This window comes from Quercus lobata, chromosome 1 (assembly GCF_001633185.2).
Source record: "Quercus lobata isolate SW786 chromosome 1, ValleyOak3.0 Primary Assembly, whole genome shotgun sequence".
Taxonomy (NCBI): domain Eukaryota; kingdom Viridiplantae; phylum Streptophyta; class Magnoliopsida; order Fagales; family Fagaceae; genus Quercus; species Quercus lobata.
In genome coordinates this window covers 40523228-40595316 of record NC_044904.1, presented here as the reverse complement: position 1 = coordinate 40595316, position 72089 = coordinate 40523228, and the positions used below count along the sequence as shown (strand labels likewise).

General features: G+C 34.6%; 3 protein-coding genes across 3 annotated transcripts; 1 reads left to right on the top strand and 2 right to left on the bottom strand.

Annotated features, from left to right (window-relative positions):
• Positions 1–25259: 25259 nt before the first annotated feature.
• Positions 25260–26346, bottom strand: LOC115955070 (zinc finger protein GIS3). Its single transcript, XM_031073149.1, has one exon. It carries the CDS (start codon positions 26188–26190, stop codon positions 25453–25455), a length of 738 nt encoding a protein of 245 aa, XP_030929009.1. The 5' UTR covers positions 26191–26346; the 3' UTR covers positions 25260–25452.
• A 10643-nt stretch (positions 26347–36989) lies between these two features.
• Positions 36990–44426, bottom strand: LOC115990289 (chaperone protein dnaJ 15). Its single transcript, XM_031114138.1, has 12 exons — positions 44318–44426; positions 43832–44040; positions 42777–42900; positions 41156–41238; positions 40968–41079; positions 40790–40894; positions 40593–40646; positions 38647–38736; positions 38412–38520; positions 38161–38309; positions 38019–38072; positions 36990–37527 (listed from the first exon to the last, which is right to left on the bottom strand). Exons 2-12 carry the CDS (start codon positions 43960–43962, stop codon positions 37291–37293), a joined length of 1248 nt encoding a protein of 415 aa, XP_030969998.1. The 5' UTR covers positions 43963–44040; positions 44318–44426; the 3' UTR covers positions 36990–37290.
• Positions 44427–55858: 11432 nt separating this feature from the next.
• LOC115953886 lies at positions 55859–56491 on the top strand. The gene has a single exon (XM_031071711.1). The coding sequence runs from the start codon at positions 55859–55861 to the stop codon at positions 56489–56491; it is 633 nt and encodes a 210-aa protein (XP_030927571.1).
• The last annotated feature ends 15598 nt before the right edge of the window (positions 56492–72089 follow it).

Sequence of the window (72089 nt, the reverse complement as noted above, 5' to 3'; positions counted from 1 at the left end):
GATCTTCTAAACTAGTTAAAAGTTGTACAATTTGCTACGGGAAGATTTAAATGAATCTGCATGTTTAGTGGTATACATTAACCATCTATTTTTTAAAACTTTTTATAAAAAAATGAAAAAAATTTTCATAAAAAGTTTCTTAAAATGACTTACTAGCATATACCCTTAAGGCATACATTAGGAAAATCCTAAAATAAAAGAGAGATAGTAGTTGCAAGAAATAAAACTAAAAAATAATAGTACTTTTGTATTTAAGTGGTTATCCACTTTTCTTTCTTATTGCTGAATGTACAATGAGTAGTTTTTCTTGTGACGGTTTTATCTCTTTCTTTACAACAATGCTCTTATTTATAGCCTTTTGAATGCGGTTGATTTTAACATATTTACTAAATCAAATGGGACATCATTGGATCACTTTGGTGGCACTAAGAGCTGTAGTTTTACTGCCAAAATTTACACAATGCAAAGCTTTGGCAAGTGTTCATAGCAAAGTCCAGCTAGCACATACAGTAAAATCTAGCTATCAATTATCTATATTTCCAACTCTTATTTAATAGATATATAATTTTGTTTTGATAATTAATTATTTTTTTCAATAAAAATACATAAAAATAGTTATACAATTTATCGCGTAATAGATTGAAAGAACTCTACAGTGGATGCAAGACTTTAGACTTGGGAATTCTAGAATTTGTATACAAGATGAGATTATTTTTTTGGTCATATCAGAGGATTTGGTTTTAAAGAGGCTGGGACGAATAATTAATATTAATAGAACCAGGATTTCGAGCCCATTTTGTCTAAACAGTCCAAATAGGATATGGATCAGTGAAGGAGCAGGATCGGAGTTGGATTGTGGTATAATCGGTAGGATTGCATTGATACTGCCATCCAGTCCTTTGTGTGTGAGTGCGTGTGTGGTTTTTTATTATTATTTGAAAATAAATAAAAGGGTTTTGGCCGCTCATTAAAGCATTCACATCTAGAAATTTAAAAATATGGACTTTGCATCACTAAAAAACTACCTTATTTATTTTATATAACCATTTTTATAATATATCATACATCTCATTTTTTATTTTTTATTTCTTTATATCAAAATAATACTATTGTACAAACACACTAGCAACAAAAGGGAACAAAAAACAAAATTTTGTAGCCAAACTCAAGCAAGAGAGTGTCAGACATTAGAGGAGAGAGAATAAAACGGGAATAAAAGAAGTAATTTTTTTTTGCAATATGCATTACTAGATGTGGGTATTATTTAGTAGTGTTATCTATTTTGCATCTGTTGGGGATATGTCTTATTGGATGCAAAATGTCTAAGCATTTCTTTAACAAAAAAAAAAAAAAAAAAACTCAAGATCATATAACTTTGGACAAATTTTGACTTCAAACTTTGTTGAAATTTAAGGATACAACAACTCTCACTAAAAAAATTAATATGGATGCATATTTTGAAAATCCATCTGTTAAATTGCATGTTCTTTATATTTTAATATACATATCAAATTTCGTGTCAATCAAATGTTATTTACTATTTAATTCATAAATTTATTTTTTATGCATATTTTTAAACTTCAAAAATTTGAAATTTAATCATTTGATTAATAATTTATGTTAGGACATATGTGTTTCACTTGTTAAGAACATATGTCATGATTTTATGTAATTGGCTTATCTTTTGACAAAACACACTTTACTTGTATTTGGGTAGATTTAGGATGTTTTAAATACTTCAAGAAACCTTGTTTCAAGATCAAGTATTGAAGCTTACAAGTCTGTTCAAGAAAACAAGTTCAGAGTGCAAAATCATTAAAACTCGACAGCTGCATCTATCGAGCTTAAGGAAGCTGTTCTTCATTCGGTGTGCTCGACAGCTACTCGACAGCTGCTATTTGTCGAGGTTTAAGATTTTCAGAATTCCAATCTGATTTTCTTGGGATCCGTGAATATGTCTTTGGGCCTTCTTTTCTCCTAAACCTAGACATATAAAAGGATCGGTTTAAGGGTCGTCAAAGTGTTCACAAGTTGCACAAGCTTTGAGCAAATTCTGTTCAAGAAAATTGTGACTGAAGACGAAATTCTTACCCTAGTTCATCTCTTTCTCTAGAAGAAGTTGTTGTGTATGTGTACCGTAGGGTTTTGTGACCAAGCATCTTCTTGATCTTCATTGTGTGGATGAACTGAAGAACTTTGCAACCAACAACCTTTTTAGTTGGTGATTGAACTCGCGTACCAGGATCTACGTAATTGGTTAGTCACGTACTAGGAGTCGTGCATCTGAAAGGGGAACTATCACTACAGAACAAGTCCAATTGGGTATTGGGGTAAGGATTCAACTGTAGGTTAGTAAGGTACTGGGATTCCTTTACTTGTAACCGCTTGTTGTGATAATAGTGGAGTTTCGGGAGTGATGACCTGAAAATCACCCGATGGGGTTTTTGTCGTTAGGTTTTCCCCATTTGTAAACAAATCACCGTATTATTTATTTTCCGCTGCATTATTAGTTTATTAGTGATTTATTTGTGCTACCACGCGTTTGCATGTTAAATTGATTAATTAATAACTTGGCTAATTAATTAATTAATTTCTATCACAATGGGTCATTCAGTTTGTGGCCTATCAAGTGGTATCAGAGCAGGCACACTCTGATTAGGTTTTAATCTTTGCTGTGTTGATCCATTGACTCCTGTTTGTCATGGATAGAGGATAGTCATTAATTATACCTCCTTTATTTAATGGCACTAACTATGCATACTGGAAAGTACGCATGAGAGCTTTCTTACAATCTTTAGATGAGAAAGTGTGGCAAGCTGTAGAGATAAGCTGGACTAAGCCTACAGAAGCGCCAGCCGACTGGGATGATGCCAAGATTAAGGCGGCAAACTTCAACAGCAGAGCTTTGAATGCATTATTCAGTGCTGTCACCAATGAGAATTTCAAGAAGATATCCTCCACTGAAACTGCCAAGAAGGCTTGGACCATTCTCCAGACAACCTATCAGGGTACGAAGGCTGTCAAGGACTCAAAGCTTCAGAGGCTTACTACAATCTTTGAAGAGATAAAGATGGAGGAGGATGAGTCTTTTGATGAGTTCTATGCCAAACTAAAGGACATAGTGAACTCAGCCTTCAATCTTGGGGAAACCATTCCTGAACCCAAGATTGTGAGGAAAGTGCTTAGATCTCTGCCCGAGAGATTTCATGCCAAGATTACGGCAATAGAGGAATTAAAGGATATTGACAAGATTCCTTTGACTAAGCTGATTGGAAACTTGCAGACCTATGAGCTGGGGTTGACAAGAATAAGCAAGTCGGGTAAAAGCAAAAGTATGGCACTGAAGGCCAAGAGCAGTGAAACAGATGAATCTTCTGATGATGAAGATTCCAAGATGAAGTCCTACATCACTAGGTAGTTCAAGAAGTTTATGAAGAACGCCAATGGAAAAGGTTTCGACAAGGACCGTAGGCAATCCAGTTCTTCTCAGTTTAAAGGCCAAGACAAAGGGAAAAATGATGCTAAGGAAGGTGGTCAGTACACTGTTCCCTTAGGACCTAAGTGCTTTGGGTGTCAAGGTTTCGGTCACATGAAGCATGAGTGTCCTACATACCTCAAGAGCATTGGGAAGAGCAAGGCACTTGTTGTTACCTTGAGCGACACGGAGCCTGAGGATGATTCCGACAATGAGGATGACGGAATCTTAAATGCCTTCACAGCCACAATCAATCCTACTGATGGGATTGTTGAAGATGTGGTTGAAGAAGAGGAACTGGTAGAATCTAAGTTTGAGAAGATGGATGATCAAGATGACATCCATACAGCCTATGAGAAGTTGTATAAGCTTTCTGAGAAGCATGAGAAATTATATAGGCTAACCACCAAGAAGCTCAGTGATGTGGAACTTGACCATGAGGAGCTTTCCACAAAATTTGATGAGGCTAATCAGACTATTGGAGCACTGAGATTCGAAAACAATTTCTTGGCTGAAAAGACCAAGAAGCTTGAAGCGGAACTATTTCAAGTCAGAGCTCAATTGGAGAGGACTTCAAGCGCAAAGCTGGATGAGATACTAAGCATTTAGAAATCTACTTCAGATCGAACAGGCTTAGGGTATGATCTTTCTTCCTCTAATATTGCTTCTTCCAGTACTACTGTTTTTGTTCCTCCTACTAATAATGTTAAAACTAAGAACAATGAGATTAAAACTGAATTAGCTAGCGAGAACTTAGACAAGGGTAAATCTATCTTAGGAGCCCCCCCTAAACTTGAGAAGAAAGATGTTAAAAACCCTAAGGCTAAGAAGGCTAACTCTCAAAAGCCTAAACAAAAGAAGCAGCATCTCTGTCATCATTGTGGAGCTGCCGGTCATACTCGACCAAATTGCTACAAGTGGCTTGCCACTCAACAGAGCAACGGCATGATAGCATCTAAGAACCAGAACCAGCTTCAATCCTCTCTCGCTCCTCTTGGTGATCTTCTCAAAGCCCTCATATTCCTTTCGAACTTGAACGGTTTTAATTCTTCCTCTTCACCGCCTGTTCAGGGTTTGCTAGACGGAAAGGTTCTTCCAAGGTGCGGAAGGAAAAGGGCTCCAAGTGATTCTGTCACTTTTCTCTCTCTCTTCTTGTTTTTATGTGTGCATTACTTATGTGTTTTGCTTTCATGTTTTGAGTCAGTCTAGTTTTTATGCTTTGTTTGTTTAACATGTTTTTGTTTGGTTATTTTTCATTTTTTTTCTTTGTTTTGTTTTTCTTTATATAAAAAAAAATTAAAAAAAATAAAAAAATTGAAAAATCAGAAAAATACAAAAACAGTGTGTGTTTTGTTTACTTTGGTACTTGTGTACCTTGGATGGCCATTGAAACAAAGTTTTCTAAATTTTGTATCATTTGTAACTTAGATAAGCATCTCTATGCACAACTAAGCAAGTGAGCTTTGTGGCTCGTGTTTGTGATGAGTAAGATTAAGTAGTCTCTTATACTTAACACTCATATCACTCTTTTTGACGGGAAGGACTAAAAAATCCTGAGAGAAAGGCATAAATAACCATCTCACCACTGTTGCTCGTCAATCATAATAAAACACCTTTATGTTTCGACATAGTAAAAGTGCAGTGTCAATGACATCTGTGTGCTTAGGCATAGCAAAATTTGAATGTCAAATATCATTGGGTAATTCTTTTCTCTCTCTAATAAGCCCATGCTTGATATGTTTAAAAGAAAAATATGCAAAGAAAAATCCAAAGCAAAAAGATCAAAAATGCTTTAAAAATGATTGCAAGCGTGTATTCTAGGAAATATGGGAGTTATAGGATGTACCTCAAAGGTGATAGTCCCCATCAAGCAGTTATGATTGTGTGTGAGTTAAAGTAATTTTCTCATATCTCAAATCGTCATAACATGCATACACTTATGCAATCTTGCGATATTTTTCACACACAACACGCAATATTCTTTGCTATTCTTAATACATATGCAGGTACAATGTGATTTGGCCATCACGAGGTTTTACATATATTAATGTATGCTCACTAAACTGTCTAGACTTGTTTTTGAAATATAAAATTGGTTAGACTTGTTTAGTGTGTGTACGTGTGTTTTTGGAGATCCATGTGCTTAAATTTTCATTTGAGAGATGATTTTGAGAGCTTAATATGTTGATTGGATCGTTGGTTGAGTTGCATGTTGGATTGCATTCATGATTGTGTTTTTCACATCTCGAAAAACTGTTTTTAAAAGCTGGCTCGACACCTCCTCGATACCTCCTCAATAGTTGGCTATCTGTCGAGCTTCCTTAAGCTTTCTCTTATTGCAATCTCGCTTGCACCTCGATACCTGGTGGATCTATCAAGATTGGGTCTGTATGCTCGATAACTTTTCGATATCTGGTGGATCGATTGAGCTTCTGTTCTAAAATCTGGTGTGTTGATCCTCGATACCTCCTTGACACCTCAACTGTCGACGAGTATTTCCTCGACACCTCCTCTACAAATCTCTCGATACCTGTCGATACCTACATCTATTGAGATTTACTGGCTTTCCTATATAAAGCCCCTGCGCGATCCGGATCTCATTTCCATTGATCTCTCTCTCAATACTTCTATGTTTCTCTCCCAAAAACACTCCAATCTCACTCCTATCTTGGTTCCTAAGGATTTTCCAAGGTTTTTCAAGTTTTTCTTCACTTGGTAAGCTTCTAATCCTTTCTCATTCATGCATTTCATGTTTTGAAACCTAGGATTTGGGGTTTTTGGAAATTTTTGGGGTTTTTCAAAATTGATGAGATTTCATTAAAATTTTGGGTTGGGTTTTCACTTAAATGTGTTTAAAACCTTATACATTGCATCACATTAGCATTATAATGGTATTACCATGCATTTAGATGTGTGCTATATGTTTGTGTGCTGATAGGTTTGGATTAGGCTGAGCCCATGATGCAATTTCCTTTGCATGTCACATGTTCATGCATTTCCCATACATACGTACTTCTTTTCAATATATTTGATATATTTGAAAATGTTTGGGACTTTTCTGATTGTCTTTCTTTCTCTCCCTCTCTGTTGTTTACGTTAGTCATGTCTATGGCACCTAAACGTAAATCCACTCCAGCCCGGAATCCTCTTCGTTCCGGTGCTTCTTCTTCGTCTGATCCTACCCTATCTCATATCCGGTTCCATGATGATGATACCTTTAAGGCTTTTTCAGAGAACTTTTCTAGACGAGGCATTCATTCGGAACGCCAAGTCATCTTGACAGATTTTGCCGATACCGACCTTCCTTCTATCATTCACAGTAGGGGATGGGAGTCACTGTGTGACGTCCTGGTCACCTATCCTCTCATGCTTATCTAGGAGTTCTACTCCAACATACACAGGATTGATCGGTCAGTACCTCTTTTCTTCACTCGCGTTCGGGGTACGCACATTCCTGTCACACTGCAGTTGGTTGCGAATGTGCTTCGGGTCCCTAGGATAGAGTTTCCTGACTATCCTGGTTGTGAGCATCTAAGGACTGTGTCCAGGGATGAGCTCATGTCTGCTTTCTGTGAGCGCCCTACTACTTGGGGTGAGCGTCTTTTTACACCATGTTGACTTTTTGCTAAAGGTCCTAGATTCATGAACATGGTGATGACCTTTGTTTTGCATCCCCTCTCTCACTATAACTCCATCACAGAGCCTCGTGCTTGGTTTTTGTTGTCTCTTCTTGAGTATCTTACCATAGACTTCCCTTTTCATTTCATTCTGTCTATTATAGATGTTCATCTAGATTCGACGACCCGAGATAAGCTCATCTTTCCTTCCGCTGTCACGAGGATTCTACGCCATTTTTTTGTTTCTTTTCCCTCTTCCAACCACTTTACCGTCATATGTGCCATAGATTACGCTACCGTTAAACGTAGTGAGGCCCAGCTTCGGTCGCGGCAGTCGGATACAGCAGCTCCTTCCTCCTGTTCCGCTCCATCCCGTTTGGCTCCATCCACATCGGCTCCTTCTTCTTCGGGCGATGTGTCTCTAGAAGATATCATGGCGCAGCTGCAACGTATGGATGCTCGCCTCGATACACTCTCTACGGAGTTGTTTCAAGTGAACGTTCGTGTCAGTCGTATTGCATGATGACAGGCGTCTATGGGTGGCTTTGCTCCTGAGGCTACTCCTTCACCACCTTCTCTCGTGGCTTCTGCTTCTGAGGATGATGATGATGGTGATGCTAGCTCTGCCGATGAGATGTCTACTTGACACTCTTACCCTTTGTCATTCGTGACAAAAAGGGAAAGTAGTTTTGGTATGAGAGTAGTCCATCTTAGAGGGAGAGTTAGTATAAAACCATTTTGTTAGGGGGAGTGTTGATACATTTTTTAGGGATGTAGTGAGGATAGTATGTATCTTTTCTTTTCTTTCTTTTCAGGTACATTACTCTTGTACATGAGGTCTTGTGACCATTTCTAGATATACATTGTACTTATCTTTTTATTTATATTGATGTATGTTTTCTTTCACCTACCACTTCATGTTTTGTTTCTTTTCTCTCTTTATACACATGTTTCTTATACTTGTATGTAATCTATTATTTCTATTTCACACAACGATGCCTTGATGAGTTTTGTTTAAAGTGTTTCAGAAATACAGGTTGTCAAAGTCTACTTGCCATAAATTCTCTTCTTGCAAAGTTTTTTAAGAGTTTGTGTTATGATAGATTTTATTGTATTCAACAAGTGAATATAAGTTGAGTGATTTATGACTTCTCTCATATGTTCATTTGTTTGTTGTGGTTTTGTCACGGATTGCCAAAGGGGGAGATTGTTAGAACATATGCGTTTCACTTGTTAAGAACACATGTCATGATTTTATGTAATTGGCTTATCCTTTGACAAAACGCACTTTACTTGTATTTAGGTAAATTTAGGATGTTTTAAATTCTTCAAGAAACCTTGTTTCAAGATCAAGTATTGAAGCTTTCAAGTCTGTTCAAGAAAACAAGTTCAGAGTGCAAAATCATTAAAGCTCGACAGTTACATCTATCGAGCTTAAGGAAGCTATTCTTCATTCGGTGTGCTCGACACCTACTCGACACCTGCTATCTGTCGAGGTTTAAGATTTTCAAAATTCCAATCTGATTTTCTTGGGATCCGTGAATCTGTCTTTGGGCCTTCTTTTCTCCTAAACCTAAACATATAAAAGAATCAGTTTAAGGGCCGTCAAAGTGTTCACAAGTTGCACAAGTTTTGAGCAAATTTTGTTCAAGCAAATTGTGACCGGAGACGAAGTTCTTGCCCTAGTTCATCTCTTTCTCTTGAAGAAGTTGCTGTGTATGTGCACCGTAGGGTTTTGTGACCAAGCATCTTCTTGATCTTCATCGTGTGGATGAACTGAAGAATTTTGCAACCAACAACCTTCTTAGTTGGTGATTGAAGTCACGTACTGGGATCCGCGCAATTGGTTAGTCACGTACTAGGAGTCGTGCATCTGAAAGAGGAACTGTCACTACAGAACAAGTCCAATTGGGTATTGGGGTAAGGGTTTAACTGTAGGTTGGTAAGGTACTGGGATTCCTTTACTTGTAACCACTTGTTGTGATAATAGTAGAGTTTCGGGAGTGGTGACCTGAAAATCACCAAATAGGGTTTTTGCCGTTAGGTTTTCCCCATTCGTAAACAAATCACTGTGTTATTTATTTTCCGCTACATTATTAGTTTATTGGTGATTTGTTTGTGCTACCACGCATTTGCATGTTAAATTGATTAATTAATAACTTGGCTAATTAATTAATTAATTTCTATCACAAGGGGTCATTCAGTTTGTGGCCTATCAATATACCTATTGATCTTTAATCTTCTGGAAATTTTTCAAGCATAAATAATATAAGAAGAAAATATAATCCAATGGTGGATTTGTCAAAATTCATATCTAATAAATTTGAATGGTGGATTTGTAGCTTTAGTTTACAACCAAGTTTGTAAACAAAAGATCTCACTTCATTCTTCTAATTTGAATTACAGTCTTTCTTTTACTTCTCCAATATAATTCCTATAGCTTTAGTCAATTTATACTTTTAACTATAATTTTCTTCTTTTTCTTACATAAATTTATTTTTATTTCTTTCCATATAGCGATTTTTTATGATGAGTATTGTCAAAACTCTTTTAATTAAGAGTTTTTTTTTGGGGGGGGGGGGGGGGGAATAATTCAATGTTTATAGTTAAAATGCATGTAGAATATTAGCATATTTGCATGTGGGTCTATGAGTTTTTTTCTTTATTGTAAAGGGTTTTTAAGTTATTTTATTTATGGTGACAATACAAAAATTTATAATTTAACATTATATTTTGGCTTCATAATTAAAGAAAATTTTTTTGTTCTAACTAGTTCAATTGGTAAAATCTCTTACAGTTGAATAAAATATTTAAGGTTCAATCCCCATCTACACTAAAAATCAATTAGTGTTTTGATCTTACGATAAATATCAATCATTAAAAGCGGACATAGGTTGAAAAAGATGCCATAAGTTAAGAATAAAAAATTGACCTCATTTAGACTAATTAATAGATAAGTGATCATTGTAAATTTCTTTAAAAACATTCTCCTCTCTCCCCGTGTGTGTGTGTGTTACAAATACTTAGGGCTCGTTTGGTAACGTTCTAGTAACGTTATTTGTATTTTTTGGAAATACGTGTGGATAAAAAAACTATGTAGAAATACATGTAATATTATTTAAAAACTGAAAACTGTTACTTAAAGTGTCATACCAAACAGCCCCTTAGTATTCTCAAAAGGAAAAAAAAAAAAAAAAAAAAAAAAAAAGGGTTAATCTTATATTAAAAAATGAGTGTTAGCTAAAGAGGTTTAAAGTCTGTGATGTATATCCAAGAGTTAGACCCTTTTAAATATACACCACTGTAAGATTCTTTAAAAACCTTCTATTCTCTCCCCATGTGTATGTGTTACAAATAGTTAGTATTCTAAAATATATATATATATATATATATATATCTAAGAGATCACAGATTGGATTACATCACTATTTTTCATTGGTTTTTTTTTTATTTTCTTATGAATTTTAGTCTAACTTTTCTTATATTTGTTTTCAAACATGATGGATGAATTTAATCTAAACAATCATAGCTATTAATTAATTTATTATGGTGTCACAATGTAAAATTTAAAAACATTTTCCTTTGTTTATGTATTGGCAATTTGGTACTTTGACTCCTAATTAATGAAGGGTGGTTGCAGTGGGCCCAATAACTGAGAAGATAGAATGGACTGGACTGCAGGCCAGAAACAAAAAAATTTATGGTACCACATTGGACAAATCACTGACATGTTACTTGAGTTCGAGGGCCACAAATTCTGTTTATTGTTGTAACGTTTTTGTTGCTTGGGTTGAATGGAATGGAATAGTCCTTTGTTACTTGTTAGTTTTTCCTTAATTTTACCATCCAAGCTTAAGCATTATTGTGCCTTTTGAACAGAGTTGTGTATGAAAGGCAGCATTAGGCAAATGTGAACATATATATTCCTTTTTTGCTTTTACTTTTACATGTTAAAAGCTTACTTGGATTTCTCAGCAAAAAAAAAAAAAAAAGCTTACTTGAATTCCAAATTATTCACATGAATTCCAATCCATGAAGCAGTACTATATATGTTCCTAAATATCCTTGATGAAGGTACACTGAGCAATCAATCCCCGGAGATAAATGCAACTCATGAAGAAACACTCCGGAATTTTGCTTTGGAGGTACATGGTACACCCTCTCATGTCAATGAAAATTATAGTTGCAGGGTATGGGATTGTCATCTAAAAAGTATTTTAGTATAGACCACGCAAAGTACTCAGGAGTCATCACTATCAAAATTCAAAAACATTGTCTTGCTTTGGCTCCTTTGTTAAAGTTGTCTAGTCTATGAACTATGGATAAGCGCATACAGGCCCACAAGCCACAGGGGTAGTAACGATTACTTCATATATAGCTAGGAGCAAGCGTGGAGGTTGTCCCCATCAAAGGGGTTTCATCATTTTTAATTTTTACATTTTTTTTCATTTCATGCACTGCCTATGACTTAGGTGATGGAACATGACAGAATAAAGTTTTTCACTTGGTACTTTGGTACAATGTTGGTGGTTGTGTGTCTGTTATTTCTGGACTTTCGCATCTAGCTCAACTATTACACATGTAGAGCTGATTTAAGAGGACAATTCGGGTCCCATACATGGTCTCTCTTTTAGTTTTGGTTAAGCCAAATTGTAATACAGATGAACCTAGAGGGTAATTGTGTTATCTTTATAGTATTAATATTGATTTTCTTTTACCTGGGAAAAAAAACACGAAGCTTGGAACCAGTTAGGCTTAAAAAAAGATAATGATCAATTGTCAAATCTTGAGACACAAGGTAATGATGAATCATTGAATTATGCTACCAAAAAAGATTTTTCTTTTTTTTTTCCTTGATTTCGAGAATGACAATTAATTGTCCACTAATAAGAGTTGCCCAAACCAAACAAACTTAGGGGGAACTCAACTTTTAAATTCAGGGCGTTCCTAGTCAAACAAAGCCAAAGCTTGACAACCAATCTCAGTTCGACTCATATGCAATATCCCTAAGCTTTGATAAAGAAATTGTAAGCATTTTAGTTGACAAGGTACGCTTAATTGACTTTCCTTAAGATGACATTTGGTATCTCCTGGATTAACTTTTACTCAATCTAGTCAAAATCAAAAAATTATGATACGTCTAAGATGGAATTAGTAGTTCCTTTGGGAAAAAAAAACACTAAAACACAAAAACACAAAATCAAAAGTAACAGCTAGCTAGCTATGACATGCATACTTTAATATATATATGCGTAAAAGTTGCATAATCAAGTATTGAAATAAAACACTTTTATGGTGAATGTAAGTTATGATTGCTTTGATCTTACGGGGTTGTGAGTGTGACCATGGAAAGTGAGGGACTTGGTCCTTAAGTTGGGTCCCAAGTTTTTCCCCTCGAAGTGCTGAGGACTCACTTTGAAAGATTCAATGTCAGTACTATAGCCAAGTCTAATGGCTTTAACTTTAAGTCATGAACATTTGTCATCTTTTTAATTTTATTTTTTGGACTTTTGAGGTTTTGTTGTCGAGGAAAAGGTTGCTAGACCACGAGTGAGTTTCCCGTGTCCGTTACACTCAGTTTTTGTGATTTCTTATTATTCCTTTACCTTTTGGCTTCACTTTTCGTGCATGTGACAGGAAGATTCATCCGTTTAGAACTTCCTTTAAAAAAATAAAAAATAAAAAAGAAGCTGAATATATTTCAACCTTTTTCTAGGAGGAAGGAGCTAATTTAGTAGCAATATATCTAGAGTTTTGTAATTTATGTTGTGTGATTTACGAAATTAGGTACAAACCTCTCCTCCTGCATATAATTACCTTCCAATTAGAAGGATGACGCATATATTTACTTGGAGTCTGATTAATGTATACTCTTAAGGCATATATTAATCATCTATTTTTGGAAACATTTTATAGAAAATTGAAAAACTATCAAAAAACCATTGCATACCCTTGGTGCAATAATCGCTCCACAAATATAAGTACTTGTGGGATGTGGAGGGACAAGAGCCAAGATTCAAGTCTCCAAGAGGGCGCTTCACACACATATACATTTATATTAGATTAGAGTAGAATTTTTATCTTATATCAAAAAAATTAGTCACCTTTTCATTTTTTGATAAAAAAATTTTCTAAAATTGTTTACTAATATATGCCCTAAGGGCATATGTTAATAAAACCCATTTACTTAGGGCATATGTTAGTAAAACTCATTTACTTATATGAGATGTCTTCTTGTTTGCTTGAGGTCCTTTTTGAGAAACCTATATGTAGATACTAATAAATTCTACTAGGACCTTGTATTGGAACATACTTAAGAGTGGTATGTATTTGTATTATACTATCATGACTCATAAGTAGGATGGAACTAATTCTATTGGTATTTTGAAACTTTTTGATATACATTATTTGAAAATTTTCTTATAATAAATAAAGTTTTCACTTATAAAAAATTGTAAATGACTTATTTGTTATAAGTGTTTCGTATGACGTTTTAGTTGTTGGCTTATTTGAAACCCACAAATATGAGATTGAGATTTTAGGATTTGGAGGATTTTTTTTTTTTTTTCTTGTGTTTTTTCCATCAACAAGATCACTTTACAATTGAGCATTATTATTAATTAATTAATTAATTATATATATATATATATATATCTTTCTTTTTTTTGGAGGGGGTATATATATTTATCTTGATGATATAATCAATAATTCAATTCATTTTTCAATTAGACCTTACTCTATAGCCTCTTTAGTGGTTATTATTCCCTTGGTAGCTCAACATACTCTTTACCTCTTATGCGTTCATAGAACAAGATTTTAAATTCTTAATTACAATAATTTTTTTAATGATATAATTATTACAAGTGGGAGCACAAGACTTTAAATTCTCTATTACAATAAATTTTTTTTTATATATAGTTCAATTATTACAAGTGAAGAACGGGGGATTTGAACCCCAACTCTGTTTATAATTGAGTCAAGCCAATGCCACTAAGTTACATGGCTCTTGGCCTTATTTACAAAAAGGAAATCATAACCCTAATGAACATATAGTGGAGTTGCTCATTCTTAATTAGTTTGAAACTACATCTTTGAGAGAAATGTGAATCTTTTTAGAATTGATAATATTTGTTGGTTAGTAAGCAAGTTTTATTTGTAAGAATTCGGAAAATCATGAAAAACTAGTATTGAACATGGAATTTCATCATTCTGGGCATAGTATAGGTTGATATTTGGACTTTAAAAATAATAAATTGTGATATTTTTTGAATTGTGTCAATGGCTAGTAAGGATTAGAAAATCAATAGTCTACCATTTTTTTTTTATATAGTGGTTATATTTACTTTTCCAATTTCTATTGCAACTAGGGAATGAGCATTTTTTTTCAATCATGAATATATAATGAGAACTAGATTTCACAACAAAATGAAAGAGGTTATTCTAATAGAGTAACAAGATTTAAAAGAATATCAACTTATCATAAATGATTCAATTAAATATACTAAAAAATGGTTATTTGTGTCTTTTACTTTGTTCATATTTTGCTAATATTGGAATAAATATTAGTTTAATTTTTCATATATTAAATTCAGTTATAAATTTTAGTAGTTTTTTTTTTTTTTTTTTTTTTTTTGAAAAAAAAATTGGTTCATGTTTTGGCTCTTCTAATGCAAATTCTTGGTCCTGTCCCTACTCAAAAGGGCAACTTCTTGATATTGTTTAGTGCATATCCTTCTGTCTTCTATTGATTATGTCGGACTTGCCATCGCAGATAATACTTTAAAAACGATAAGTTTGTGGTTTAAGAATGTGATTTTCAATTCATTGCTTTACAAACTTAATTATTCATTCCCGTACATTGGTGACAAGATTTGAGAGACAAGCCACCACAAAGTGCTCACTTCATGAAATGAATCCTGTAGTTCCTGATTGATCAATTCCAATCTGTAAGTGCTACCAAGTACCAATGTGCTATATATGCCTATATTAGTGCCAAAGCAAGGACTCTATCAAAATCCCTTGTAGGGACCATAGGAAATATTGTCTGTCCTCTTCTTTGTAAAGTTGTAAAAAAGCTATTGTTATTGAGTCCTATAGCCCACAAAGATCAGTACTGCATATATGAGATTGAGATTGAGATTGAGATTGAGATTGAGATTGAGATTGAGAGGATACAAAAGCAAAACAGCCATGCTCTTCTTTGTGAGTACTTTCCGACTCTATAAAAAGGCATTTTGGGATATATGAATTGAGGAACTTCACGTCCTTTGTTGTGTTGATGTCAAGGTAAATTGATCAAGCTCTTAAAAAAGACGAGTGAAAGAGCCTAACCCTAAGATGTGATACTAAAAATGCTTTCACTTTTTGGTACTCGATCGTAGCTCTTTTATTCCTCCTATGTTGTTGTTTGTACGTTCCACCTAGCGAAGAATATATATGCAAAATTGTATGGCACGTCACAGCAGTAGGAAAAGCTCTTTGTTGTGAGTGACACGACACACTGCAATCCCGAGTGTACTTGCCATTCCCTTTCCTTTGGTAGGATTTCATTTCAATATATTTAGCTATCTTTTGGCCTAGGACTCTATAACGATACCGTTCTCAAGGCCAAGCATATTTGAATTGATGCCAAATGACATTGCTCACCATGTAAGAACAATATATCAAATCATACAAAAATTTTCTCTACTTTTTTTCCAGATCCAGTTGTTGATATAATTATTTTAATAAAAGTAATTTTAGTGATTGATTTTGTAAAAATAAGGTTGTTCTAATCACAATTTATCATCTTTAACCTTTTATATAAAATAAAGCATAACCTTTGTGAAAATTAGGTTTCTATCTATTAATGACTTGATTATTAATTAAGAAGAGCTATAATTATTAGTTAAGAAGAGCTAGATTACATATTTATGTAAAAGATTATTCACATTCTAGGTTATGACAAACTAATAAAAGTAATTAGATAATTACCTATGTTTGAAGGCATTTAGTACCAACAACTTTGTAATTCAACTGATACTTTTTAATTTTTTCAAGGAAAATATTTAATGTCTATAGCTTCTTGGTGACTCTACCGTTTGATCTTTGAAAAAACATAAGTGAGTGCTTATCTTTATGTAGATAGTGACTGACAGTACTCCATTTCTTTTTACTAAATTCTGGCTATTGCCATCTAGGGTTTTACCACTTTAATCACTTCATATGAAACATAATCACATGATAACAGTAGCACATAGCAACCAAAAAAAAAGGGGGGTTAGGCAAGAACACTGTAATTTGCACTTACGAGAAAACATAGCAGCAAGGAAGATAATTATTATGTAGTCCAATAGAGTGAGCGTGGATAATTAAGCATCATATAATGTCTTAGCTTGGAAAAGAATTCAGACATCGCTAGCATTATTTTTGGGGTGAACCACTTGAATCTGTTTAATCCTAAATCCCTAATACTACACACGAAAATGGTACTCTCCACACGTGTGTTTATAATTGCAAGTTCCAACTATTTCCTACCTATAATTGATCATAACCTTTTACATGGAACATCGATATTTAATGTGTTCAGATGCTAAAATTACCAGCAATTTTATAATATAAAAAAATAAATAAATAAACAAAACAAAAGACTTATAAACTGATGAGATAATAAATGTATATACTTGATATCACATTTAAAAAAAAAAAAAAAAAAAAAAAAAAAACGTACCTAGTATACAATTCTTCTACTTTTGTGAGGCATATATAGTAACACTTGTTGATCCTAACATCACTCTAAGGTTTCCCAAAAAAAATCATCATCACTCCAAGAGTAATACATAATTACATAGTACACATGACATGATAATAGGTCAGTGCAAAGGCCACGAACTTTTAAAATGGGTAAACCACTTGAATATCTATACTTAAGTACATATCCCAATATATAGTCACAGATGATACTTGATCTCTGGTTTCACTAAATTCCAATAGCATCTGTTCAAAGAGAGTATCCATAACACTCAAAATTTTTGTTTGTAGTTTGTACTAATTGAGAAATTATAAGGTCGTGGTCCACTAAAGGACTGTATAATTTCTCATACTAATTAATACATGAAATGTATTTCTTTAATTATTATATATGGCAAAAAACTGATGAGATAATAAATGTATTTCTCATGAGATCGTTAACTTTTCAGTAAGCCACTTGCATCTATTTTAAATTCCAATACCAGTAACAATACACTATGGTTTTATTAAATTCCAAATATTCCATTATTATTATTATTATTATTATTATGTATAAACAGTATCAGCATTGATTAACAATTAGACTGTCTTCTACCAAAAAAAAAAACAATTAGACTGCCTTAATTAAATCTCCTACCAGTCAAACTCTGGAGTTGAGGAAGGGAAAATAAAAAAGAAAATGTTACAATATAAGGTCGCTAGCTTCCAGTTGTAACATCACCCACCTTTTTCATTGCAAGTCGTAGCACATAATTTGGGCAAAAGCCTAGCTACGCAATTAAAGATGAGACTCAATTGGTTGTGTTATGCTTCGAAGTAATTTTTTAACAGCAAATCCGATTGCATATCTTTTAGTAAGGCCAACCTTTAACCAATCAGAGGGGTATTTATATATATTATAACAAAATCAGAGATTAAAGAAAAATTAAAAAGAGAAACTAACTGCCTCAATGAGAACAACATTCCATATATATATGGTCCCGATCGACCACTAAGGGGCAATTGATTAAGTTGTTCAATCATGTTTGAACACGCGAACTACTTAACTATATATATATATATATATATATATATATATGACCAAAATTTCATTGGGTCATGGTGACTAAGGAATGAAAGGATGGTTCAACCCTGAGCACTTTGCTTTTAATTACTTTATGCAATTTTATTACATATATATATATATATATATATTTAAGCTTCTTTTAGAGGATGATTTCCACTAGAGACCGAGTTTAAGATAGAGATTTGATTGGTTTTTGGAAGTGGATGTCCATATCAATTAATTGAATTCATGGGTCCAACTCACAGCTAATAATATTATATTTTAAGGAAAAAAAAAAAAGTTGTGGGAATCAGTTTTGATTTTCTCAGTTCCTCTTTACCAACCGCCGAGAGTTATACTTTTCTTTATGTACTCTTATTCTCATATGTCAAAAAGGCCCCAAAAGAAAGAAGAAAAAACAAACATATTCAAGTGCACAAGTTTTCAAATATATGATTATGCTCGCACACCCTACTTTAATGCTCTAGATCTCTCCTTCAATTAATGAAACACCAGTCACCAAACTCAAAATTTTAAAAATGCATTTATCATTGTTTAAAAAGGAAAACCAAATGCATCTATCAGTTTAAAAATCTTGTGCATATATATTGGATTAGTTTATCGGATTTTAAAAATAAACTGTTGTACTTAAAAACAGCAAAAAAAAAAAAAAAAAAATTAAGTTAGTATATAAAATTAATTAATTAATTAAATAAGCTGAAAATATAAGTGTAACATACAAACCATAGGTCGAATCCTAATCCTCTAGGCCTCATTAGCTAGCCAAAACCATTTACATATATATATATATATATATACATATAGAAAAATTAATTTAGGTTAGACCAATGATATTAGCAGGCCATGTGGCCAATGAAACAGCCAAAGCTCCCTTTTATGATTTCATGATAAAATAAGTTGGTGCTTAAAGCACCGACTTTATGCAGTATTAGCATTTTAGCACTTCTAAACTCATCACTTTGCACCGAAAGAAGGAACCCATTTTTTTTTAATTTTGACCATTTTGATAAGTTTAATTATATAAATATAAATATGGGTGGGAATAATTCTAGAATAATGCAATTTGGTGCTGGCTTGGCATGCATTATATATAAATATATATTTATATTGTTTTCATGGCTACACGTAAGCTTTGTTTAACCCACAAGAATGAGTTTAGTTGCTGATTTGTAAGAAGCACGTTTGTAAGATTAATTGTTCTCCCCATTATATCCCCCAACAAAATCTCTCAAAATCATTCGTGTTTGGACAGCAACCAACTCTTTTTTTAAACATTAACATTAGCCCTCTTAATTATAGGAGACAATGAAAGCTTCTTCTTTTTTCTTTTTCTTTTTTTTTTCTTTTTTTTTTTTATTTATGTTTGACTTAACACTACACTTATGTCACCTCATCCAATCAAATTACAGAGTTTAAACTGTTGGGCAAGACTGGTCTGCATGTGATTGGCCCCACATTCCCATCACCTCCAACTCCAACTCCAACTCCAACTCCAACTCCAAACACCAAGTCAATACATTATATGTTAATGTTTGGGTGAAAAGAAGGCACCAACAAACTATCAAGAGGGGTAGTTGGAGTTATTGAGGACTAGAAACCTTGCAATGATGTCTCACCTTCCTAGAATGGAAAAGTAAATATAAAATAATAATAAAATCTTTTTCTTGCATCTAGAATTATTTTATATACTTTTTTTTCTCTCTCTCTCTTTTCTCCTTTCTTTTATAATTAATTTCTCTTCTAAAAATCAAGGTAAATATCATTTGAATTTTACTTTCTTTTTGTCACCAAGTAAAACATTTAAAGAGACTTATACCAAAAGATAAAAATCATTGCAATCCTTACTAATTAAATGCTTAACTATTCATGTCATTTTTTGAAAGAAAAGGAAGAAAAAACTAATTAGCAAGTTGAAGAAGCCAAACCAAAGGACTAGCTACCACATTGTCAATGCATTATTAACCTAAGTAATTTTTTTTGTCTATCATCTTGGATTCGTACCTCATTCTCATGTCCAAGTCTTTACCCTATACTTATTACATTTGTTTATAGTCTATAGTGATCATTGAGATTGAATAACGAATGCACTCAAATCTCTTTTGAAAGTAATCGTTTACAAAGTCTTGATAAAAGGAATAAGTGATAGTAATTAAATAAAATGCTAAATATTTTACACTTTAGCATATTTAAAAAAAAAAAAAAAATCTACAAACTGTTAATGCTTGATGAACATAATATTTTATATATATATATATATAATTTTTTTTAATTTTAAAATCAACACAATAATGTTTAATATTTTTGTAGTAAAATTTGTAATATCACTAACATTTAACATTTTTTTTAACAAATTTTTTCAATGGAGAAGAGGAAAATATTGAAGGAAATATATGGTGCATAATTAAGTTAAACTATAAAATTGTGATTTTTCAATTCTATTTTATATGACCTTTCAAAGACTAACATATTAGACCCACAATTAGTTGAAGACTTTAGAGTTTGAACATGGAGGAGCCTAAAAACTTAAAAATAACCATGAGGGTTAGCCATAGAAATTAGTCAAAGTAGAAAGATATTTTGGAAATTTTGGACGGAAATGAATGTTTTATTGCGATGTTATACTCTTTGGATTCCAATTTGGTTTCAGATGGGTGATTGAGACAACGGGAAAATCACAAAAATAGAATAAATCTACCTCAAAAAAAATTTAAGAAATCCTAAATTGTATTATCGCAAAAATAGGATTTTTTTTTTCTTTTTTTTAGGTTTATGTTAAGCACAAAATTAAGTTAAAAATAGGAAAATGGAAAATATATATATATATATATTTATATCTATGCACACTAAAAAAAAAATCTTAAAACTAACGAGACATTGATCTAACTTTTAATCCAAAAATTATACCAAAAAAGGAAATTATCATAAATATTAAATTCAAATCAATAAAGTAGTGTAGATCCTAGAAGTATGGCCTTTAATTTTTTTTTTTTATCCCTACATTGATTCTTTTCATGTCGTCAAATTTCGTTCTTTTTTTTCTTTTTTCTTTTTTTTTTTTTTATCACTGACTTCGAGGATTTTGGAAGTCAGTCTATCACTTATTGTCATTTACTCTTCAGCTTTCTTTCGTGGTTTACTAGCTAATGTCTTTTTAGTTTTTACCTTCTAAACTTCTTGGGTTTGTGACTTAAGATTCCTCTCAATTGATAGAAAGTTTGGACTGTCTGTTGTTTTACTTTTACATCAGTTACGAAAAGTGACTCCCAAACCAGAATTACTCCTACCCAATACCCCCAGATTTCATGCCTTAAGCAAGGTTATTAAATTTGATTCATCAATATTTATTTTATTGCAGAAAGTGTTCGGATCGATTTTTGCAGTTTCGTCTAGCTAACTTCACATCAAATCTTTTTTTTTTTTTTTAAGAAAAAATATTTATCACAACTTGCATTTTCTCCCTGGTATTACGGCACCTTCCAGCTTAAAAATAAAGATATAATTATATTGCAAGGTTTCTTCTTGTAATCGACATCGTATTAGAAAAGTTAACAGTATACAACTGGGATTGGCTAAATGATCCTCATTATTTAAAACGTAACAGGATATCAAATCCATCACATTACAGATACTAAAAATTATATGAGAACTGTATAAATAAAAATTTTAAAAATAAATAAATAAATAGTTTAACGAATGAAAATTAGCCATATGAATGTCGTTATACAAGTTTCTGTTCGTTGTCCAAAAATAAAAAGAGTTTGCCACGTTGAAAAATATTTTAACATTGAATTTCAATTCAGCAGGATTATATCACCAAATGGCGATGTCTTATGGTACAACAATTTCTCTCTCGACTAATACCGGTGATATGATAAACTTTAATTAATTGTTGTTTGGTGTTGACAGGAAATATTTTAATAACATATAAAAAAATAATTGAATTTCTATAACCTCTTTTTGTGATGAAGAGGAGCCAAACCCCATATTACTAGTCATATGTACAACTTTACATCTCTAGGATAATTAAGCGCCAATCCCTCGTAAGCTGACTAATCCTCATAATCATCAAAGAACTTAGACTGTACTTATGTTATATATTATATGAAAATTTTAATGGGATTGAGATGGTATTAGAGCTAGTTTTGGTAGAATATTTGCTTCTTTCTTGAGGCATGTTCCCCATTATCAAGAGATGATTACAATCAATATTTTTATATTCATTTTATGTTATATAACCTAGTTAATTTATTTCCCATGTTTCACTATATATTCTTGAAAAAACATCATGACCAAAGAGATGAGTTAAATTCTCTTCATAGATTCGAACCAGAGGAGTAGATGATCCTTCTTGTCCTACTCATATCCATCATTCAAAAGAACCAAGCATCATGCATGCATGTTTTGTTTCCTTTGGCGAGTGACAATTTATTGTGCCTAGAGCACTAGTATTGGGGAGTGTAAAAATTATACAATTCAAACCATTAAAAGCATACCACAACCAAGTTACTAGACCCACTAGTTACAGAAAAAATTAATTTTGTAATCTTGTGGTTGTGTGTAAAAAGAAAAAGAGAGAAGGAGGAAAAAGAGAGAGAAGAGCACTTTTTTATTATTTTATTAGGTAGTTTGTATTATTTTATTAAATTGTATGTAAAATTAAAAACTAAGATATGAGGTGAGTTGTAAAATGAGCTGATAAAGTAGATAAAGTGACGTTTAAGGATGTAAAATATATATATATATATATATATATATATATTTTTTTTTTTTGGCATTTCCGGATATTAATACTCTTATAGCTTAAACTAGACATCGATAGAGCCACCCTTGAAGTCTTAATTAATATTTTGTCCTAAGCTAGTCATGAGGATGGGCCTCTAGACTCTAGTTGCCTAGATGGGGATGGGGATGGCGATGGGAATGGAGAAACCCACCTTGTCTCGCCAAATTGCTAAAAATCCCATGGCTAAAGCTAAAGACAAGATCACAATAATAGTGTCTCTACAACTTGACATTTTTAGGGGTAATGACTACATAGTGTTAATGATGATAATTTTCGCTCTAAAAAGAAACAAAATGCTACTGCAAATAACCTCCTGGATTTACAAACAAGAGATCTAAAAAACACCTAAAATAAATATATTAAGTACAATGTTCTTTGTTGGATGATAGTACTACTATCGAGTTTATAATTTCTTATATATGCATGGATATAATTTAGAATCATTATAATCATATATATATATATATATATATATATATATGAAGAATCACTACAATCATAATTAAGAATCACCACAATCATACACCTTTTTGAATTTTTACCAACTTCAAAAAAAGCCATTATTTCATTATTTTTAAAGAACCTTATAAGGATATCATTAATTAGAGTATGTAATTTTTTTGGCTCCATTTTAATACCCAAAAAAAAAAAATGCAATTTATCGAACTAGTTACGTATTCTTAGATTTTAACATTTTTTTTTTTTATTGTGATGTATACAATTAATGAATTTAGATCATGTTTATTATTTTTTTTGAAGAAGTTATAAAAATTTATTTGTTATGAATCTATTAAAAAGACGATTAATTTTTAAGGAACACATTTTTTTTATGGAGGAATATGTTACATTCATTTACAATATTACATAGAAGGATAATAAATTTTCCTGATTAAATAAAAAAATAAAAAATAAAAAAGGTTGATAAATTATATATGATTCTTATTATATTTCCTAAATTTAGATTTATGAGTTTGCATGTGAAGAGAATTGACACAAAATTAAAATATAATTGGAATGGTACTTGGCACAAAATTTAAGTGTATTTAAAATTTAAAAATACTTTGCTAAAATTAGAATGTAATTAGAAAGATCCACAATTAAAATTTTTTTATTTATTTTACATTTTAAGTGGATAAAATGGATTCTAACTTAAAGTCTCTCTGTTAGAATTACTACAAAATGTCAATTGGCCAATTAAAAACGAACTATTATTGTAAAATAATCCTTTTGACATTGTCCTCAGATATTTCATTTTGATGATATATTCTACAATATACATTTTTTTATATGTACCATACATATATAATCTTAAACGTTAATATAAATATTTTCTTATTTAATATCCATTTTATAATATAGATGAATGGTTAAGACTTAATATTATATAAGTATGATACACAAAATTTAATAAAAAAAGTTTGTGTACCATTGGAAAACCCTTTGATTTGCTTTTGCAATTTCCATGATATGTTTCAAGTTTCAACTAAATTCTCTAGAATCATGGGATATATCCGTATATAAAGGTTCCAAAATCTTTTTACAACATTTTTACAACAAATTATAGATGATTAGTTATTATTACTTCAAATTTGAACCTAACACTAAGATTATTTTTTTGCCCCAATAATAAGTTTATATGCCTCAAAAAGTTTAGTAGGTAATGAAATACTTTTAGTATGCCTCAAACGTCGACTTTTTGAAGAATATCACACTCCAATTTTCCACGAGTAGAAGACTCACTTCAACAACTACAGAATTTAGTTCATTGTGAGATTAATTAATATTGTAAATCTCAAATTACAGAATTTTAGAACCATTTACAACATCCAGAAAAACTTAGCGAACATTATCAAATATTCCTTTTTATTCATTGTACTTTTTCCGATCTAAAAAGGAAGCTAAAATTTCACATGTATAAATTCCCTTTGTTTTCCTTCTTTTCCAAGTATCTGTCTTTTCTTTTCCTTTAATTTTCTTTTTTACTTTTCTTTTATAGCAACCAAATGGTGTATTAAACTGTTACTTTATAACAAATTTGTGAGACAAGTATAAACATTTAGCTCTCCTTTCTACCGATTAAGAAATTAATGCATCAGTAGTCTAGACTGTAAAGAGACTGAAAAGGCTATCTCTAATGAGTTAAGTTATAGCTTAGTCTCAATTTCTCCAAAAAATTATGCGGTTTCAAATGATGGGAAATACTAATCATTGTGCATAAAATCATAAAAATTAACATCTTCCTTTTGTACATTTTGTTTATATAGTTTACTTTTTGGGATTCTTTACAAATAATGTAACTAAGTAAATTAATTAGAGTAATTATTCATTTTTCTCTAAGTGTAAATTAAAAAAATTCAACTTTCAAAATTAAACCCTATTGAATGGCGTTGATGCCATTGGATTATTGTAATGTATTTTTGTGAATCTGTCACATACATCATCTCTTTGATAAGTCATAACACGTAGGTCCCACAACGGTGTGAAATTTACATGTTATAAGAGAGATAATACACACACAAAATGCATAAAATAATTAGTGTGAGGGTAGGTTTATAACTTATAAGAAAGAAAGAACTCAAAAGAAAAGAAAACTGCAAAAAGTATGGTTAATGATCAATGTGCTATCCAAATCACTTCCTTAAGAGAAAAAAAAAATAAATAAATAATTGTGGAAAAATGTACAAGATCCGATTTGAGATGATAAACATCAAAGCTTGTGAGTGGAGCCAAACCCAAACCACTTGGTAAACATCTATTCAAGTCAAGGCAAGATGAGCCGAGCCTAAGGTGCAGCCGGAGCAAGGCTGAGATGTAAGTCCAAGCCCAATGCTTCATCAAAACTGGGCCCACCATCGCCTTTGGAGAACCTACTCAACGATGGCCCATCAACCCTGTTATGGGTCCGGGCCTGTACTACCTGAGAGCCCATGGAAAATGCAGACGAATCCCCTACACCACCACCATACGATAACATCCCTGCTCCTCCTCTACCACTCGTACTATTACTACTATTACTACTGGAAATAACACTAACAGCACCATTACCATTATTTGTGAACACGCTCCCATGTGACACGTGGAAGGGCGGTGCGGCGCGTGGGACATACACCCATGAAGGCTGAGCTGAGCCACCTGGGACTACGACGGAGCCAGGCGGAGCGAGGAGGTGAGGTGGCGGAGCGAAAGCTGAGATTATGGGGTTGCGGACGTAGGCAACGGCGGCGTTTCGAGTGGCTTGTAACTGGGCACGTTTGAGTTGTTGCCTCTCTTTTTTGTGAGCGTTTTGGTGCCCACCAAGTGCTTGTGAATTTGCGAACTCTCGGCAACAGTACTGGCACTCGTATTTCCGGTCACCGGAGGAAGGGAAAGAGCTTGATTCCGATGACCCAGATGGGGATTTGGTGGAATCTACTGGGTCTTCATCTTCTTGGACGTTGATGCCAAAGAGTTTTAAGCGTGTGGTGCTGGTGGTGGTGTTAGTGTTATTGCTTGGTTTTGTTTGGTAGTCTAGCTCTGCCATGTGTGTAACAAAGAGAGCGAGAGAGAGAGAGAGAGAGATGGAAAATGAGGATGTTAAGAGAGTTGTTGCATGTGTGGGGTATATATACAAGATAAAAAGGTTTTGATAATGTGTACACAGTGTAGAGGCAAGAAAGAGAGATAGAAAGAGAAAGAGAGAGAGATGGTTGCGGACATCCCAAGGAGAAGAAAGTGTGTAATTTTGGGAACACGACCCGAGAACACTCGGGGGGGCCCTTTGAAGAATATTATACTTGATTTGCCGATTCTTTCTTTCCATTTTCTCTTTTTGTTTAGGGTTAAATTGCCAGATTACCCTCTTCTTGATTTTTAATAATGCCCCATTTGGTCTTAAATATTTGGTTGAAAAACTATTTGATCATAATTATACATTGATCGGTAAACGTATTGTTTATTGTTTATTAATGAAGTGGGTAATGGGGATGGAATGTGATGCATGTGATGAGAGTATAGTACGGGTCGAGGTATAAAATGATTGGATTTGTCTACTCGAGTCAAAGCTGCTTCTGGTTATTTTTTTTTTCCCCCTTTCTTTTGTGTTTCTGACCAATCACAACATATAGTATTACTTCAAAATTCAGTGAACTTCGACAGTTTGGCAGCATCAAAATTCATATGAACCGTTGAATTGGCGTCACTAACTTGGTAACACCCCCTCCGTGGGTCTAATTGTACCATTCCATACCCACTTTTTTTTTTTTTTTCCTTTCTCTGCCTTGTCCACTAAGTTGGGGAACTTGATGAAATTAGGTCAGAAAAAACAATGGATGTTATGGGCCACTTGCCTTTTTCTTACTTTAATTTTTATTTTGGCCCCTCTTTTTGGAGGAATAAGCCACTAGCTTCAGTCATTGATGATACAAATTTTGGTAAGATGATCAATCAGAAGTTTAGAAAATTTCTTGGTTCAAATAAAAAATGCGAACCTAGAATAATTTGCTCTACTCAAACTCAGTTGATGTTCGCAAAAACAGAAGAGAAAACTCAGTTGATCACACCTCCAGCCATTGCATGCAGGACACGTAACTCTTATAATATTGCTCTTGCCACGCCTGAGGCTTCTCCACAACATTGCTTCAGAACCAACCTTCCATTAAGTTGTCAATGAAAAATTCTGTGAAATAATTTTTATATCATAACTTTTACCATAATTTTGATATGATTAATTAGTCAAGAAAATTTGATAAATTTATTTGAAAGTAATTGTTCATCATTTGCCAACACATTGGCAACCTAGTGGCAAAGGCGGGCCAACATGCCTCCAGTTCAAGTCTCCCCACAGCTAGCAGCGTGTTGTGGTTTTTTATATTTCACCTGCAAGCTGCTTACTTAGCTCATCAACAAGTAGTGGAGCTTCTTTAGTCTGAAAACTGTTAAATTACTACTATAGTCACGTCCAAATGGAAAAATTACATTAATAGTACCTTAAAAAAAAAAATTTACCCAAAAAAATATTTTTCACTTCTGACAGTCATCTCAACATGTGGTTGATTTTAAAAGATCTGGTTATTACACATTTATCGAAAATAGGGTAATTTTGCAATCTCACATGGGGTAACCTCAGACGTATGGTGGAAGTGGAACAAACTCCAATGAGACTCAGTGAAACTCCCATAATCTCTGTTCCTACTGCAGCTACCAGAAAATGTCCAAAAATTTCACAGTTGAGTTCTGTCACATTCCCTGTTGTAATTTTATTTTCCATTTTTAGTCTCCACTCCCTCACTCACTCACTCACTCTCTCTCTCTCTCTTGGCTCAATCTTAGGAGCCGACACCGGTACCCACTAACAACACTACTATTCTCACTCTCACACTCTCTCTCAATCACAAATAAAGTCAAAGCATCCATGCATGCAGCACTTTCATAGTATTCATTTCCAGGGTTTTCTCTCTCTCTCTCTCTCTCTTTATATATATATATATATAAACTGAGAGTGAGTGAGAGAGAGCGAGAGAGAGAGAGATAAAGAACTCAGATCTAACACCGTCTGTCCCATTATTAATCACTTCTGCATGGCCCATGTGTCACCATCGTATTTATCTTGCATATCTTGAAGTAGATACTCATGTTTCACATTACAACAACCCTTTCACTCTTTCTACTATATAAATGATGGCAGTTTTGTTAATAAAGTCAACAAGGGAAGCTAGATCGGCCATAAAAGACACATACATAATATTTAAGTTATTATACTAGCTTGTTTGAAAGGTTATCATATATATATAATTTTCATTCTAGTGTATGCTTGAAATGAATGAATATGAATGTTCAGGTGTGTTTACAACTTACAAATTGGACCCCACCATTACGTGTTGATGATGATGAATAATTGTTTAGGATGTTTGCGTGATTGACGTTGAAATCTATATTTCTATATTGGTTTTCTTTCTTAGGGAGAGATCTCTCCGAATCTTACTAACTACGAGAGAGAGAGAGAGAGAGAGAGAGAGCTTTGGCTTTGTAATCTCCCACTTAAAGAGCATAATAATATGAATTGTTGTTATTTCAAAAGCTCTTTCCAAAGTCTTCATCACAACTCCAAACATGACCCACCTTGTCCCCTCTTTCTCATGTGTCTTCTATTCAAACCCTTCTTATTACTTAGTCAAATTTTCCCATATAATCAAATTCCCATCATCCCCCTTATCTGGATCATCTTTGGAGGTGAATGCTTTTACCATTTTCGACCGTTAGATCGGATAATTAATCATCAACACCACCATCAACAGGTGCAGTTCATTTTTATATACTATTTTTTATATATCTATATATTTTATAAATGCAATAATATTTAAAATCTCTAGCGTTTATTTCACAATAAATTAATAATTATTTATTACCATTAAGTTAATACTTCAATTGGTATCTTTTTTGTCTAAATATTATAGGATTTAAAATTTATCGATAACATTACTATTAAGTCAAAACATCATTTTTTTTTTTTTTTTTTGTGAAGCAGATTTTACAAATTGAGTTAACTATAACTCACATGTATATTTATCAATGAAGCTTAATATAATGAATCCAAATCTTTTGTTCCACTTTTTCTGCTCCACTCTATACTTCATCAATAAAAACTTACCACATATTCACCTAATTAATTAAATACTACCATTAATTAATAATGATAATATGACATGTAAAATCAGATGCCAACGTGCCGATCAGATGTCAATTTTTATATATAAAATATATATTTCTATATTTATATTTTTTATAGATTCGGTTGGATTTAAAACTTATGGTGTCTATTTCATAATAATTACTCATTACTATTAAGTCTAGACTTCAATTGCATTTTCAATTTTGTATAGCTATAATAGGATTTAAAACTTGCTGCACAATAACTAACTAGAACTCACATATAATTTATCATTTTTTTTTTTTTTGGGAGAAGAATATAGTTTATCAATATATTAAGCTATATGATTGGTAAAACCAGATGTCAACTCGCGGATCATGGCGGCCAGCGGGTGATGCAAGCTTATAGATATTATACTTTTTTTCTATATTTCACTAAAATTTTCAAATCATCAAAATTTGTTTAAGCAGGTAAGAAATGGGATGGTTGTGATGACCCATTCATCTATAATTAACGTGGGGCCCATATTTTTAAGTCCCTAACATGGGATTATTGGTGGTCTGAAATCATAATAATGCACATAGATTTAGGACTTAGATTAGGATCTCCATTAATTAGTATTGAAAAATGTTTACTACAAAACCTAACCACCTTTTTGCTTTTTGTTGTGGATCCAATGATTTTGCTAGCTCTTTGGGTCTTTCTCACTCCTGAGATGGAGAAGGTTAGGAAAAAAAAACCAGTGTTGGGGCCATTCTCACGCCACATGGGGATCAAGTAGTTGGTCTCAGCTCAAAAAGAAATTAAAACGCATTGAAGTGACCTTCTCAAAATTAATGTGTGTAGTCATAGTGTCATACTCGTAAAGGTTAAAGAGTTGCTATAGGGGTTGTTGGGAACAGAGGTGGCCAAATAAGTCTAGTTCTAATTTTTGGCTTCATTATATATATGTATGAATTGTCTTTCATCCAAGGCTTTTAATGTAAAAATAATAATAATAAAAAAAGAGCTAATCTCAAGAAATTCTTCACTATATATAAATCTCATTACTTTTTATCTAATTAATTATACCTCAAATGTGAATTTTCTTTGATTCAAAGGGATCAGAAAATGTGAGGGGTCAAACTCAAATTAGAGTTTAAACATAAAAAGTATATATTATTTATTATTTATTATTTATTATTTTTCTAGTTTGAAAAGTCCTTAGGTTTTAAAGCAGTACAGCTGAGTAAGTTGGAAGTTGAAACATGCTGGGTAGAAGAAGAATAGAGTGGGAGCAGTGTGTTATCAATTTGTTTGGGAGTGGATGAACATAGATGATAGATGATAGATAGGGGTCAAGGTTTTCTCTCGAAACACATGTGAGGAGGTTTCATCTAATTGGTCCCTCACTGTTTGAACAAAACTCATGTAGGTCCCGCGCACATTTGAGGCACATTGGGACCACATGTGCCAGTTTTGAGGCAAATTGGACCCTACATTGAAAACCTATCTCTCTCTTTCTCACACTCACAAAAAAGAAAAGAAAGAATTGAATTGAAGTATGTAGTATAGGGTGGTGAGGGAATTGTCCAATCATACTTGCCCAATCTTGTTGATTAATAAAAACAACTGTCTTCTTATTAAGAATGGATTTTTTATTTTTTTTAGCTTCTTTGCAAACTTTGTAATGTTTTCCACCATCTAATATAATACACTTTTAGGAGCCTTAATCATGCTTTTCTTTCTTTTGTTGTTGATTGAAGTGATGCCGATATTATCGTTTTAAGATCGCCCAAATCGCGAGGATGGCCCACTAAGTTGTGCTTATCAAGGAAATTTAGCCAATGATACAAAAAATATATTAATATTTTAAGTATAGATTATTTCAGACATGATCCTATCATATTAGAACTCCATTAACTTTCTAATCATCTTTGTTTCTTTTTGCAACCATTACTTTGGAAGGATCCAAAAAGGATAAAAAGATAACCCTCAATGTGACTTAATTTTCAAGTTGAAATCCCTTTTATAGATATGTTCAAAGCATTTATAAACAATCCCAAAAAATGTGGGTCTGACTCAATTAGCCCCTCCATGTATTCCAAGTGACACTACCTACTTCTTTTAAAATAAAAAGGTGGAGGTTGGGTGGAGTTAGCTTTAAGTCATGTGAATTGTGAAGTGACTCTCTCTCTCTCCCTCTCTCTCTCTCTCTCTCTCACCCCCTGTAAGTAAATTTAATTATATAGCATCAAACAATAATCTAACCTAGAGAGAGAGCTAAGCTTAGATTACATCTAGAATGTCTACATTAAAATAAGGCATATATAGCTATGAATTCCATCCAATTTTAAAATACACAAATGGAAGTACCCGTGAAATGAGTTTGGAGAGAGGTGATCTTGGTCAATCAATAAGACAAACTAAATGTGCTTTGGCTTTGCTAATAAAGTGAGACACTCGGACGGCTACATAAACACCCACATTACATCTAACCCAAAGCCACACATAGTTGGGGAACACCTGCACATGATATGACAAAAACATTAAATTTTTATTTTGGCTTACTACACTATCAGCCCTCTCTAAGCTCTAGTTGCACAACTTCTCATGCCACATGGGTTATAGCCAATTAATCTATCCATATCAACCAAATATATTCCTCTTTCTAATTTTTGCCACTTACCTTGAGAAGAGATGTTTGAATTCTTCACTTGCAACTCCAAAAATAAATACTAAAAAAAAAAAAAAAAAATTCTTTCTTACAATAAGTGGGATAAGATTAAGAAAGATTCAATTTAGATTTTTATAAAAAAAAATAAAAAAAAAATTTTAAAAAAAAAGGTATTGGAATTACAGAAACAAAATAAGAGTGTAATTAGGTGGACATACATAGAGCTAGCTAGAGGAACATAATCAATTAAGTCGGCCTTTATATTTTTAAGCTCTATGTGGAATTTCCATAAACTTTTTGATCTTTTTCGTGGATATCTGTTACTCTAGATTTTATTTCTCCTAACAGCATGCCTCACATGAAGGATGCAAGGACATTATGTCCTTTTTACTTCCAAGAAAAAAACTAAAAAACAAAAACGGAATGGGCTTTCACTTTTGCTACATTCCGAGGCAATAAACCTACCACTTGGGACGGGACTGCCTGCAAAGTCAGCTTCCACATGTAGAAACAGTGGCATGGTAGACATAAACCCATTGAAAGTGAACCAAGGAATCTAACTTAAACGCAATATAAATAAAAAGAAACAGTATTTATATGCATGTTGGACTTGGTCTTATAAGGAAGAGAGTTAGGCATTTCCTTAATCTACATCATGTGCTTATTTTAACCAAAAAAAAACCTTAGATAAACAAATCCCAGAATTCTGGAGGAATTTGTCCCTTGGAAAAGTCCAAGTAGATACAAAATGGTCTTAACCATAAACAATAATGGGTTTAGATTCAACACAAGTCAAGACAAGTTGTTTTGATTTTAAATGCAGTTCAACTAAGTTGTATGTGTCTATCAAGCTATCTACTTGTTTTTTTTTATAATTTGCCCAAGGTGGCTAAATTAGTCCCCAAACGGATAACCTAAGACTGTTTTCAAGTCTATTAGTAGAATCATTATTGTTGTGTTTAATCTATTGTGTTGGTATCATTTATAAGAAACAATGTCTTGTATCATTGTTTAAATAATTTTTGGTGGTTACAGCAATGTCTACCATACACAACTTGTTTATGAGTTACCAAAATTAGCTCCTTGATGTATAGACTTCTAAATTTGATAAAACTAATTCATTTTATGACCCAATTGAGAAAATTGTAGCAACAATAACAATTGTGTCAGTCACAATTTTATGTGCTCATCTTATAGAGATTGGTTCTCATAAACATATAAATCATATGCTTATTAGAGACGTACTCCATAAAACAAATACACAAAATATACTGTTTCAACCCGATGGATATGTGGTGGTCACATAGAACAAGCGGACCATGATAATTGGTCAAAAGCGACAATCAAACTGTGATTAATAGTGATCGATTTGGAAATCCTCAAATAAATATTGAAAAATAGGTGTTCCTGGCCGTTGGATCCTGCCAAATTCTTTATCAATATCCTAGCCGTAGGACCCACTTCAAATGGTGGGTCCAAATTGCTTTCACATATTAAATTTCTTAATTGAAATCTCATTAGAATTAATTTTATATTGGGAAACTACTAATAATACAAGGCCTTTTATAATATTTACACTTGAACATGATTGAGGTAGTTGAACGTCTAGTCAGTGATCATTAAAATTTAAATTCATAGGTAGAGACAAATTGTTTAGTACATATGCCAAAATCAAGTTGGATTATATAATGTTCCATGTGCACGTTTTACTGGAAAATTTTAAGATATTCCACCTGTCCAACCACGGAGAAGAGAGATCCATTTGATGAATTTTTTTTTTTATTGTTGGTTTTGACAGGACATTATAATTCTTTACGTGTCTAAATTTTATTAGGAATTAAAATACCCTTTTGTGAAGTGAAGTTGACCATATGATTTATGGATCTCCTTTCAAATTACTTAATTAGCAAGGAAAAATAAATAAATAAAAAGATACAAATTTTTTCAAAAACAAAGATTTTTTTTTTTTTTACTATATATAATTATATATCATTTACACAGACATGCAAATACAATGTATTAGATGGGCGCTGAAATAAATTTAAATTGAAAACAGTAACAAGCACGACTTTAGAGTGAAATCTACAATTTAATTTAATAAAATAAAACCTTTTTCTTTCAAGTTTCAATTTGACAAAGAATACATTTATTGAGAACCACCAAATTTATATGGTCGAAAAGAAGTGAACCGCTAAACCAAAACCATATGCAAGGACTTTTATTCATAATCATTCGACGACACATGGAAATGATTTTCAAGGAAAAGACATCAAGAAGAAAGTGACTTGAGCTTGACTTGGATGAACATTGCAGTGAAATATTTCCATCAATATTCAATAGTCAATAGCGTCTTAATGCACTATGTGGTAACGACTGAATTAACATATTATTTAATTTGTAATTTCATATATCAACACTTTAAGCAACTCGATCACAAAGGCTCCAATAACCTAAGGGTAAGTTTTCAGCATATTATTTTCACCCCCTAAAATACGTAACCTCATATAACAATCTTTCAATATTTTAAAGCTTTTTGCCATGGGCTTGACTTTGGGAAAAAAGAATCTGTAATTAATAATTTACCATCATCAAACATATGATATAGATAAAAACCTTATATTTGAAGTTTGAACACAAGCACACCAACAAAAAGAACGGGCTAAATATGCCGCTTTAGAGTTAGTTGAATAAAATTCATATTCATCCCCCAAAAAAATTAAAATAAAAATAAAAATAAAAAGCCTGCTACAGAACAACCAACTTGGGTTACTTAAAGAGTTGCAATCATATAACCAAATGTAAAAGTTATAATACTTTTTGACATTCAATCATACTATATTCTTCTACAACACAACTATTCTAGTAGTGCCTTGGTTGATTTATAAAACTATATATAGTTGATATATAACAAAAGTCATAAATGTTATGAGGTTAATTGTTTAATAGTACTATCTCGTTCTTCAATGATTGAGAACTTGAGTAATCAAAATCCCCCTCCCTCTTGCTATAGAGAAAATAAAAAATAAAAAATAAAAAATAATATATATATATATATATATATATATATTGTGGGGATCAGCCCAGAATAATAGGTTGGTTGGGCCCTGAGCCCGTCCGAGGACCATTCTGTCCGAGGCAACGTCGCAGCCCAGAATCCTTACTCAGGCCCACTGGAGCAAAGAGAACACGTCCGAGGAGTAATTCCTCCTCGGACGTTCCAAAATCCAGGTCAAAGGTGCATCCCAGCTACTGTAGTCCTCCCTCCAAGCACGTAAAAAGAAAGGAGTCCCAAAATATCCCAGTAAAGGCTGTCACCACCACATTAAATGTACCATAGCTACTCTCCTGGCCGCATTAATGAAAAGAAGACCCCTGAATAGTGCTACCTTGGTCACTGCAACTCACAAAGAACTGATAAGGGTGTCTGATGAGACAGGTGCTCAAGTAGGGGTTTGGATGATCAACAAGTGTAAGGCCCAGATGATAAAAGATGGTCTATATAATATGTAAGAGTCCCCCAAGAGAAGGGAATGGAGGAAAAAAGGAGAGAAGGAACAGAGGAGCAAAATTTCACTGTACGAATGCATGCCCATGAATAAAATTCCCCCCTTTACATCCACTTTCTTCATTCTTGTTTCTATATCTCCTGGGCCCATGCAACGAACCGTTTAAGCCAACTGGAACCAAGTTCTTCAACCCACACTCTACAAAAATTCATTGTGTGGGATTTTTTGGGCCAAGGCTTGACCATCCAGGATCGGGCCAACTAAAATCGTGTCCCTACATACATATATATATATATATATATATATCATAAACACTTATGCCTTTTTAATCCATTTCATTTTAGTTTATTTTTCCCCTCAGATAAATATCCAAACAATCCATTAAAAATTAGATAATTTTCAAGTTTCAATAACCAAAATAAGTAAATGTTAAGGTAATTTACATAAGCCCCCCTATAATGTGGGGATGGTTTAAATTAAAAGCCTTAAATTTGAAAAAGTTTAAATTAAAACGATGATATTTTAAAAAATTTCAATTTATTCCCTCAGTGAGCCACTATTGAAAAAAGTAGCAAAATTTTAAATGAGTTGTAATTATAACCTGTCTAAACACCAAAAATATTTTGATGTGATCACAGTATTTTAGCACCAAAAGAATCTTACAAAATGGCTTAAAAAGATCCCAGCAGATAAATACAATTGGATTACTGCTGATTTTTTTTTTCCCCTACTAAAACACTACCTGGTACCCTGGTTATGTGACAGATTTTTAAGTACTCCAATTAGTCACAAATACAACTTAATTTTTTAGTTACTTTTATTTAATATTTAGCTGTTACTCAATGATGAAATGCTTTTTCAAAATAAATAACAAAACAAATTGAAACAATCTAAGAATTAGGATACTAATTAATGGCTTATTTAGATTGAAAGGTAAGAATGAGGGCAAAGTAAAATTACCAGAAGTTAATTTGATTTTTAGTCAACTATATTCTACTCCCTCTCTTTTTCCCCTTAATTCAAACGAACTGTAAAAGTACTGAGATTTTAAGGATTAGTTTAAGATTAACTAGAAGATGAATTATGTAATTTACACAAATGCTAGGATAATAATCACAGACGTGACAACTCAATGGTTTTTTTTTTGGGGAGGGGGGTATAAAAGGACAACTCATTTGGTGGTACTGGTCTCCACGACGATGCAGAGATGACGCTTCTAATTACGACTGCCCATATTAGCAAGTCAAGTACTGCCTATTGGATTAGGTCCATCGGGATTCGGGACAGTCTGTAATTATGGTTCCAAAATTTCCCAATTTCACATCCAGTTGTTTATAGAGCATTTTCTAAAAATTGGTTGATATTTCGGATGTGTCTATACTCTATAGAATTATATTCGTTTTTTTCTATTTTTTTCATAAAAGTGCTTTTCTTTCAGCAAAACCGCAAATACTTGTCAGGTTGAGATTTAAAACATCAGCAGTAAAACTAGTGAAGAATTCATTCTTACAACAAAACCAAACAAATGAATCTATAATTTCAATATCAAAATTAATATGTTCAGAATGCTACATGAACTTGGATGAGTATCTCACTTAATGGCATCGTGAGTACAAAGATATTAATACACATACCTTTAAATTTCACATGTTTTTACAGAACCTAAAACCCAATGATGAGTAACCTCGGTGGAAGCTAGATGACAGAAAAATTGGGCATGGCATACAAGGAAAGCCTTTGTATGCGGCACCCCAAAGGCCCAAACATTTGAATGTATGGATGGATTTTCAAACACATATAATACCAAAGAGAAAAAATAACCCAAACACCTTCTCAACCAAGCTTTTTATCAGCTCCTTTCAGGTTAAGATTAAACCATTTCTTTTTACCTGACTTATCCTTGCCATCGGAGCTTCCATCATCCACTGGACTCTCGGCCTTCGAATCTTCACCCGCAATTTTGCTACCACTCCCATTACTTAAACCACTGCCACTCCCACTACTATTGACTACCTTGGTTACAGTGAATGAACAATGAATATTGTCTCGCTGTTTCAGTAGGTCATCCACCTGAGTTGCAAAATCCAAATGAGGTCCCATGAAGAAATAAGAGAAACACCATGTAGTTTGATTTGAGTAATATTGGTACCAATGGTAAAGCATCATTTCAACCATTTAATTACTAACACCAAAAATACGGGACTAAAGATGGAGAAATAAGAAAAACACAGAGCTTATTCCATTATTTGGAACTTAATCATTAAGATTGTAACTTAATATCAGAAAATATATATATATATGCAACAGAAAGTTTCAAAATTTGAGCTAGATTGCAGTGCAGGTTAATGAAAATATAAAATAAACAATAAATGTGTCAATATCAAATATGAACATAATAAATTGCCTGCCTCATTAACCCTTAGAATAAAGAAGTCTTATTATTCTCCTACCATGCTGAACTTACACGTGTGCATTTTGTGTGTGTGTGTGTGTGAGATAGAGCATTCACAACACCCTTTGTGAAAAGGGAATTATGAGGATAATGAGAAGGTATAACTTACAGACTGCTTTTCCTGACTGTATCTGTTGGTCACTTCTTGAAAGCGCGCCAATGCCTACAAAACATTACATCAAAATTGTAAGCTGTATCACCAACTACCTACTATTCAAAATCATGACCAGAACAGGCAGAAGGATCTCCACCTTTCTGTATTCCGTCTCAAATTGCCGTAGCTCATTTCTCTTTCTTAAAATCTGAGCCTCAATCTCCTTCAGCTTCTCTGTCGTGTCCTCATATGTCTTTGCACAAAGAGCCTCGATTGTATAGGTAGCAGTCTTAAAAAAATTATCTCCTGAACAGATCACAGAGTTAGTCATGTAACAAATTGGACCAAGTTCTAATACACAACTAGCCTATAATAAAAAGATGAAGGAACAATATAATCAGTTCACACCATAAACAGCGAATATATGAGTGCCGGATTTTAGTTCTGAGACCTCACAAGGTTGAAGACCTTCCAACCTTTTAAAGAAAGCAGCTTCAGGGTCCTTAGCCATCGCTAGCTGCAACAGCAGAATGATTGATATCAATACTTCAGAAATGATAAGATGGAAACTTTTTACCCACATCCCAACCCCACTCAAAATAATGATGATGACAATGATAAAGAGATTGCAGTAAATGCTTACAGCATTCACAGTTGAATCCATTCTGTACACTTGAAAATGTAAAAAATACATCCCGGCGGATGTCACCTTACCAGTCTTCTCACTGTCTTCCTGTACAAACAGATACAGTATCCCATGTTAATTCTAGTCATGCACATAGTTCAATTGCACAGGTGTTAAAGCATTACATTGTAATTGATAAAACAGAACCTGAAAGTAACAGGTACCTGAACAACAAACTAGGGAATTTATGGAAAACTTGAAGGTAATCAATCATAAAAATAGCAAAAATACAATAAATTTCCAGGATCAGGAAGCTTAAGCACTATAATCTAATAAAAATCAAATTGAAAGCCTGAAAGAAAGTTTCCTCCAAAAAAATTTCACTAGACAATTTCCAAATAAAAAAGGAACCAAAATGCAATCTCAGAAAGCGTTATTCTCCATACACACGCACGCGCACGCGCGCGCACACACACAAATCCTATATTTGAAAATTCAACGAGCTCCACTGCAAGTAACATCTCCTTCCTTCCCTCGTAAGAGTAAGATGGAGAGTGAAGTCATGGATTCTACCTAACAAAAGAGAGTTTTTGAAAATCCATATTATGGGATGCTACTTTTCCATGAAATACACTAAGAAAAGCATTTTCCCTAGGTGGCTAACAGGTTTAAGGTGTATTGAGAACATTTAAACTATGTACCTGAATGTGTGTTTGAGTGTGTCATTAGTTCCCTACTAACTTGACACAGAATAAGAACATCTACATTGTAGACCACTCACTCTATCATTTGCTACAAGTGTAGATAGGTGGAAGCTTTTACACCACTCAGCAGCAATTTGCTTCTTTTTTTTCTTTTTCTTTTTTGTTTTGGGGAAAGGGGGGAAGTATCTATCATTTATTATCTCTATTTGAGTGACAGAAACTTGATCAACACAATTATTTGAATTTTTTTTTTTTCAAAATCCACTTCCAATTCCAATCATCAACTTGATTTTATTGCAATTCACCATTCAGCTATCACAACAAAGAATAGCACAGTACCTAACTATTAGACAGAACGCTTTTCTTCTCATAAATAATGGTGTCCTCCAAATTCAGCCCTCACTCTCTCAAACACCACCTCAATTACAGTTACCAAACCAATATATCTCTAGTACTTAAATTAATGAAAACTTTTACTATCTTTAATAAAGGCTATTGAGGAGTACAATAGAATTTGGACACCTAATAAATGACACTGAGCCCAAAGGCCCTAAGACATTAGTTTTAATTTCTTTCACTTGACTTCTCTGGAGTCCAAAATTAATTTCAAACATGTACTCCTTAAAAACCAAAACATATAGTATGTCAAATATCCTACTCCACCAAAATTCACAGCTCTGTCAACACTAAGATTCACTTTGATACTTCTACACAAACAAGAAAAGGAGCCAAAGAAAAAAAAGGGCAGATCAGTTATGGTATTCAAAGCTTTTGCTTTTCTGCAATTAGGATAATCTGTAACGTGAGCAGAATGCAGGCATATGTTCATCCAAAACACCTGAAGACAGTTAGAATAATATCAATGAACTCAACGTCCTGGAAATTCTGCAATAGTATAAACTGTAACATGGGCTAGATGCAGGCATATACCAAACCAAAACACCTTAAGGCATTCAAAATAATATTACTGAATTCAAGTTCTGCCGCAACAGACCATGTAGCATCAAGTGAGTACTGAAAATGTCTCTATACTACATACTACCATTCTAAACTAGCATGGTTTTTTGACATTCTACCAGCCTGCAACACCAATATAGCAACAGAATTCATAATACCACATTAATGAAAGAAAAATTTTGTGCACTTCAACAATTTTCCCAAGAAAGAAGACAGATCAGTCACAACTTATACAGTAAATGGGACAAGCCATGAGATTAACAGAAAACTGGATTGATGGAGCACCAGATAAAATGTACATACCTGTAACGCCAAACCATAACCTAAATTCCCCCCATCTTGTTCAAAATAGAGTAACTGGAAAATCAAGTTCTAATGTTACAATTTGAAAAAATAACACTCTGAAGTAGAAGCATACATGCACACGCAGAGGTAAAGATGCGTCATAGGCATAGTCATCCCAAATTGCACAAAAGACCTTACTGAGAATCATTTCTTACCTTGAATTTGCTCTGTGAGGTTGAAGTAACTCTTACTACAATCCCTGCCTCAGCTTGTTGCTCATTAATTGTAACACCAAAGAAGTGGGCACACTGCTTTTCTACCTGCAGTAGAATGTAAAATAAGTAATATGATACTAAAGAGTATAGGTCATTAGGACAGAAACCAAGTAAGCACCTTTCCACTAACTGATGTGCCAATTGGAAGAGGTCTGATTGTAACAGTACCATTCAGAGCTTCTTCAAGAACATTAGCGGAAATTGTAGTCTTAATTGGGACACCCAGCTTGCTATAAACAAACAAAACAAGGGGTTATAAAAGCTCAAGGACCCTGATAGCTCCTAATTTACCAAGTAAGATACCACCTGAATAAAGCTGCAAACATTGTATTGACGGTACCAAGATTAGATAAGTCAATTTCCATGTCCATGCCTTCAGTGTCAAGAGCCTGAACAATTTATTATAAGATTCCAGTACCATTAAAATCTGATAAACCACCAAAAAGAATTTTAGTGGGGAATTGAAGGACATGGGAAAATGGAATGATGAAATTGAAAGAACGGAACTTCCAGCTTAAATGCATTTTTAGATACACAATAAGTATCTATACGCTATTATAGAGAGAAGCCAAGTATACAAATGAAACAAATATATTACTGAATCCTAATAAAAGTAGAAAATATTGACAAGCTACATGCCCTGAAATTCCCAAACAAGACAGATAAAAAAAAAAAATACTTTTATCTGTGAAGGTAATAAACCAAAAAAGAATGAAAAGGGAAAGTTAGTTTCCAATCAAAACAAAAAGGCATGTCAGTAACCAGCAGCATTTTAACTTCCTAAAAAACTGAAACACTACAAAACATGTATGTAGATTTTGAAATTTGCGATGTTCGACCCGTGTGTGTGTCAACATATGACATTCATGTCAGCACCCACAACAATAAACCTTTATCAATAAATGTTTCTCTAGTTATTGGCTATGGATACCCCCAAATCCTTTCAATCCCATACCAATGTGAGTGATATCCTAAAAAGCACAGTCACAGGTACAGGTACAACACAGCGACACAGAAATTTTAAAAAAAATATAGGACACGGGTACGGCACAACACTTTTATTAAATAATTATTAAAAATATTTTTATTTTTATTTTCTATATATAATTAAGCATTTATTTTTCATATAATGTTAAATATGTATTAAATTAAGAGAAATAATGGATAATAAAGCAAATCCATGACCATTAAAGGATGTTTAAAAATTAGAATACAAACCAAGAATAAACATATTTATTAATTTTCAAGTCCACTATTATTAAAGAGCATGAATGCTCTCTTTGTTTTGTGAAAGAGTATTCGATTCCTTTTGTTCTAGTGTCCCAACTGTGTCCTACAAATTTTTTTTAAAAAAAGGACATGGCTGGGACACACATGCAAAAGTGTCTAAGGCATGTCAAGTGTCCAACAGGAGTATGATATGGGTATGTCACTCCAAATAAAGTGTCCTTGCTTCCTAGGTGATATCCTAATGAACTTCTCTCTGTCATGATCATGGATCAAATATCAATTATAAAAAACACATTCTCGCCACTTATTTTGTTCACTAACTTTCAATTTGCAAGTTTCAGTGCCAGCATATTGAAAATATGTAATCTCTATACATAAATCTATCTTGTTAACTTTAATATATGTTATAGTTCATTGTTTTACTTCAATCAAAAAAGTATCACACTTCTATCAGTTTAAGAAACAGAAGATCTCAATGATATAAGGGGACTTCTAAAAATACAGAAGAAAAAGAAACAAAGAATGATTTGGATAGTATAAGGATTCATTAAGACAAAGACCAAATTTAAAATGTTTCTTGAATTTGTTATAGTTGATTTTACTCCTTCCTGCTATTATTTTCATACACACACATGCATAGACACCACAAAACTTCACATAACTGGACACAGAATAAGAAGAGTGGGAAGAAAAGCACCTCGAATCCTGAAGTGTCATATTGCCTTCTCTTCTCTGGGTCAGATAAGATGCTATAAGAATATGCAACCTCCTTGAAGAGTTCTGAAGCCTCAGGATTGCTGGCATTCTTGTCAGGATGATACCTGTTCAATATTGGGTTCCAACATCACATTGTTTACAAAAGATCTATTGGATAAGCATCACTATCATCAGTGAACAAGTGATTGCACAAACTTAAGTGAGTATGAATGAGATAAAACCACATTTAACAGATAAATAGTGATAGAACTATAGTTAAATGACTAAATTCACCATTTCCTAATAAATTGAGTTTTTGGGACAATCAGTAATTTAACAAATACCATTGAAAACTATCCTTTTGTTATACATTTCTCTTCCCCCCCCCCCCCCGTCTTTACTCTACCCAAGCACAACTGAATAGTAAGGGAGCATTACTTAATAAAAAAAGGATAATATGGGACTGTTTTCTCTTTTCATTGAATTTCAAATGGCTCCATACATTTCACAAGCCTTTTTGAAGTTATGAATCCATTATCTTCAACCAAACATTATCAGCAGCAACGGAACTGATGGTACAGGATTACTTAGGGTTCCATAATTAAACTTCAACTTCAACTTTTCACTAATAGCTGCATTGTGTCATAGAATATCACGCAGTTTAGTTCACGAATTGCTCCCTAACATTATAATTAGAAGCACCTAGATATCTCAAACAAGTAAATTCAATCTCAATCCCATGTTTTCTTCCCCCAAAAGAATTAACAAGAAACAACCAACCAACCTTCAAGAATCACAGAAACCAGTTGTAATCAGATTATATAAGACACCTCCCAAAACCCATTTCACAAATAAGATCAACAATCTTGTTCTTGCACAATAATAACCTAACTTTGAGCTAGAAATTAAGCTCCCAAAGCAATCTTGTTTCAATTACAATGTCCCTAAACACATACCAGGCTTAACTAACCACAATTCAAAACACCCATTAAAGAAAAACTCAAAACCAATCCAAAAAAAACTAAAAAATGAAAAATTGGAAGAAATGAGACATACTTGAGAGCGAGTCTCCGATACGCGGTTTTGATTTCTTGATCGGTGGAATCTCTGGAAACGGACAGTACCTCATAAGGATCTCTCCGATTTGCTGGGGCAGAAGTTCCTTCCATCTTGGAGCCCATTCCCATTCCCCAACTCTCTCTCTCTCTCTAAAATCTGGAAATTTCCTATCTTATTTCTCGGTTCGTCCAATCATGGAATGAAATCTAAAACATACCCACAATATAAATAGCAATAATTACGAATCCAAAACCTAGAAAAAGAGGTCAAAATTTGATTTTTTTTTTAATTTCCAACAAAATACACGCAATTCAAAGCATTATCGGATCGCTAATACTTTCTCGGGAATCGAATTTAGAAACACGACCCAACAACAATTGAATATCTATGAGCAAGTATCAAGGATCTAATCGAAGAAGAAAGAATGAAAAATGAAAGAGAGAGAGAGAGAGAGAGAGAGAGAGCTAGGGTTTTGGAATTTACAGAATGTAGAAGGTGTGGAAATGAAATGATTTCTCTGTCTTCTTTGTAAGTTCGGCTCGTCACCTTTTTTTTTTTAAATAAACTTTTTTTTTTTCAAAGGCTCTCCTCCTTCTCATTGACATTTTGCTATTTTCAGCTAACGGAAATTAGTCTAAAAATTTTACTATTTTATTTTTTGGTTCTGACCATCTGGTCCACCTTATGTACTCTTCATTTTGCCAATTTTTTCCGTATTACTATTTAAGGGATTTTCTCTATTTGGGTCAATTTTTTTTTATTTCAAAATATCTTTATATTTCTAGGTTTAAGTAGAGGCAAAATTAAAAGATAGTTTGGTAAAAATATATGTTTAACTTGCACTACAACATTGCCTACAAAATAGAAACACTCTTCCACTAATCCACATTTTCAAAGTAATTCTCTCCCAACAAAAAAACTTCTTCAAAAGTAATTATAGATTTTTTTTAATAGAAAAATAAGTTAAACAATCCATGTTGCTGTTGTTTTCTATATACTGCTATTTAAGAGGCTTTCTCTATTTGGACTAGATTTTTTTATTCCGAAATACCCCTACATCCCTAGGTTTAAGTAGAAATAAAACTAAATAATAGTCTCGTAAAAATACATATCTAACTTACACTATAACATTGCCTACAAAATAAAAACATTTTTCCACTAATCCACTTCTTCAAAGTAATTATATATTTATTGTTTTTTTTAAAATATAAAATTAAGTTAAATAACTCATGTTGCTACTGTTTTTTTCCTTAAAAAAAATACCCCATGTTTATCCAAAAACAAAACTAAATATCACCAAAAAAAAAAAAAAATCTAGGGATGTGATGAGTATTATATGTGGTGAAATCATCTTTTCATCACACTCCTAAGTTTTTTTTATGGTTGGAAAATATAGTAATCCCAAATTATAATAAATACTATAAATTAACTCTTACTCAAAAAATAGAAGAGTCTCTGAACACATGCTCAAATTTTGAAAGTTATTTAAAAAAAAATATTTATGGTATATATTGTTTTAGGGAAAAATACATATAGACCTCATGGTGTTTGAGCCACTTGCAAGCTAACCCTCTTCTATGATTTTTTTTTATTATCAACTCCTAAGATTTAAGAATTATTCAAATTGACTCTTGTAGCTGAATTCTATTACTTTTGTTAATTATAATTGACAAAAAAAAGTCACTTATTGTGCCTGTTTTGTTTTTAAAATGATTTTTTTTAATAATAAAAGGGTCACATGCATATCATGTAATTAATTTTTATCTGTCAAAATTAAGATTAAGTAGTTAATTTAGACAATTCTTAAATCTCAAAGGTAAATAATATAAAATCAATGGCATAATGGTCATGACTATTGCATTTACCCAAATCCAAGGGAATCTCTTTGCATTCTGCTTTGCTTCTTTTTCTTTTTTTTTTTTGCATTTTTTTTATGTTGCATACTTATTTAATCCATATTACTTACATATTTTTTTTTGAGAAAAATAATAAATAAATAGTTAAAATTATTTACATATAGTACATATAAAAAAAAAATGTGTATTATAGAATCAAACGAATTTATAATGCATATAAAACCAAAATGATTTGAATTTTTTGTTGATCGTCACATTAGGAATGACAATGGGTTGGGTTCAGGGCAGGTGTCTTTATGCCTGAACCTGACTCACGAGCCCACCCCCATTACCTGAACCCATCCCGTTTAATAAACGGGTTTTTTTTTTACCCCCGGACCCGCCCCATCGAGCCCCCATGAGCCTCATCCCATCATGCCTGACCCAAAATCACAAACACAAACCCAGAAATCAAAAACACAAATTTTAGATTTATGATTTTCCCTTTCAAAATCACAAACACAAACACAGACACAAAAATCACAAACACAAAAATTTCAGATTTGAGATTTTCCCTTTCAAAATCACAAACACAAACTCAAATCCTAACACAAACACAAACAAAAAAATTTCAGATTTATGATTTTCTCTTTCAAAATTACAAACACAAATCCTAACACAAACACATAAATCACCCAAAAAAAAAAAAAAAAACAAGAAGAACATATCATTGAGAAAAAGGAATGACAACGAACCAAAAAAAAAAAAAAAAATGGTGGAGAACAAATCCAAATCATTGAGAGTGAGTTACAGTGAGTCGGTGATAGAGGGGGAGTTAGCATTGACAGTGAGGTGAAGGTGCAGGGAGGAGGGAGAGTGGGAGCTATTGAAGGGGGCAGCTATGAGGCCACGAGTGTGGCTGTGTGAGTTAGTTAGAGTGACGGCTTGAGGAGTTGAGGGGGGCAGTGGTGAGGCTGTGGCTATGTGGTTGTGTGGCTGTGTGGGTAAGAGTGACTGAAGATTGAGAGAAGGTGGGTGGCAGCTCAAATGAGATTGAGAGAATGAGATAGGATTAGGGTTTTCTAAATAAGTTTATATATATTAGGTTTTTTGGTAATTTTAGTTTAATGGGTCAGGTCCAGGTCCGAGTTCGAGGCGAGTATCACTAAAATCTGAACCCGACCTAAACCTGCTTTAAGTTTTATTTTAAAAATCCAAACCCAACCCATTAGGGTCGAGTATCTGCAGGTCAGGTAACAATTGCCATGCCTACGCCTCATATTATACTACACAATAAACGAATAAATACACCTTTATTTTTTCTTTTCAACTAGTACTATACTTTTTTTTTCTTGGTGTTTTTATTTAGAGTTATACCAACCAAAGAGAACACATAGTAAAGACATAACTATTATCATAAGTTGAAATCTATTCTCTAACACATTTTAGAAATACATATTTAAAAGATATGATGATTTGATAAATGACTTAGATGCATTTTTCTTATATGTACATGCAATTATCTATACTTTATTAGTTTTGGGTATTAATTTTTTGAATTTTAAAAACTTGGTTGAAGCTTCCATTAAAAAAAAGTGCAAAATTGTGATTTTCAATTATGTTTCTGTTGGCTTTAATTTCGTATCAAATTTTATTATATTTTATCAATCATTTTCCTATATGTTTATGGGATTCAATGTAATGGATTAGTGTGTGAAATTGGTAAAGAACTGTAAAGAACATAGCAACTTGCGACTGACTTGCAAGTGGAACAACCCGCGAAAGGTCATGTGCGTAGCACATGCTAGAAGTTGAAAGGTCTAAGTGTGTGATGGCATCTCACGAGTGGCTCGCGACTTGGACAACTCGCGAGATGCACTGCCAGCCTATTTTGTGTGCTTTCCACATTTCTTTACCAATACTATATAAACCCACATTACCCATGAAATTGTAAGGAGAATTTCAGAGAGAAAACCCTAGAAATCCATTTAAGAGTTAGAGATTGTACACTCACAATCATCTACACAATATGTGAAAACTGACTCACGAGTCAGGTGGGGTTGGGTGCCTAACACCTTCCCATCCCCCATACCTAAACTCTAGACACGTGCTATAGTAAAGATCAGTCATTCCATGAAAGATGCTATATTTATGGTTCCTAGACCTAAATTAGGTGGCGACTCCATTTAAACCCTCCGCCATGGTCCACCCTAGGCCAAGGCGTACTCACCTAAACGCGAGGATGACCTATCACGAGCGCTTGCGCCCATAATAGCAACTCCACTGGGGATAGAGAGTTTGATTCCAACGTGTTCCATTTCTTAATCTTAATAAAGGCTTATTTAACATTGTTTGCACACACTTTCACTTGGTTCTTTTATCCCTTTGCCATAGTTGGTGAAGAGTGGGAAAGTGGAGGCTACATTCGGGCCAAGACTTTTCAAACTTCATCCCACCAACTCACAATCCGTGTCATTGCCTATGATGGGCTTTGAGTACATTAACGGTTTGCCACCAATCTATTACGGTCCATTTAGGCCTAAGATTGGAATCATGGCCCACCTAGTTGTGAGTGGCCTATTGATCTATCCCTTTAGCTTTAAGGAGTTTACCTAACTTAGAGAGATCGTAGATCCAATCAAAAGAGGGTACCCTTTATATCTCTTATTTGTTCAACCATATATCTTGTGTTCACCTAATTCTAAAGGAAAAATAAAATATGTAAAATTTGAAAGGATGGCCTAAGAGTTATGGCATACCCTAAGACTATGGGATGAAAAGAAAAGAAGTTCTCAAATATAAGACACTTATCCTAAAATCCAAAGGTATATCTAAACTTGAAAGGTTCATAGGATCATAGCCTAGTTACTATCATAACCTAATTTCAAAGGCCTCTTGAAAAAGAAAGTCTTGGGCCTAAGGTAACAAATATGCTATGGACCTAGCATCCAAGATCCTATAAAGTCGATATGAATCTCCCTAATCTTGGGCCTCTTTGTTGCATGTAAAGGTTTAAAATGATGAGAGATTCATGAGCTTTGAGAGGAAGGCCACAATATATTCTAGCTAAAAGGCTACTTCAAAAAAAAAAATTGATAATGAATATAAGAAAAGGAGAGCCCTAAGGTGATGAATACATTGTTGGCCCATATTTGAGTCAAGGGATTGAAAATCTCTAAGCACATTCTAATGAAAGCCCATAAGTGTAAGTTGAGAGCTTTATTGTAAACGAACCAAGCCCTATAAAGCAAGGGGCAAGGCTAATGAGAGGAAAGGAAGTGATTTTATAATTGGGCCTTCATTAAAATAGACTTTAGGAATGGCAACGGGTTGGGTTTGGGGCAGGTTTCTTTATGCCCAAACCCGCCCCGTAGGCCCGCCCTCGTTACCCAAACCTAGCCCGTTTAACAAACAGGTTTTTTTTTTTTTTTTTTAAATCTCCAAACCCACCCCATAGGGCCCCATCTAGCCATGTCAAATTTGGGCCCAAATTGTGGCCCAATTAAAAAAAAAATAGGATTGAATTGAAGCCTATATCACGACCTGAGCAAAAAAAAATATATATATATATTATATTTGCCCAGATTCAAGCCATATACCGTGGCCTAAATGCCAAATCAGTCCAAATCATAGGACCATTACAAACCTATTAATCATAAATCAATAAATCACCTGTTAATCATAAATCATAGTTAAGATTATAAATCAATGAATCACCTAGCTTTTTTTTTAGGGGAAATAAATCACCTAGCTAAGATCACCATTTAATAATAAATCAAACATAAAAATAAAAGCTACAAAATAAATCCCACAAGTTTAGGATAATTACAAACCAACAAGTTAATCCAACAAGTCCAAGAAATTAAAAAGCTACTAAATTAATCCAAGAAGTCTAATCCTCTATAGCTGTGATCCAACTTTCATCCACTTCATTAGGCTCCAAATCATCAAGAATTGTTTGAATTGTACAATCTCATAGCATAGTTAAAGAACCTACAACAACAATGAATTAAAAAAATGGAATAAACTTCATCAAATTATAACTAGAAAATATAAAAAAAAAAAAAAAAACATATACATTCTTTGGATTCTAACTCCAATGCACACTATCACAGAACATAGAAACATGTAAACCTTAAACCATATAAACAAAATTGATCTATGTTCTTTTAATATCACCTAAGCATTCAAAAATTCCAAAAAAATATAACGAACCCAAAAACATTTAAGCTGATTTCAAATCAAATACTTTAAATAAAAAAAAAAACAATATAACAATATCCAAACAAGAAAAAAATCATCAGATTCAATCTAAAAGAGCATCAAAGCATCAATCACGAGAAAATTAAAAATTTCATAAAAAATCTAAAATTAAAGATCAATTAGCATCCACCAAACACATTTCTAGAATCAAAAAAAGAAAAGGAAAAAAAAGTATAATCGAACCTGTGGCTGTGGAGAATGACAAACGGCAGCAATGCAGAGATGAGGGAGGTACGAACGGCGGTGATGCAAGGTTGCAGGGATGAGGGAACGAATGAGAGTGAGTGAGGGTGAGAGTGAGTGAGGCCATGAGGGTGAGAATGAGAGTGCGTGATTGCGTGAAGGACTGAGGGAGTGAGGGGGGCAACAGCGACTGATGAGAGGAGAGGATAGTGAGAGTTAAGGTTAGGGTTAGATTAGATAAGTGGTGTATATATATATATATATGCTCGTTTTTTTTTTTTTTTTTGGTAATTATGGTGTATGTGGGTCGAGTTTGGGGCTGGTATCACTAAAACCCACACTCGACCTAAACCGGCTTCGGGTTTTATTTTTAAAATCGAAACCCGACCCTACTGTTTCGCAGGTTGGGTAAAACCTGACCCATTAGGGTTGGGTCGAGTCGAGTACCTACGGGTTGGGGTTTAATTACCATCCCTAATGGACTTAAAGACTTTCTAAGAACATCTAAATAAAAGAAACTTTTATTAAGGGGCATGTGTTTATGTTTTAATGGCTTCTCCCAGATTTTCCAGGTGCCACGATGTCTGACCAAACAACTTAAGAAGAGGTGGATCATGTGATAATTAAAGGAATAGCTTGCATGCTTTTCCCAGTGCTGAAGCACATTCCTGGTCCATGGACCTTCACAAGGACTTATGTCAACGACTTTTCTGAAGTAAGAAATACGATATCTTTGGAAGATCATGACTAGCCAAATTGAACTTCGTCAGTCAGGACAACCCAAATCGTCCCCGCTTGCATTTTGATTGAACGAGACACCACCTCACCTATCGACAAAGGACAGTACTTTGTCTTGGGCCAAGATGATGACGTGGAGATTGGTTATTAGAGTGAGAGTGATATGATTGGTCCACCGAAAAGGAAGATGGCACCCTTTCTGACGAGAATGGAGTCTCATGGGATATAATAAAAGCCATACACGTGTGGGGTCATTTGGAAGACAAAGATTGGTCTGTGGAGTTGAAGACTTTGTTCGAGGAGGAAGGTGAGAAAGAGGACGACGGCGCCTAAAGATGAGGAAAGACAAAATTCATCATGCCTACTGATAGGCAACTTAGCAATTGAACTTGGGTTGGGTTTTCTAATAGAATGGGAAAGGTACCTTATAATGCAAGTTCCAATGTACTTTTCAACATTTTTAATAAGATGAATTACAATTTGGCTTATTTTGATGTGTCTCATAATATTGAAATTCTACACTTAAATAATTCTAATGAATTTGAAAATGAAATTAATAAACAATTGGAAAAGAAAATTGAACCTATGGAACCAACTTTTGAAACTCTTAATTTGGGTAATGATGAGAATCCTTGATTAATTAAAATTGGCTCAACTCTAAATGAACAACAAAGAAAAGATCTTAAAGAACTTCTTATTGAATTCCAAGAAGTATTTACATGGTCTTACAAAGATATGCCTAGCATTGATCCCAAGATAGCATAGCATCACATTGATACTCATTCTCACATGGTACCTGTCAAGCAGAAATTGAGACGCATGAGAATTGAATGGCTTCTCAAGACCAAGGAAGAAGTCACAAAACAGTTAAAAGTAGGGTTCATCAAACCCGTGCACCAAGCCAAATGGATAGGTAATGTTGTGCCTATGCCCAAGAAGGCTGGGAAGGTGAGGACGTGTATGGACTTTAGAGGCCTAAACAAGGCTTGACCTAAGGATGATTTCCCTTTGCCTTACATAGATGTCTTAGTGGATAATACTGCTGGTAGTGCTTTAATGTCTTTCATGGATAGTTCCTCCGGATACAATCAAATCAAGATAGCTCCTAAGAACATGACCAAGACTACTTTCACCATTGAATGGGGAATCTATTGTTACATAGTAATGTTATTTGGGCTTAAGAATGCAGGTGCAACTTACCAAAGGATTGCTACAGCCTTGCTACATTACATGATGCACAACGAGGTAGAGGTGTATATCGATGATATGATCATGAAGTCCAAGGATAAAAGAGGTCACATAACCAATCTAAGGAAGTTCTTCGAGAGAATCAAAGCTTACAAACTGAGATTGAACCCACAAAAATGCACTTTTGGAGTAATTGCTGGAAAGCTACTAGACTTCCTAGTAAGTGATAAAGGGATAGAAGTCGACTCATCAAAGATCAAGGCCATATTGGATATGCCTCCACCTAAGCATGAAAAAGAGATAAGAGGATTCTTAGGAAAATTGTAGTACATTAGCCTATTCATCACCAAATTCACTTACACTTGTAAGCCTATCTTCAAACTTCTAAGGAATAATGAACCCCATACATGGAATGATAAGTGTCAAAAAGTCTTTGAACTTATAAAGTGTCGACACCTAGCCTCAAAAACGGAGAACCATCGTTGGGCCTTTGTTCGATCACCCGCCATAGTGACGCTCCTGCACGTGTGAGGGGCCCATTGGAGGCCCTTCTCTCTCGAAAATGGTATTGCGTGCTGTACGTGTGTGTAGTGTATGGCATGGTTTGCACAAGACTTCGGGTGCTCTCTCTCTCGATAAAGGAAGGTAGGTCTACCTTTGGTGTTATGGCAGGAATCTGGGCCAAATTTTAAGAGATTACCAAAGGTAAGTGGAGTCGCCACCAATCATTGGGTTTTTCTAAGGTGTGATTAGTCACATATTTCTAGTTGATTTTATTACCAATCCTAGGTTAAGAAAAATGGCATTTTTCCTAATCTAATGTGGATGGAAAAAAATCTTGATTACCTGTGGGGAAGGTGTTAGGCACCCTACAACGTCTGTCCAAAGACAGTCCTTTGTTTTGATAAAACCTTGATTTTCGGATATTGGCAGTAAAAACATGATTTTGGCACTGGCTTTCAAGGCTTTGCATGCGTGGGGGCTTTGAGGTTTAGCTCTTGAATGGGCGTGGTCCCAATCTATGCTTTCCTTAGGCATTCGAGCACAATACCAGATTTTCACGGTGAAAATTTGGTGACATGTCATCTTACTTTCACGGCAAAAATTAGGCATTGTTTGCCTTAAGTGACACGAACTGTGACAATCACACCAGCAGAGGCGAGTAGGTATATATATACATCATGCACAATGCAAGCATACAAAGCAAAAAAGTAAATGCCTACATCCCTAGAGTATGGCCCAAAATATAAGTACAAGAAAATAAATAGAGGTCGCCATGCTCTAAAGATGAGGAGAATGGTACATGGCATGATATACCTAATACAACCCATCTAAGAAAGAAAAGGAGGAGGAAGGAAGGGGTTTTAAAAGAGTACAAAACCAAGAGGGAAAGGCTAAACTCCTAAATCTACTAAGCATTGCTGCCTAGCTTATATCCACTTACTTGCATTTGCGCCTTTTTTGCTTGCACGTGGGGGACTGTGCCCTAGCTCCATGTGTCCACGCTCCATGTGTGTACATGCAAAGGCAAAGACAAGAAACCAGCAAACAAGTAATGGAAGGAAAAGATGCAAAGAGCACATGATAGAGGCATGAAGCAGATAAATATGGTAGATATGGCAAACATAGAAAAAGGATGCGAGCAAACAAGCGATAAGGCAAACAAGCAAGATAGCTAGCAAACAAGCAAAAAGGCAAACAAGTGAGCAAGCAAACAAAAGGGTAGTGTCCACAGGGGACAAATGTAGGTTTGGATCAGATGTCCATAAGTTTATTGTGTTGAAGTATGGACGACACACTAACAAACAAGACTCATGCATGGACATGTAAGCAAGCGTGTAAAGATGCATAGAAAGCCAACGGGTGGCACAAATTAGCATGGCAAGCATAACATCACGAGGAGTGGAAAAGGGAAGAGTATGCACGGAGCAACTTGGCATCTAGAGACGTTTTCCAAATGGTCACATCCGAACAAGGCCTCATGGGCGTCAAGTGTAACCACACAACCCCAAACTTGCTAAAGGCATCAAGCATGGTAAAGCCTAGAACAAGAGAGGCTAAGACGAGCATAAAGCATAAAAGCAAGCAAGCATAGACATGCAAATAAGAATTATCTGAACCCTTTGATGTGGGCCAAGGTGTATGGACAATGACAAAGACCATAGGGTCTAGATCAGGTTCGAACCAATAGGCCAAAACATAAGAAAGAAAGACAAAGCGACAAAAGGGCTACAATAGCACATGGCATGACAAACATAGCCTAGGTCTAGGCACAGAAACATGACATGGAGCGCACAAACACATGGAAGATAGTATAAAGCATGTAGAGAACGTAGATCCAAGCACATAGGCATGTGAAAACATAGATCTAGACATATAGGCATAGAAACATACACGTAGTCATGTAGAAACTTAGCACATAGATATGGAAGAACATGAATCCAAGCATATAACCATGTGAAGACAAGGATCTAACCATATATCATGGGAAAAAAATACATAAAACACATAGATCCAAGCAAGGCATAGCCAACAACATCATACAAACAAGTGAACATGTAACCCTAACATCAACCTAGAACAAAAAGAGGCACAAGACATAGGAAAACATGGCATAAAATCTAAAGCATGTAGATCTAAACGCATAAGCATGTAAGGATGTAGGTCTAAGCATGAAACATGGCAAAAAGCATAAAGGCAAAGAGATTTAAGCTAGAAACACAAATAAAGCAAGAAACGTGCGAGAGAGCGATAAATCAAGTTATTAAGGCAAAAAAGCAAAATAAATGCTAGGAAAAGATTTAGAAGGTTAGGGGTATGGGTAGTAGCTAGAAAGCTATATCCACACCCTTAAACCCCAAATCCAAGATGTAGAATCAATAAGAAGAAGATTGGGTATAAGAACAATACCTTGTGTTTTTGGTGAAGAGAGAAGAATCAAGAAGCTTTGATGTGTTTTTTTGGGTGTTTTTTGTGTTCGAGAGAGGGGAAAAATGTGTAGAAAAACCAAGCAGAGAGCAAAACTCAAAAAAAAAAAAAAATGATTCCCCCTTTGGTTTGAAGGGTGCTTAGGGGCATTTTATAGCCCCGACACGAATTTTGAGGCAAGGTCCACCACCTTCAAACTTCCTTGGATGGGCTTGATCTTGACATGTCTAGAAAGGTCTTGAATTCCTGTTTCTGAAAAGGTATGGATCTTGAAAATCCAACGGTCAAATCAAAAGTTATGGCTCTCGGAAGTTAGCGAGGCATCAATCAGTGCGTTATCCCAGTTTTCATGACATCTCGACCGTTCTAACTCCAATTTTGACCCATGAATAGTCGTTGGAATGATAATTTGATAATCTTCGCAATGGCATTGGTTTCAACCCACTTTGACAGTCAGATCAAAATTAGGGTTTCTAGGCCCACTCGGGATCGACTTCGGGTTAAACTTGATTGAAGTTGTTAAAAATCTCCAAGAAGCTCGGGTTTGATGTAAAACTATGAAAAAAAAATTGTGAGGGTTTTGACCTTGTTTGACCTTTGGTCAAACCTGGGGTTAACTAGGGGCATTTTGGTCATTTTAGCTGAAAGAGGAACTTCGGGTGCTTTGATGCCCGAACGGGTTGCGCCACGTCATTTTGTATGTTCTCGCAGCCCCATGGAGAGAAAATAATATTTTGGGATTTTTGGGGTCTGGCATGCAAATCGAGGGGAGACAAAGTATTGTATCAACATCAAGGAGTATCCTCTCCACCCGCCTATCTTGGTAACTCCAAAACCTAGGAAACCTTTGCTCTTCTACCTTTCAATCATAGAAGATGTAGTAGGAAGCATGTTAGCAAAAGAAGATGATGATAAGAATGAGAGAGTCACGTATTACTTAAGCAAGAGATTCCATGACTATGAGACTAGGTACACACCCATAGAGAAATCATGTTTCACTCTTGTATGGGATATACAGAAACTGAGACATATCATCCTACCATTCCAAGTATGGATAGTTGCTAGAATGGATCCATTGAAGTACCTATTTGAGAAGCCTGTCTTGGGTGGAAGATTGTCAAGATGGTTGATTCTATTGGTAGAATTTGACTTAAAGTATATGGCTATAAAAACCATCAAACGGAGCACCGTGTTAGATTTTTGTGTCGAGAACCTTATAGAAGGAGAAAGTGGTAGAAAAGACTTCCTAGATGAAGCCATTTTGGATATCGAACTAGGGGCATGGAAGACGTATTTTGATGGAGTTATGAACCAATATGGAATTGGAATAGAAGTACTCTTGATTACCCCCAATGCATCTCATGTACCTTTGGCCATCAAGTTGAACTTCAAAGCAACCAACAACATGGCAGAATATGAAGATTGTATCATCAGAATGGAAACCTTACAAGAGCTAGGGGTAAAGGAAGCTGAAGTCTTTGGAGATTTGACTTTGGTCATAATACAAGCACAAAAGTTGTGAAGGGTGAAGGAAGAACATCTAAAGCCTTACCAACAATATTTGGAGGAGTTGACAAAAACCGTTGATAGAATAAAATACACCATTATCCTTAGAGCTCAAGAATCATTTTGTAGATGCTTTGGCTACTTTGGCTTCTATGGTTAAAATACCCAAAGAAGTGTGGACACGACCCTTAGAGATCGAGCAAAGATATCAATTGGTACACAAAGAGAAATAAGGCTTGGCAGTCTTGGCCATAGAAGAGGAAGGAGTCCCTTGGTTTTATGACATCATGAAATTTTTGGAATTAGGAATTTATCCAAAGGTGCCAGAAAGCAAGAACGTTGTTCAATTAGGATGATGGCAATGTCATACATCCTATGAGGGGGTCAACTCTATAAGAGATCCTATGATGGGATACACCGTTGTTTTTTGAAGAAGAAAGATTCGAAAAGAATCATGGAAGTACACCAAGGAATTTGTGGTCCTCACATTGATGTTAGCAAAGAAGATTTTGAGAATGAGATACTACTGGAATACGATGGAAACTGATTATGTGGACTTTGTGAAAAGTTGCCATAACTACTAAACCTATGCCAACTTGAACCATGAACCCCCTAGTAAGTTATACAGTATGAGTTCTCCGTGGGGCATAGATGTGATTGGAAGGATAGCTCACCTCAAATGGGCACAATTACATCCTAGATGTGATTGACTACTTCGCCAAGCAGGTAGAGGTAGCTTCTTATTCCATATTGAAGGCCAAATATGTGCCACGATTTATAGAGAATAATATCATTTGCCGGTTTGGAGTACCACAAGAGATCATCTCTAACAATGGTTCCCACTTTGAGGGAGAAGTTCGAAGGATTACGAAGTTGTACAACATTGAGCATTACATGTCTTCACCATACCGACCACAGACTAATAGGGCCGTAAAAGCAGCCAACAAGAATATCAAGAACATCCTAACCAAAATGGCAGTGACATACAAAGATTGAGCTGAGTAGCTTCCGTTTGCTTTATGGGGTTATAGGACTTCTATCTGTGCATCAATTGGGGCAACTCCTTACTCTTTGGTTTATGAGAGTGAAGTGGTGCTTCCTACTAAAGTGGAAACCAAGGTCTAGAAGAGGATTGGATGAGAGAAAGATATGAACAGTTAGCCTCGATAGGTGAAAATAGGATGATAACCCAATACCATGCACAAGGTTACCAAAAAAGAATTGTTAGAGCATTCAACAAGAAGGTGAAAGCTAGAAACCTTAAGAAATGAGATCTAGTCCTAAAGGTACTTAGAGATGAAACTTTTGATCCAAGAGGAAAGATGAAGCCAAGATGGTCTAGGCCTTTTGTTATCAAGAGGATCATGTCAGGAGGCATTACAAGAATTAGAGATTTGGATGGAGAAGAGATGCTCTACCCAATCAACATGGACAAGCTCTAGAAATATTACCTTTGAAATATTACCTTTAAAAAAAAAAAAAAAAAAAAAGGGAAGGGTGGCCTAGGCAAAAATTAGGGCAAAAAAACCCCGCTAGGTTGAAACCCCGAAAGGGAGACCTAGGCAAAAGTTAGGGGAAAAGACCATGGGCATGGCGAAAATTCCCATAAGGACGTCATGGGCAAAAATTACATTGCACAAAAAAAAGAAAAGAAAAATAAAGACAATAAGCAAAGATAAAAAAAATAAAAAAATAAAAAAATAAATAAAAAGGTTTATTTTCTCTTTGCTCAAATTAAAAGATGATAAATTGTTGAATTGGAGATTTGGAACATTCCAATTCTTTATTAACTCAAATGAAAAGACATGGAATCATAAAGTGCAAAAAAAATAAAATTTGGGGCATATCAAGGTATCCTCTTCCTTTTATTGGACTTCTTTTGATCATTGTCTTCCTTATGGACTACTCTCATATCAATGGATAATCAATCCTTGTATCCCAAAGTTGGATGGAGAAATTGAGGAAAGGGGATGTCCCTATTCATTGCCTTTTGAGACCAAATCTCTTGAATTCTACCCAAGATTCTCTTAGTGAATGCTAGGGTATGGTAAGAACCATTGCCACAAGTTACCCCTTGACAGTCACCTAATTGTTGTGTGATATGACATGTAGGATAATAAGAGCAACGACGAAGCCTAATCAAAGGTACACAGTTTTCCTTAAAGCCATAGCTATACATGGCCTTGATGCGCCACCATTCTACCACTCATTGAATATCTGCAAAAGTAAGATGCTTCAAAAGTTCAATGAGCTTGACAGGATCGATATCTTTGTCTTTAAGCTTGCGATCACTGTAGCGCTCTGGTTTATACCAATTAAATGGAACAAGTGGAGGATGAATCAACTTGAGTTTCTTGTACAACCATATTTGAGGGAGAGAAAAATAAAGCATGAGTGTTGAATGGAAAACGGAGAGATAAAAATAGAAAAAGAGAAAGAGATATATTCAAAGAATATACATAAGAAGCCTTGATGGGTTGAAAACTGAAAGGCAATCCATGCAAAATTAGAGGAATCCTGCTAGATTGAGAAAATTAGGCAAAAATTAGGGATCATACATGAAGAAGGAGAGGACTCCTCAAAAAGAATGTTGCTTCCTCCCTATGAACAACATCCAAACCATTAAGGGTTTCAACCAAGATAATGGCAATTTGGCTCCCACTCCCTCGATGTTTGACCACATTAAGAATTCCAGGATCCACTCAAGGTGTTTCATGCACCAAGAAGAACCTTGCAAGAATGCAAAGGCAAAAAGCGTTGAGATGATAAGAACGCTTCATTCTAGCTAATGGAACATTCTTCTTAGAAAGTTCTTGAAAATAATGAAGATATTCAACTTGATGGACTTGCACCATCTCTTTGCCATGGCTATCACTAGGGGAACCCCCAAAATTTGATGAGCTAGGTCAGAAAGATCTTCATCGAGAGTAAGGAGAATGATAGCACTGTTCACCTATGATTGCACCAAATTCCTCAAGAGTGGGGCATAATTCCACACCATTGAATTGAAAGACATGCCGAGTAGGGATCCAAAATTCAGTGGTAGCACGCAAAAGAGGCTCATCCACTTTAATTTGATGAAAGAAAGAAATACAAGAGAGACTAAGAGGGATGAAAGCATCCTTGAAATTGAGATTAAGCTTGTTAATCCACATAGAGACCTTCAAAGAAGTGAATTATGTCATTGGGAACCTTACAGAATGGTTCTTGAGCTTAAAACATGTTTTATGAAGGTTTGGAAGCCTTTCACGGCTATTTTATAGTGAAAAAAGTTAACTAGGGTTTTTCTGCCTAGCGGCATGCGTGTGCATGGTCCTGGATGCGTACGCATGGTCAAAGCTTGCGTACGTACATGCGCATATGAGTATGCAAGGTCACTAGGGTTTCGGATTCCCTTTCCTATTTGGAGTGTGATCTTCATACCAAGGCTTCTCTCATGATTCCTATGGCTCAAAGGATTACTCAAGACAGATTTGAGCCTGGATTTTCATTAACCAAAGCAAGAAATAAAAGGAAAAGAAAAATAAATATAAGATGCATACATATCCAAATATCCCATAAGTTGTAAATAAGTACATATCCTAAAATAAAAGTAAAAATCGAAAGATGTTCTTAAATACTACCCAATGTCTCAAATAAAATAAAAGTGTAGAAGATAAAGCTAAAAAAGGAAAAAGAAAAGAAACTAGAAAAAGTATGTATGTCTGTATGTCTATCAGTAGGATCACCGCCAGTAGTGCCTTTTCCTTGGCTGAGAGCTTTGGGTTGCCTCTAGGTCATCGTCATCATCATCACCATCATCATCAGGATAAGCATACCCACCAGGCCTGTAGATCTGTCTAGAATACTTTGTCACCTCCAACTTGAGGTTCCTAACAAGCCAAAGGAGCTCCTCATGCTCTGCTATAGTAGGTTGAATTTGAAAAGAAAACAATGTTAAGACAAGTCTAAGAAATGCAAAGGAGAAAGAAATGAAAAGAAGAAAGTGCAAGGGATAAGGATAAAGAGAACTCACTGCTCGTGTACCCTGATGTAGACACTGTTTTTTGTACCTCTTATGACTCGAGCCCCCATTCCCTAATGATGCTCAAATTCTAAAGCCCAAAGCCAATTTAGAGCCCAATCAGATATTAAATTGACTTGAAGAGTGTTAAAATGGAAAATATAACCTTTTAAATGAGCAAAAATCTATTTTTGGAAAATTAAATAACCAAAATGGCCTTCGCCCTACGTACATGAGTCGCAGCTTGTGTACGTGAGCTAAAGCATGTGTATGCAGGCACATTCTTGCGTTTTCTGCAATAAAGTTTTCTGCAATAATGGCTAAGGCACTTCGTCTAGGAGCCGTTCCAAACCCCTTTTTTCAACTATAAAAAGCCTTACATGGTACATTTTCAAAACACACAAAAATCTCATGGGAATAACCTAAGATTCACTAGAAAAAAGTGAATCAAAAGGGATTTTTTTTCACAAAACACACTCAAGTCTTTTTTATTTGATTAAGACCTTTTTTGGCCCCAATCCTTTGAGTTTAAGATTACTAATCACTATTTTATTGAATTGTGATAGATTCAATTGAAGGGAACAGTAAAAAATCAAGCCTAGGAGCTTTTGTTTTAAGGTATTCTTTTGAACTTTTCTTTTTCCTTTTCTGCCTTTAATCTGTTTCTTTGTTTAATTTATGTTTATGTATGTTTGTTTAGGTTAGTTTTAGGTTTTTTCTTTATGTTTTTTTAGCATGTTAGGTTACTAGATTTACGTTTTTCTTGAGCTTTTGTCTTTATTTTATTGGTTTTTGCTCTGTTTCGTGTTAAGTAGGTTTCCTAGGTAAGGATCTGCGTACACATGATCTAGCCTACGCATGTAGGCTGAAATCATGTGTACGCAAACCTATTCTAGCATGCATGATACCGTTACCCAGAAGCCTTAATTTTTGTTTGTTTTGTTTCTACTTTCATGTGTTTGTTTTGTGTAGCCTCTTTCTCATATATTTTAAGTCCCATAACTGTGTGTTTATCTTTTGACATGTTTGTATATTATCACATGTTTAGATTAGGGTTTTTATGCTTGTTTCTTACTTCGATACCATGAACATGCATTCACATGCCCATTTATGATCCCATAGGTGCTGAGGTGCTGCGAGGTAAGTAAGGTAAGTCTTGCATTCACATGAACATGCATGTTGATTGTTTAATCCTCTCTTGATATATGTGTATAAAGTTGATGCCTTGTTTTGATTCATGATATGATATGCTTGCTGCCATGCTTGGTTTGCTACTTTGCCTTGAGATGTATGATAGGATGTTCACATGTTAGATGTATGCTAGGGTTTCTTATTTGTGTTTGGGTTTGGCTCTCTATTGCTTTAAGGATGGATATGTGTTTTAGGATGAATGATGCCATGATTGTATGCTTAGATGTATGCTAGTGTGTGTGTTAGTATAGATGCAAGTGTTGAACATGTTTTTAATAAGGTTAGGACGTAAGACACAATGATGGGAGACCAACCTTAGGGTTGGGTGATCTTGGGTGCCTAACACTTTCCCAAAAGCATACCTAAACTCTGAACCCATACTCTGGTAGTAAGACCAAAGGTCCTTCCTCAAAAGGATGCTATATTCATGGTTCCTAGATCATATAACTAGGTGGTGACTCCGACACTTCTTTTCCTTTGCGCCTACAATGGCGACTCCGCTGGGATAATGAGTTTAATTCCTATATGTCTTTTTTCGTAACTTTAATAAAAACTTTTTTAATACTCATTTTGCACACACATCACTAGTTCTTTTGTCCCTTAACCTTTGTTAGTAATGAGTGGGAAGATAGAAGGCTCCATTCAAGCCCAAATTTTCCAAAGCTCATCCTACCAACTCACAATCGGTGCCATCGCCTATAATGAGCCTTGAGTACGTTAAAAGTTTGCTACCAATCCACTATGGGGTCCATTTAGACCCTCGATTAGAATCATAGCCCACCTAGTTGTAAGTGACCTAATTATCTTCCCTTTAGCCTTCGATTTTCTAGGCTAACGGGGCATTCTAATTTTCTAGGTTTTAAAACTTCATTTTAAAGGCCCAAAACATCATGTTTTGATGTGGGCCGGCCCATGGACCCTTGAGAATGTCCAAAGATCATTAAAAAGCCCCAAAACCCCTAATTTTAACATATAAAAACTCATCTTATGTCTCTAATCAAAACCCTAGCTAGAGAGAGTTATTTTTTGGCCTCCATCTTCTCTAAAACCCTATTTTCTCTTTTTAAAACCCTAGGGAAGCAACTTAGCACATTTTTTACAAATTAAAAACCTCTCTTTAGTTAGTTCTAAGGTAGAAACTATTTTTCTAAATTGATTTCTCAAAACCTGTATCAAAATCTTTTGTTCTTGAGTTGTGATTACTAACTAATATTGTGTTCTTTTGATTATTCTTGTCCCCAATCTAATCTTTGTGTTCTAGGCACTGAGGGTTCGGTTAAACAATCTCAAATCTGTGATTCTAAAGCAAGGTGAGCCTCTTTGCCATGATTTCTTACTTTGCTACATAGGATTCACATGGCTCTTAATTTTTTTTTTTTATTTGTTATACATGCTTAGAAATATGTTTTGCTTTGTTTGATTTTGTTTTGTTGTGTCTTATCATGCTTTGAATGAACGGTTGAATTGGATATTAGAAGCATGCTAGGTTTTGTTTGATTATTGTTTTGTTACTGCTTTAAAATTATGTTTCTGGGCATGTATGCGTGGGCATGCTTTATATATGCATATGCATACTTCATGTATGCGCATGCATACTTTTGCCCAAAAACACTGATTTAGAGTTCTTGCTATTTTGTGTGTTTTAATTAGGTTTAATCCTCTTTTAGGTCTTGTTGAGTCTAGCTTTCACATGTTTAGGTCTAGGGTTAGTAGAATTGTAAAGTTGTGATTTACAACTATATTTTATGTTGGCTTTAATTTTGTGTTAAATTCTATTGTAATTTTGTTCAATCATTTCCCTATATTTTTGTGGGATTTAATGTAAGGGTTGTGTGTGAGAATTTGGTGAGGAATCTATGAAGAAGTGGTTTTTGCGACTGGACTCGTGACTAATGACTCGCGAAACAAGCTATGTGAGAAGCACATGCTGGAATTTGAAAAGTCTTTGATAGGCTAGTTTTCACGACTGACTCGCGACTTAGGCCAAGTCGCGAGTGACCCGCGAAACCCATTGCCTATTACTTTTTGGAGTGTGACTTTTACCATTCTTTACTAACACTATGTAAACATAAGAAGGAGTATTTTCTAAAGAAAATTTTGAGAGAGAAACCCTAGCCAAACACTTGAGAGTTAGAGATTGTTTTACCCACAATCCTCTACATCATTTTTCTAAAGTTTCCATCTACTCTCACCTCCCATCTATACATCCTTGAGAGATTCTTAGCTCAAACACTTACCTCACCCATCCTAAGTGTTGAGAGAAGTTTTGGTGCCTTTGGAAAGCATTGAAAGAAGACATTAAGTGGCGGATGCAATCGGGTGGAATTGTGGGATCCGGAAAGCTAGTGAAGACAAGACTCCGAGAAGTCCGTTGGTAGTAAGAGTTTAAGGGCTCAAATACATTGGGTAGATTAGGCTTGGAGGGTCTTTTTGATATTCGTGTACTTTAACTTATTCACTAATGGATCGATTTCGGCTTGGAGGGCCGCGGAGAGGTTTTTCACCGAGCATTTTGGTTTCCATTTCAATAACACGTCTCAGTGTTATCTTGTTTTTGCATCTCTCTTCCCTACTCTTTAAACTTTACATTTATTGCTCATTGTACTTACTTATGGCTTAGAGTAGTGTTACCGGTTTATTGCATGTGCCTTACTCTTGTTTAGATAAGTTAGAGTAAAATCAATTAAGCCGTAATTTAAAATTAGGGCTCTAAACAAGTATTAGTGTTTTCACACTAATTGAGCTTTCAATAATAACATGTTTCACATGCTTGAATTGATAGACTGATGATTAGGGTTTATGCTTTGATGAATCACATGAACATTCATGGAAATTTGAACATGCATTGATGCATAGGTGTTGAGGTGTTATGGTGCAGCGAGGTAAGTGAGGTAAGTCACGCATAATTATATGAACATGCATTTGACTTGGTTGATGAACATGAAAAACTTTCTTGATTGATGAACATGATGAATATACTTGATTAATGCCTTGTTGATGTTGTTGTTTTGTGATGTGATTGCTACCCTTGGATATATATTGTGATTTAATCTTTAACATTCTGTGTGTTCTATTTTCCTTAAGTGCATGATGTATGTTTAGGTTAAGGATTAGAGCTCTCTTCAATAAACTCTTTAATTAAATATGGCCTAGCAACACATAATGGAGGCCGGCCCACAAGCCGGGCTGTCTTGGATGCCTAACACCTTCCCAAGCCATACCCAAACTCTGAACCCATAATCTAGTATGTGGACCCATGTATGTAAGTGATTGGCCCAAAAGGCCTAATATGGTTCCTAGACCTAATCTAGGTGGTGACTTCACTTTTCTCCACCACAGTCCACTAAGCTGGGGCATACTCTCATTTGCACCCACTTAGCATCGGTCATCAAAAGTAGGGCAAGCATGAATGGAGGAGGATCCATCGAAACCTGAGGCATATCCTCACCCATCAGCTGGCAAGAAGCTCACTCAGCTAAGTATAGAACCCTCAAGCCTACACCCTCCAAGGGTCGAGTGGTCCCGGAAGAGATAATGGCGGCTACCTCTAGCCCCTAGTCAGTAACGGGAGGAATACCCACCCAAGGTCCCTAAGCAATCTGCCAAAAACACTCATGATTAGAAAGAAAACCTTTGAAACATGCAAGGACAGCTGGGAATGAAGAATTTCACTCACTTCTTCAAATGAGAGGTTGTTGAGATAAGCCTAGACTAAAGGGAAATCCTTTAGGTCCACATCTGGACCACGAGCAACAAGTCCATAGCTCACGGCCCAATGCTGCAAGAATAGAAAAATGACAGTTTGCAAGAAAAGAATGTTTACAAGATGATAGTTTGCAAGAAAAGAATACTGTACAGTCTGCAAGATAATAGTTTGCAAGGGAAGAACACAGTACAGCTTGCAAGAATACGATTACAGTTTGCAAGATGATAGTTTGCAAGAAAAGAGCACGTATACAGTTTACAAGAGCATGAAATGTAGTTTTGTAAACCTAAATGGCATATGAATAAATACAGTTTGCAAAAGTACGAAGTACAATTTGTGAAACCATGTAAGAAAAGAAAAAAGGTCTAACCTCAAGGAGCTTCCAAGGCCTCGCTGGCTAGGGCAGAGTCCCCCGACTAAGTGTGTCCATGACCGAATAAAGGTAGGCAAGACAAGCCTGACCTCAGTTCACCTCCCACATATGCTCGAAGTTGTGAAAGAGAGCAAGCAACCTTAAAAACACTGTATGCCCCCAACAAGTACAGTAAGAATGCCCTGGCCATCTGGGCCCAATCATTAGGCATCGCCTAAGAAAGAGGCATATAATCCCTCTCCAAGTCGAAATAGCGGATGTGCTTACTCAAGTACTTCCACCCTAGTAGGTTGATGCCTAGCTGAATGCCTAACTCATTCTCTAAGTTGATAATGGGGCCATCGAATCTCAAATTGGTCATCTGGTGGAAATCGTGAGGAGTCACTGTTATCTCCCTCCCAGCAATGTGAAAGGTGTGAGTAGTATCCCATCAACTATCAGTAAGCGCCTGCACCAGAATGCCGCTGGTGGAACTTTCCAGAAGCAAACGCATGATGGGCTCAAAACCAACCGCACTCACCAAGGCCTTTGTATCTTTTGTCAGGGCCCTGTACCATGCAAAGAGATGACTGGCACTACCCCTACTCATGAAATGAGGTAAAACCTATAAAAGACAGGAACAGGAGCATAAGAATCATGTTGGATGAGAAAAATAAAGTGAAAAAAAAAAAAAATCAAGCTAGAAAAAAAAATGAAGTTTATGGGGCATGCGTTTATATGAACTAATGAACACGAACGAATACACATGAAGAGTGGGTGCGTATGCATGAACACAAACAGAACGGGTTCTTCGACAATTTTGGCCTACCATGAATCAAAACTCATCCTAAACATGTTTCTACCCCTCCTAGGACATTAGGCTTTCATCTAAACACATCCCATAACAAAACCCAAGCATTTACAAGTCTAAAAATGAATTAAAATAGAAGATTAGAGCAAAACTTAAAAATGAGAAAATTTTGAAAAACTCACCAATCCGGTCTGTGCACCCTCTGAAAGATGGTTTTGTGGCCTGAAGATCAATGGAGGGGACTTCGTTAGCCTTGTGGCTCCATTCCAGCGAGTGAGATTGAAAACTTTGCTAGAGATTATGTAGGTTTTCTTGGCTTTGGGTGCCATTGGAGAATATGAGAGAGTTTTGAGAGAGAGATTCTTATGATTTTGATATGGAATGGATAAGGAAATGAGGGAGAGGTAGAAGGTTTTTGTAGGGAAAGAGAGGGAGTTGAAGAGTTGAGAGAAAATGCAAAGATGAGGAAGATGGAGAGAATAAGAAGAAAGAAAGAAACGGTTTGTAACAGTTGAAGAAAAATGAAGAGGCGGGAAGGCATTTGATGACAAAACTACATGTAGTTTAGCAAAAAAAACAAATAGAATATCCCCAGTGGACTTCAGAAGATAAGAAGTGCAAGAAAAAATTCAAAGACAACCCCCATGGGTCATGAAGTATCAGAATGTTACAAAGATGCACTGAAATGATGTAAATACCCCTCAGCAAGTCAAAAGATATAAAATTCCTAAAAATATTCCCTAGTGGATTAAAAGGCCCAAGAACATTCCCCAATGGATTGGAAGGCCCAAGAAGACTCCCCACTGGATTAGAAGTCACCAAGGAAACTCCCTTGTGGGTTAAAATCATTAACCAACTCTTTAGTGAGTCACAAATAGAAAATCCTTCCCCAAGTGGATCAGAATCATCAAGGACTTCCCCGTGGGTCCTAGATACCAAGACAACTCCCTCGTGAATTACTAAAGGGAGAATTTTCCCCATCAGAATCATCAAAGACTTCCCCTTAAGTCCAAAGTACCAAGATAACTCCCTCATGAGTTATGAGAAAAAGAAGGCAGTGTTCTGGCCGAGGATAACCTTGCTATAACCTTGCCAGAACACTTCCTTCTTGGCAACCTCCAGATCCGTCGTGGCTTAAAATAAATTTTGATGGGGCACTTTTCCGTAAGGAACAATGGGCGGGCATTGGTGTTATCATTTAGGATAACACAGGTATGGTTATGGCTTCTTTAACCCAACAACTTCCACTACCCTCCATAGTTCTAGAGGTGGAGGATTTAGAAGCAAGGAGAGTGCTAAAATTTGCTCTTGAACTTGGCTTTGACAGGGTAATACTAGAAGGTGATTGCAAGATTCTAATCAAAGCACTTCAAAGCATGAAAAAATCGATAGCTCAGGTTGGCCACATAGCTAAAGATGTCCAACATCTTGCCTCCCTCTTCATAACTTCTAATTTTGTTCATGTTTGTAGGACTTGTAACTCAGTTGCTCGTTCATTAGCTCGTCAAGCAATTTTATGCCCCCATATCTTAGTCTGGGTGGAAGATGTTCCCCCAAATATTAATATAATTCTTCAGGCTGATTTAAAAAGCCTTCCTTAATGATATGCACGGTCTTCCTTCTCAAAAAAAAAAAAAAAAAAAAAAAAAAAAAAAAAAAAGGAAGTTATTTTGATCAAATAACCATAGTTTTTTTTTTTTTTTTTGATTTTGTACTTTTATTTATGGGTCTTTAAGCCTTTTGCTTTTAAACTTGAAGTAAGTAGTCAAAAATCATTTCGAGTGCTCTATTTTTATCATTTTTTATATATAAAAAAACAATAAAGGACTATATTTGCATAAATTTTTTGAACAATAATATCATATTAATTTCAATCTTTGGTATACGTGTATGTTTATGTTTAAATTGAATATCATCTCATTTTCATAGTTTATCTTTATTCTTTTATGTATTATTTAATTTATTTATATACCTTTTAAATTTGAATTAATTATTAATTAAAAGACTAAACTAATGACCCAACTATTGAACTAATAACCTAACGATTGAATCAATGAATCATCAAACGATTCAAACCACTCCATTAATAGTTCAATGCTTGGTGTGATTTACATAACTATGCACGAGGGTTGAACTAGAAAAATTAAGTGTCATGTTGCAAAATGCAAACAAACTTTTTTTTTTCCTTTTTTTCCTAATGTTGCTTTTTAAATCAATCACTCCAATCATAATTCCAATTTACCAACTACCAACCCTTCCATCTTTTAGTATACTCTATATGGTTTGATCACAAGGTTTTAAAAAAAAAGCATAAAGGCTATTCTACATTTAAGCTCCGTTTGTTTTGGCTTCAAACTGATTCCAGAAATGCTTTTCCGGAAAAGTGGATGTTTGGCTGTTACTGAAAATGTTTTCAGTTTGACCGTAAAATAAGGTTGAGAGGGCGGAAAATAATTTCCGTTCTCATTTTCACTTCATCACTTCCGCCCCAGGAAAATAGAAGAGAAAGAGAGACAGTAAGGAAGAGAGATCGCACCAACACCCTAGCACTAGCGAAGGCGAGATCGATCCACATCCAAGAGCTCCGATGAACCCAAAAAACCCAAGACCGAGCTCATTCATCGAGCAATGCCCAAAGAGAGAGAGAGAGAGAGAGAGTGAGAGAAGGAAGGACTCAAACCCGCAAACACAAAGAGAGAGAGAGAGAGAGAGAGAGAGAGAGAGAGAGAGAGAGATAGGTCACACCGTCAAACCCATTCCTTAGATCGCGAACCCAGAAATCGTCAAACCCATTCGTCACCGATAGTCGCGAACCCAGAAATCGTCGCACCATTCGTCAAACCCAAGATCGTCCTGCCGAATCGCCGATTTGCTTGCTCTCAGTCGATCCTCCTCTGGGTCGATCTCGTCGCCGATCGGCTTGCTCTCTTTGATCTCTGATTTTCTTATTGTTGTTGTGGTGGCGTGGGTGGTTCTTGTTTTGTTGTTCTCTGATTTTGGGTTGATCTCTGATTTGATGAATTTTTTTTTGTTGGGTATTGAGAATTTGGGTTTTGTTGGATTTGATGATATATTTGTTTGGAAGCTGAAAAAATGTGAGAAGATGTGAGAAACATGATAAAAATGGGTTTTCTAGAGCATTTTCAAGAATACAACCAAATACCAGAAAATATTTTCCAAAATATTTTTTGGAATGCAACCAAACACTTGAAAATATTTTCATTTCCCGAAAATATTTTCCTTTCCGGAAAATATTTTACATCCAACCAAACACAGCCTTAGTAATGCCAAGCTAGGTATAATAGTATTGAAACTCACGGGGAAATAGTTTTATGATACACAAAGTTAATTCATGAGCTTGAAACGCGTATAATAGTGTTTATTTATTTGTCTAAGCTTGATTAACGCATGGAACAAATTGAAAGTACTAGCTAGTGTTGCTCACTTAATTTTGTTAGACTAAGAGCAATGTGGAAAGAGAATGTAGAAAAATCAATTATATGAGACTATGAGTTTTGGCAAGACAAATGATCCAACTAGTCTAATGGCAAGTCCATGGAGTAGGTGGAGAGGGTTTAAGAAGGAGTTTCACCTCATTGTCTAGTCTAATAACCTTAAAAAAAAATTTAAAAATCTCAAACTCAAATTTTATAAATCAATATGTGCAAGAACTATTTGACAAAAAAGGAAAAAAGAGAAGGAAATATGCTAGAAATGAATGTGAACACAAATTAAAGAGAGAAAAAGGAAAAGAGTTAGGGAAGTAGATCAAATTGTAAGAAATTGCGACCTTGGGAAAATTTAATCTTGTGTGAACAAGGTAGGCTGAGTTGATATGTTTCTCAAAATAATGTGTTATAAATAGAGATTGTGCAACAAAATTTTTATTATTGGTCTTCGGCACACCTCTCTTGACTTGAACTGGTGATCTCCTAGGATCTTTGAGGTTTTTCTACACCTTCCAAAGCCATCCTTTATGTAGAACAACAACCCTAACTTGTTCTTTGTTCAAACTTAAGTGATGCATGAAAAAAATGGTTCTCCGATGGAGTTACTATACACACAAATTTTGTAAAAGATAAATCACACGGTCACGAAATAATGTATCAAATAATCAATTTATATTGATTTATATATATAGTAGGACAACGTAAATTGTTTAGATAGTCACTGACACGAGAAGAAATATTAGGAGTTCCAACAAAGTGTTTAATAATAGTATAAATTAAAGTATTGACTCAGTGTCAGAACTGTTGAGCAAACATATTCTATTTCAAAAACCCATGAAAAATGTTGTTTGTTTAATAGGAGAAATATTGAAGAATTCCTTGCTAAAAAATTCATTTATTTGCATATTGGACTAGTTCAAGTTGCTGTTAAACCCCTTACTCGAAAAGGGGTTAATGCTTCTATACTTATGTGCTTAAGAGATGTTAGGTTTAAAGATTTTCGTACTAGTATTCTTGGCATGATTACCTCATCTCTGTTTGATGGTCCTATTTATTTTAACTGCTATCCTGATATTACTCTTGTTTTGGATGATCCTAATATTGTTAAGGCCTTAACTTTAGATATTTTAACATCTGGTTATGATATGGATGAAGGCAATAAGCCCCTTGCTATCATATATCGTATTTATTATAGATTATTAGGTACTTAATTTAATCCTCGTGCTAGGCTAAGAGACCCTGGTGATAAAACTTTGTTAATCCAATGTTCCACTTCTAATGCTAAGGTTCAAGTTCCAAAAATGATTCAATGGAAAGATATTAATCTTCCCAAAGAATGGTTGTTGGAACGAGAAGCTCAACCTGCTAAGCTAGGTTCTGATGAATTAAATCTTGATCACATCCAACAATATCTTGATGGAACTGTTAAAATAGGCTCAATCTAATTAACAAATTGATCCCTCTTAAATGGTTTTCAAAAGTTAAAATTGTTGTCTGCCATGAATATGAATTCAATGTTATTGCTATGATTGACTCTGGTGCTGATATGAATTACATTCAAGAAAGAATAATTCGTTCCAAGTATTATGAAAAATTAATGAGATCAGTTTCTTCAACAGCGTAATCTTCTTCATTTATAATATCAGGAGGGACGCTAGATCTGGAGCTAACAGAGGAATTGGATCTAAATAATCTATTTATTCTATCCTAGTTTTAACACTCACTTGCTATGTTCATTCATATAACCATTGCATTTCATAACACATACCCTAATCAACCCTCTACCTCTCATACCCTAATGCACTTCTAGCAAAACAGGCTTTACTGTTTGGTATAGGGAATTCACTTGAAAGAGGAGCTTGTTGGCTGGAGTCATCTTCATCTCTTTGCTCATCTAGCTCACTATCAGATTTTCATTATCAAGTTGTTTGTCAATTTTTAAAAGTAACATTTCTTGTTTTAAGTCAAAGTTATCATTTTTAACATTTTTTAAATCATTTTTTAGCTCAATGATTTCTTTCTTGATAATAGTAATTTCATGTTGTAAATCATTAACAGTTATCTCTATGGACTTCTTTTTATTAAATCTTTCCAAAGTTTCA

Bases quoted from the DNA above. Each gene is read 5' to 3' on its own strand.
- LOC115955070 (XM_031073149.1), bottom strand. From the start codon at position 26,190: ATGGCAGAGCTAGACTACCAAACAAAACCAAGCAATAACACTAACACC.
- LOC115990289 (XM_031114138.1), bottom strand. From the start codon at position 43,962: ATGGGAATGGGCTCCAAGATGGAAGGAACTTCTGCCCCAGCAAATCGG. The intron at 38,521-38,646 runs GTAAGCATTTAC...CTGCTGTTGCAG, and splicing joins TGGATTCAACTGTGAATGCT to CTAGCGATGGCTAAGGACCC. The intron at 38,073-38,160 runs GTGGAGATCCTT...AATGTTTTGTAG, and splicing joins TTGAGACGGAATACAGAAAG to GCATTGGCGCGCTTTCAAGA.
- LOC115953886 (XM_031071711.1), top strand. From the start codon at position 55,859: ATGTTAGCAAAAGAAGATGATGATAAGAATGAGAGAGTCACGTATTAC.